The sequence below is a fragment of the Cupressus sempervirens genome, chromosome 5 (genome assembly GCF_028749045.1).
Source record: "Cupressus sempervirens isolate cs-2001-9-10 chromosome 5, ASM2874904v1, whole genome shotgun sequence".
In the NCBI taxonomy this organism is placed as follows: Eukaryota; Viridiplantae; Streptophyta; class Pinopsida; order Cupressales; family Cupressaceae; genus Cupressus; species Cupressus sempervirens.
Window position 1 is genome coordinate 38887959 of NC_143122.1, and position 72089 is coordinate 38960047.

General features: G+C 34.5%; 1 pseudogene; it reads left to right on the forward strand.

Annotated features, from left to right (window-relative positions):
- The first annotated feature begins 25057 nt into the window (after positions 1 to 25057).
- LOC149554460 (4-coumarate--CoA ligase pseudogene) lies at positions 25058 to 44957 on the forward strand (annotated as a pseudogene).
- The last annotated feature ends 27132 nt before the right edge of the window (positions 44958 to 72089 follow it).

The window sequence follows — 72089 nt, forward strand, 5'->3', positions numbered from 1 at the left end:
AACAAAAGAGAGTGAGTTTTGCAAAGATTGGGAAGGAAAATAAAAGGAAGAAATTAGAGCTTATGCATACCAATGTATGGGGACTAGCTTAGGTATCTTCCCTTGGTTCCTCTCATTACTATGTTAGATTTATTGATGATGCAACTAGAAAAGTATGGGTTTATTTCTTTAGATAGAAATTTGATGTATTTCAAACTTTTAAGAAATGGAAATGCTTGGTTGAAAATTCTATTCATGAATTTGAAGATTATTGCTCCATAAATTCTATTCATAGATAGAAAATTGTTCCAAGAACTCCATAGGAAAATGGAGTGGCTAAACACATGAACGAGACTATAATGGAGCGTGCAAGGAGCATGAGGTTGCATGTTGGGTTGCCCTTATATATGTGGGTAGAGGCTATCAATACTACTATATATTTGATTAATAGAGGTCCCTCTACTCCTTTGGGTTGTGGTATTCCAGAGGAGGCATGGACTAGTAAGAAGGTGAGTTATTCTTTTCTGAAAACATTTGGTTGTGAAGAATTTGCTAATATAGACTCTAAAAATAGAACCAACCTAGAAGCTAAATCAAAGAAATGTGTCTTTGTTGGATATGGAATTAATGAATTTGGTTATAGGCTTTGGGATTTTAGAAATCATAAAATTGTATGAAAAAGGGATGTCATATTCAACAAGAAAGTGCTGTACAAAGATCTATTGCAGCAATATTAGAAGAAAGAAGATGATTATGTAGTGTTCGATGGTACTCCAAAAGCTAATGTTCCAACCATTCCTCATGATGTGTAACAACTGCAACAACAAATACCACACACATCGGTGAATGTTAGATGGTTAATGAGGCAAATCAGACCTCCACAAAGATTTTCTCCCTCTTTGTATTCTATTTTACTTACTGATACTAGTGAACCTGAAAGTTATGATGAAGCTGTGTAGGTGGATACTAAGATTTAGTGGGAGTCTGCAATGAAAGATGAAATGGACTCTTTGTTTAAGAATAAGACATGGGATTTGTGCAAGTTGCCTGGAGGTAAAAGTGCTTTATAGAATAAGTGGGTTTACAAGTTGAAAGAAGAGGAAGGAAGTAAGAAAAGATTTAAAGCCAAGTTAGTTGTAAAAGGATTTGCGTAGAAAAAGGGAATTGATTTTGATGAGATATTTTCTCCTGTTTTTAAAATGACTTCTATCCATATTGTTTTAAGTCTAGTGGCTACTAAAGATTTGCATTTAGAGAAGCTAGATGTCAAAACAACCTTCCTTCATGGTGATTTGGATGAAGAGATATATATGGCTCAGCCACAGGGATTTATGGTCAAAGGTAAGGAGAACTTAGTGTGCAAATTGAAGAAAAGTTTATATGGCTTGAAGCAAGCACCTCAGAAATGGTATATAAAATTTGATAGTTTTATGCATGAGAATGGATATAATAGGTGTCATTCAGATTACTGTGTTTATTTTAAGAGGTTGAATGATGATAGCTACATTATTTTATGTTTATATGTTGATGATATGCTTGTAGCTGGGTCTAATGTGGATCACATTAAGAGGCTAAAAAGCCAATTAGCACATGCATTTCCTATGAAGGATTTGGGGGTAGGAAAACAAATCCTTGGTATGAAGATTTGGAGAGATAAGAAAAATAGAACATTGACACTATCTCAGGCTAATTATGTTGAGAAGGTGTTGCAATGTTTCTCTATGGAGAATGCTAAAGCTGTCAACAGACCTTTACCTTGTCATTTGAAATTGACTAAGGAGATTTTTCCTAATACATAGGAAGAGGAGGATAAGATGTCCAAGGTACCCTATGCTTCAACTGTAGGAAGCTTGATGTATGCTATGGTATGTACTAGGCCAGATATTGCACATGTAGTGGGAGTCATTAGCAGGTATATGAGTCATCCAGGAATTGAGCATTGAAATGTAGTCAAATGGATTCTCAGATATTGGAGAGTCACATCCAATAAGTGTTTACACTTTGGGGGCTCTACTACTGATTTACAAGGCTATGTTGACTTAGATTTGGTAGGAGATATTGATACTAGGTAGAGTACTATAGGTTACATCTTTACTATTGGTGGGGTAGCCATGAGCTAGGTTTCTAAGTTACAAAAGGTTAATGCTTTATCCACTATAGAGGCAGAGTATGTGGCTGCTACAAAGGCAACCAAGGAGATGATATGGCTTTAGTTCTTCTTGCAGGAATTGGGACATCCTCAGAAGGATGATTATTTGTTCACAGATAGTCAAAGTGCCATTCATCTTGCAAAGAATTCAGCTCTAGATTCTAAGACCAAACACATACAGTTGTGATACCATTTCATTTGGTTAGTTTTGGAGGATGGACAATTAAAGCTAGAGAAGATACATACCAATGACAATCCGGTAGATATGTTGACAAAGGTAGTAACAAGGGAGAAGTTGAATTCCTCTTCAGCTTCGGTTGGTCTTCTAGACTGAACATGAACAAAAGAACAATAGAGTCAAGGGTGGTTTGATCCAGTTGGAGCCCCATGTGGTAGTGGTATTGGTATAGTATTAGTCTCCAAGTGGGAGATTGTTGTTTAGTGTGGAGCTTGATTAGTCCCCAAGTGGGAGATTGTTAGATTGTGGTGACTCATAAGGAAAGTACTATACATACCTCATAAATTCTATGGAGATTGTTAGATTGTGGCCAATGTTGTCACCTACATATGGCTGACATATGGCCAACATGTTGTAACCCTAAAATGGCATAAAATACTTGTATAAAACGGTTTAGGGTTAGGTATTTTCATTGTGTTGTGATGCAAAATTGCTTCTTGTAGTGGTATTGAGCTGTGAGGGATTACAGATTGTAATCAAGTTGTAATCACTAGATTGTAATAAAATTGGAATTGCAGTTAGGTGGATGCAGCCCAAGGATTGGGTGAACCACATTAAATCTTGGTGCCTTGTGTTCATTTTTGGGTGATCTATTATTATTTTTTATTGGTTATATTTGCATGTAGTTTTTATTTCTATTTGTGGTTTTATCCTAACAATCTCTTTATGAATTTGCAAATATGATTATCACTATCTTTGATTATTGTCCATCTTGTTTATTTGATGATCTTGTTGTGACACTATCTCTATTTGAGTCTAGACACGTGCATTTCTTTATCTTGATAATTGTGGATCAATACAACCCTTCTCAGCTATGACAAGGCTCCTTAAGGGCTTGATTATGGTGTATAAATATGAATAGATGTGATTGATGTCCTTTGAGAAGTAATTTAGTCTTCTTTAATATATTTTGAGGAGGCATGGTGGTAGAAGTCACATCAAACCATTTTGTCTCATGCAACAAATCACACTTCTTCATGTAACTTAACCAAACTTGCTAATTTGGTCAACTAATTATATTTCTTTCAATAGAAATCATGAATGCTTTCCTTAATATATGAACTATTGTTGTTTGTTATAAACAAATCAAAACTATGGATTATCTTTGCTCCTTACATAATATTTCCATTATTATCATATTCATTATGTATATCATATTGATAAGTTGGTTGGCCACTTTTATCATTCTACTCTTTCCATCCAATTGTAGACTATTGATTCCTTGATTGTCCAATGATCAATTGAACTTGTGTTGACTTGTGTATTAACTGAAAGCTTGATATATATCAAATTAGATATATAATTAGTTCACATATATATATACAAATATACATAAAAGTCTATTGAGAATCTCTATTGTATTATCTACTAATTCATATTGAGTTGAAGACATTTTCTATAGTTCAACATACCGATTAGGGATCAAGTTTAATATCACTCCCTATATTCTAAGTATCAGGCTTTCATATAGATTATTACTAATCATCAAGCTATGCATATTTACCTTTCATATAACTTGATGTGCATAGTTGTGAGTTTTCTTATTTACCTTTCATATAACTTGTTGTGCATATTTACCTTTCATATGGTTTGTTGTGCATAGTTGCCAAGTTTATCTTTCATATTACTTATTGTGCATACTTGTTGAGTTTGTGTACAATATATAATATCTGTTTCTCATCCCATAGCTTCTATATTTTTGGTTCATGTGCCATTAAATTGGTCTAAGGGTGAAGCTTGTTTGAGGTAAGTCAACCGTATGCTTGTACTCATTTTCATCTTCAATTTTACCTTGAGATATTTTATGCACTGCTGCCATGACGAAAACCTTCTCTCCAAATGAAACAATTGAGCAAGACCTATCAAAATCTAAAACAAGAAATGGGTATTGTTTTTTGCAAAAAATAGATGCATTTCCAAATCACTTGAAACTGGGGATGGATATAGAACTGTGTTTAATAAAAACCCACAAAGAAGAAAGTGCAAGGCCAAAAGAAGTAGTCAACAACCTATTTCTTCCTAGGACTATACATGTAACAGTTAAAGAGGATGCAATGCTACCCCTAATTGGACATTGAAGAATTGCCTAGTCCATAGCCCTTAAATCAACAATGTTGAATAAGTCAAGATTAGAAACCTTATTCAACAAACTTTCACTTATTTTTTTTTGCTTTGGCTTCTATAAAAGAACTCACATAGGGGATAGGAGCCCACAAAAAAGATGAAGACCGTTGGTCTATGGTGCAAGTTAATCAGTGATGAAGTAGAAAATGAAGAAGTGCCCTCTCCATAACCCTTACAACCATAATGTTGACCTCATGGAGATTAGAAACCTTATATTAATTGGTGGCTTTGACCCAAAAAATTTTGGCAACATCTACATCACTCACATAATCGATGGCGCCCGATGCATAAATGTCCATTTGTTCCATGATCTATCGAGAAATTGTTTCTTATCCAAGCCATTTAATTTGCAACCTTTTAAATCTTTGCAAAGATAAAGTTGGAGTAGGAGAATTTTTCTTCTCAAAGGTGTCCGTTGATTGTAAATAATTTATTCCATTATCTGTTGAACAAATAATGGAATGGATGCTTTACAATCAGAGGACACCTTCGAGAAGAAAAAATCTCTTCCTGCAACTTTATCTTTGCAAAGATTTAAAAGGTTGCAAATTAAATGGCTTGGATAAGAAACAACCGCTTGATACAACATAAAAAAATTGATCAAACATCGGTGGAAATTTTGACCAATTCTTGATAGTTTTCTACCAAGAATTGGTCAAAATTTCTACCAATTATTAATTTTTTTAAAACCAAATATTGGTGGAAATTTTGACCAATTCTTGATAGTTTTCTACCAAGACTTGGTCAAAATTTGCACCAATTCTATAAAAAAAATTTGACCAAACATTGGTGGAAATTTTGACCAATTCTTGATAGTTTTCTACCAAGAATTGGTCATAATTTCCACCAATTCTAAAAAAAAGTCGACCAAGCATTGGTGAAAATTTTGACCAACAATGACAAATTAGAGCTAGCAAAAATTAAATTTTTTTGACTAATGTATTGGTTGAAAATTTGACCAAACTGGAAGTTGGTCAAAATTTTGATGAGAAAAATTCCCACGAACTACTTGGTCAAAATTTTGACCAACCTGGGTCAAAATTTGGACTAAAATTCATTGGAAATTGAGTTCAAATTTACTAGTAAGTCAACCTGAGCTCAACATCAGAAGATCACACATCGCATATAGTACATACAAAAGTAAAATTCATATCTCATTAGGTTTTCAAGAGCACACAAATTTTATTTTCACTTATAGATTTTCAAGTTTTTAGTTTCATTTTCAAAACTCAAAGATTAAATAACAACCAGGGTTTTAGTTTTATTTCCTAAGTATTATAGATTCACTAAGTTCTTAAATCCACATGAGTTGCAACACTGAACAAAACATAACAACTTTTTTAGACATAGTTTTTATAGTTCAAATTGTTATCAAAATACAAGATTGAATATACAAGTAGGGTTTCAATTTTCATAGTTCAATTCATTATCAAAACATAAGAGTTTGGTAAACGTATACAGTACATTTTTTGTCTTTTTAAAGTATGATAACAACTAAAGTTTTCGAATAAGAAAATTTTCCTAACATTATAAATTATTTTCATATAAAATCAAATCATCAAGCACAACCCAAGTTTACTAAAGATAATCATTTTCCCAATTTCTAATTCACACTAAACTTATCAAATAAGTTTTAATAATAAATTTATCAAAAACTTATTTTAATATTATTAACAATAAATTAGTGATCATTAATTGACTAACGATAATAACTATTTATTTAAAAAATAATTTGTATTAAATTATTAATAAACAATTATTAATCTATTAATAAAATAATAATAATTAATAATATAATATTATTAATAACATTTAATATTTCCAAAGTTATGAAGATTTAATATATTCAAACTTATTAACATTATAATATATATATATAATATTAATTAAAAATATTAATAATAATTTAAAAAATAAATTTAAAACTATTAAAATAAAACAAAACTTACCAATGCAATTTATAGCCCACCAGCCTACTACCAACAACAACACTTCTGTAGCATATTGTTGCCACAATAGTAGTACGTCACAACAGTACCTATTGTGGAACAACATTAAAATGATGCCTGCAAAAGAATAAGGGGAAGAGAAAGTTGGGGGCGGGGCAGGGAGGTTTGGTGGCCCCCTATCATCGAAAATATTAAATTTTTTTTTTTATAAATAAATAAATATATATATATATATATATATATATATGTATGTATGTATGTATGTATATGTATATATAAAATCATATTTTTAAATTATGTTTTGTGAAACATAAAACAAAAGCCTCCTCCAAACAATTAAATCACATTTTCCTTTATTAAATAATGTAATTACATAGTAATTACAAATTAATATGTAATTACATTATTTAATATTCTTTTGTTGGATAAGTTCTCCAATATAGCTCTAACATAGAAACCTGAACCAAATAGTCAAAAATATAAATCAAATTTGGTTTTCCTTTTCAAAACCCACATTTGAATTTTAATAATTCAAGCAAGGGTATCAAAACCTAAATCCATTCATAGATATTTTCAAGAAATAAAGAGCAGTACTTCCAAAACGAGGGTTGCAAAACTATAATCATTCACATATATTTCCTAAACAAAGAACATTAAATTCACAATCCACATACAGATGATCTCAAAATGAAGAACAATAATATCATGAACAAAGGTTTCAGATCCAATTCATAAACATAGGTTTCTCAAGTGAATAATGATACAATCACATACAAGAGTTTCAAATTCAATTCAATTCTAGAAACAAATTCACAAACATAGAGAAGACAAACAAAAACAAGAATGAGCATCTACTACACAAACCCACAAGATCCTACATAGATTTGATGCTAAAATGATGAACCCACAAACTTGCAAACAATTCCCTTTCATTTCAAAATCCCTCTCTCAGAAATTGACTCCAAAACCTATGTAATTGCAAAACATACTCTAGATCTCTAATAAAGAGTTCTCCCCTAATTTAGGGCTTTGATTGTGCAATCACGCAAGGGAACTTGCTGATCAATTGTTACTATTATTTTATTATCTTTATATATTTTCATGCACACACTTTTATATATTTAATTATAACATATCTTTATTAAATTAATTTTCTTTCTTTTTTTAATTTAATTTTTGAAGTGCTTTTTATAAAAATATTTATTAAGTAATAATAATATTTAACATTTAAAAAAAAATGATCTCCTAAATATATTATTAAATAAAATAAATATTAATATGCTCCAAAATTATACTTTAGCAAAATATTTAAATTTAATTCTTTAATTTAATTAATTTCTCAATTAATTAAATATAATTAAAGAATCAAATTTTTTGTATAAAATTTCCTTTGAATTAAATCATTAAATTATCTTTTAATTTGATTTAATTAAAACAAAGAATCATCACAGACTCGCAAGACAAAATATCAAAACCCATAATAAAGTACAGAAAACCAAAAGAAACTCTAGGGTCAAAATCACGAATTCATGACACTTGACAAATTATAAAAGTGAGACTAACTCATATACTTGTCCTCCTTTCTAGGAAAATTGGCTTAGGTTAGGATTTGGACTCAAGAGTTATCTCCCCACTTATACCATTGAGATATTGCGATAGGGTACGCTCATCCTAGCAATTTAGGAAATTCAATAAATGGTACTTATAACTTGCATAAAATCCATACATGTACAAACACACATATTCTAAACTAAATAGGTAATGGGAGGTAGTGGTACACCATGTAGATCCTAACTAGCAGGTGACTATGACTCCCTTCTTCAATCACATCAAAAACATCAAACATAAAGAAAACATACATGTACACCATATACATGTTGATGCATCAACTTCCAAGAGTCATAACTTTTGACTCAGATATGGGTTTTGGCTGAAATTTTATAGGTAATAATGTGAAGAGGAATTTTTTTGATTGTTAATTGAACTCAACTCAATAGATGACCGTTTCATCATTTTTTTGGCAGCCTAAAATTTTGTCTTGACCTCCAAAATTGAGTTTTGTATTTTCTTCCCAGCTTTTTTAGAAAGTTATTTTTTTAATAAATCCAAAATCATACTCTTGATTTTGTATATTAGTTGGAAATTCATCTTGCCTTAGTTGGGGGATTTGCTTTTGAAAAATCAAGATTCATAGGATGGATTTTGGAAATTACCAAAAATGAAAGTTCTATTTTCTCCCCAAAATTTACCAAATAAGGTAATTTTCATAATTTTACTAATTATGCATTTTCTTTCATTGTAAGGTAGAATAGAGTTGGAGAATTTGAATGAAGAATTTGGTATTTTGAAATTTTCTGAGTATTATTTTGAAAGTAGTTTGGCTACATTATTGGTATTAGAGCAGGAAGATGGTTGGGAGAGGAAGAGGAAGAGGAAGAGGAAGAGGAGTTGTCACTCCAATGCAAAGATTTATGTTGGATATGTAGAGGTAGATTGAACGGTTGAATGAGAGAATGGATAATCAAAGAATTCCAGTAGCACAAGTAGACGACAAATCAGATGAAGAGAAAAATAGAAGAGGTGTTAATCAAAATGAAGAAAATGAAGAAGAACCCTTAGAAGAGCTAAGCTATGAAGATAGAGTGCTTCAAGATTTAGAAGGAAAAAATGAAGGGATCAAGATTGAAGTCTCAGACTATGCTAGCAGTCTTAAGCGAGAAGAGTTGATAGACTAGCTAAATGAGATGTGTAAATGTTTTGAATGGAACCCTATGGAAGAGGGAAAGAAGATGAAGTTTGGCTGCCCAAAATTAAAGGAATGTGCAATGATACGATGGGATCACCTCTAGAAGGAATGAACTAGAAAACAAAAGGTAAAGATCAAAAAATAGAGAAAGATGGAGAAAAAGCTTTAGGAAAATTTCTTAGCATTAGACTATTGACAAACCCTATTTCTTAAGTTCTAGAATTTTAAGCAAAATTTTTCTTATATAGAAGAGTACACAAATGAATTCTATAAGTTATCCATTAAAATAGAGCATCAAGAAGATGATGATCTAATCAAGTGGTTACTAGATATATGAATGGCCTTAAATTCTCTATCCAAGATGAACTGAGCATGCATCGTGTTAATAGTATGGAGGAAGCCTACCAATTAGCTCAAAAGGCTAAAGAAAATCATAATAAATAGTAAAATTAGAGGAATAGAGGAGGAAGAATGGGTCCCTCAACACTATTTCAAGGAGGTTCTAACTACGGCCTAGGAGAATCCTCCCAAGGATTCAAAAGAAATATAGACTCCAGACAAGATCCCACAAAATAGGAAAGAGGAAGGGGATTTTAGTGAGGATGAGGTTATGGTAGCAGAGGAGGATGGGAAACCCATTGGAGGCACTTTACTTATTTCAAATGTGGAAAGAAGGCCATAGAGCCTTTGAATGCTCAAATTATAACATGCCAAAAATAAATCAAGGAAGATAGCCTAGAGTGAACTTGGCTCAGCTAGAAGAGGAGGAGCAAGAAGTCTCACTAGATGTTGGAGAAACCCTCATGATGAGGACATCAATTATCATCCTAGAAAAAATGAAGTTCCTACGAAGAACTCTAACGATTCATGGCTCTAGACCAACATTTTCAGAACTAGATACAATTTTGGTGGAAACATATGTCAAGTTATTGTTGATGGGGGTAGTTGTGAGAATATGGTATCCAGAGAAATGGTAGAGAAATTAAATTTACAATGTGGGAAGCACCCTCACCCTTATTGTATTGCATGGTTTAAGGAAGGAATTGAAGTAAAAATTGATAAAATATGTTTAGTCACATTTACCATAGGAAAATTTTATAAGGATGAAATATTGTGTGATGTTATTCCTATGGATGCTTACCATATATTGTTGGGAAGACCATGGAAATATGATAAAAAGGTCATGAATGATGAGGAGAAAAATACTAATACATTTTGGAAGGATGGATCTAAAGTGCTTTTGTTGCCCCTTAAGGATGAAAAGAAGAATGTAACCATGTTGTTTGCAAGAGATGTTGTCAAAGAAATGAAAGTAATAGGTTTTTTGTTATGCACTAATACTAAAAAGAGGAGAAGAATAGTCAAATGTGGTGCCACCCAAGGAAATGAAAGTATTGGAGGAGTTTGTTGATGTTGCTTCTAAAGAACTACTTGATGGTCTCCCACCTAATAGAGATATTCAACATCATCTTGATCTTATTCTTGGAGCAACTTTGCCTAATCAAGCAGCTTATTGGTTGAATCCATCACAAAATGTAGAGTTGAATAAACAAGTGACGTAACTGATGCAAAAGGTGTTAGGAATAAGGTGTCTCAACCTTGTATAATTCCTATTCTTATTACTATTTGTTTTGTAAAATGTGTTTCTTTCAAATAATGTTGATGTGTCGACATCTTGAATTGTGTGTAAGGAGATCATGACTAAAATGGTTATGACAGATTCCTATGACACGTAAGAGCTATGTTAGGAAGATTCAATGATAGGTGAAGACATGTGGCAACTAAGATATTTGAGTACTGTACACTCTACCCAAATAGTGGGGTTAAATTTTTTGGGGGTTCCTATTTTCTCAGAGAATGGTAAAACCCCAATATGGTTTACCTTTGGGAGTAGTCCTAAAGTGAAGCGCATGTTATAAGCATTTTTAGGGTTGTGAAGAGATGCGATGCAAAAAAGGTGTATTTTTGGTACTGTGAGTAGCTACTGGAGTCTTCTGTTGTTGATGTTGAACTTGCATTGCAAGTGTATTGTAACCTCGTGTTGAAGATAATACATTGTGCAGGTTCTGAAGGGGTGGGGTTGTTTAACCAAAAGGTTTTTCCCCATCGACAAATCCTTGTGTTATGTGTTCCTTTCTCTGTCTATTTTCTGTATGCATGGTTGGCTGCAATATTGTTGTTTACATGATATTGAATTTGTAAGTGTAGAAGATTTTAATAGGATTTGCATCATACTTTCCTTATGAGATAAGTGTAGGAAGCTGTTTCCGCACCTGAGTTTCCTTACAAGTGGTATCAGAGCTTGATCAGCTTTTGATCCTAGTTGTTAGGTAGGGTTTTTTGAGCTAATCTCAAGTTGAGTGGGAGTCTTGTGTAGAGCATCCTGAATCTTATTTGCAGATTGAGATGGCGAGTTCATCATATGGAAGAATGGAGGTGGAGAAATTTAATGGCACTAATTTTGAGTTGTGGAAACTCAAAATGGAAGACATGTTGGAAGATCGTGACCTATGGGAAGTGACTACAAGTGCTACAAGACCAAAAACTATAGCTCAAGAAGATTGGGATATCAAAGACCGTAAAGCTAAGGGTCTCATAAGACTCTGTTTAATCGATGCAGTCCTTCTGAATGTTCTAGATGAGAAAACTACATATAGTTTGTGGGAGAGACTTGGGGCCATGTATTAGGCCAAATCTATGGTGAACAAGTTGTTCCTAAGGAAGAAGTTGTATTCTCTGTGAATGGAGGAAGGTGGATCCTTAACGGATCATTTAAATACATTTAATCTGTTGGCTGCACAGTTGACATCAGCTGGTGTCAAGTTAGAGGAGGAGGATCATTGCTACACACTTTTGTGTTCTTTACCTGATTCATGGGACCATCTTGTGATGGCTCTCGGAAGCACATTAGTCACCTTCAAAATGGATGATGTGCTGTCTTTGCTGCTATCATAGGAGATGCAAAGAAAGGCTTCCATTTCAAAAAAAGAAGCCCTTGTTGTTCATGGGAGATCCATAGAATGAGGAAAGAAAAATGACAATAAGTATGACAATAAGGGTAGATCCAAATCCTGTGGGAAGTCAGAGACTTCCAATAATTCCAAGGAAAAATGTTGGAACTGTGATAAGACTGGGCACTTCCATAAAGACTGTAAAGAGCCTAAGAAGAAGAAGGAAGCCTCAGATTCTGGTTCTAAAAAATCTCAAGAAGATGGCGATGCATTCATCATAGCTTTGGTAGCCCATGCATCTGATGATGTGTGGTTGGTTGACTCAGGTGCATCTTTTCACATGACCTCACATTGAAACTGGTTCTTAAGATATGAAGATTTTGATGGTGGAAAGGTGTACTTGAGTGATGATTCTCACCTAAAGATAGTTGGACGTAGAAGGGTCACTATCAAATTTCCTGATGGATGAGTAAAGGGAATCAATGGAGTTATGCACATTCCAGGTTTGGAATGAAACCTATTTTCTCAGAGAATGGTAAAACCCTAATATGGTTTACCTTTGGGAGTAGCCCTAAAGTGAAGCGCATGTTATAAGCATTTTTAGGGTTGCGAAGAGATGCGATGCGAAAAAGGTGTAGTTTTGGTACTCTGAGTAGCTACTAGAGTCTTCTATTGTTGATGTTGAACTTGCATTGCAAGTGTATAGTAACCTTGTGTTGAAGATAATACATTGTGCAGGTTCTGAAGGGGTGGGGTTGTTTTACCGAAATGTTTTTACCCACCGAAAAATCCTTGTGTTATGTGTTCCTTTCTTTGTCTATTTTTTGTATGCATGGTTGGCTGCAATATTACTGTTTACATGATATTGAATTTGTAATTGTAGAAGATTTTAATAGGATTTGCATCATACTTTCCTTATGAGATTAGTGTAGGAAGCTGTTTCCGCACCTGAGTTTCCTTACAAAAGGGTCTAGATAGGGAAATCATGAGTTCATGTGTAGTAACCACATTGTTGACTCCAAATAAGGATGGCACATGGAGGATGTACACTGATAGCATAGAAACCAATAAGATTACCATTAAGTACCAGTTTTCTAAAGTTTTATGCAATTGTTCAAGCATTAAGACATTGGAGGCACTATCTGGTCCCACATGAGTTTGTGTTGTTCACTGATCATATTCTTGTAAAATATCTCGACACAGAAAGGAAGTTGAATAGTTGACATACCAAGTGGGCATCTTTCTTATAGAGATATATTTTTGTCTTGAAGCATAAATTTGGAAAATAAAATCAGGTTGATGATGCCTTGAGTAGGTGTGTTACACTATTAATCACAATGGAAACTAAAGTCACTAGTTTTGATGCTATTAAGACCTTCTATGAGATTGATGTTGATTTCTAGGAAATTGTAGAATAGCTAAAGGATTCATCTTCTAGTAAGTTGGATCATGTGAAAGGTGACTATTTTATGTAGGATGGTTACCTCTTTAAGGGTAAATAGCTGTGTATACTAGGTAGATCCATGTAGGAAAACATTATTAGGGAATTTCATAGTGGTGGACTAGCTAGACACTTTGGAAAGGAAAAAATAATAAACTTGGTTAAAGATAAGTATTATTGGCCCAAGATAAAGTGAAAGATCACTAAATACATGGCAAGGTGCAGAATTTGTCAAGTTGCTAAATGACATGCATATAATACAGTATTATACATGCTTTTACCAATACCCATCGAACCATGGACTAAGGTGAGTATGGATTTTGTATTGGGTCTCCCACACACTTAGCAAGGTAATGATTCTATTTTTGTGGTTTTTGATCAATTTTCAAAAATGGTCCACTTTATTGCTTGTAAAACGACCAACAATGCAATAGAGTAGCAGAACTATTCTTCTCAGAAGTTGTTCATTTACATGGCCTTTCAAAGACCATTACTTATGATAGATACAATAAGTTATTGAGCCATTTTTGGTGGATTCTTTGGAGGAAATTGGGAATACAATTATAGTTTAGTAGTGCTTATCATCCTCAAACAGATAGACAAACATAGGTAGTTAATTAGATTTTGGGAAATTTGTTATGTTGTATTATGGGGGAGAAGCCTAAACAATGGGACTTGGCATTTCCCTAGGTAGAATTTTCCTATAATAGTTATGTTAATAGATCCACCAGGAAATCTCCATTTCAAATTGTTTATGGTTGAAACACTTAAGGTGTTCTAGATCTTGTGTCACTTCCCTTAGGAGAAAAAATTAGTGATGATGGAGTTGCCTTTGTTGAACACCTTCACCAGCTCCAACAAGATGTCAAACAAAGTTTACAGGATAGTAATGCAAATTATAAGATTTTTGAAGATGCTACTTGAAGACAATAAATATTTGATTTTGGTGACATGGTGATGGTTTACTTGACGTGTTAATAGTTTCCTACAAGCACCTATCATAAATTGAAGTATTAAAACATTGGGCCTTGCAAAATCATCAAACAGATTAATGATAATGCTTATGAGGTTAGCTTACCAGCTAATCTTAACATTTCCCCAATTTTTGATGTTTCGTATTTATACACATTCCATGGAGATGTTCCCAATGTAGATGAAGGCTAGGGAGTGGATTGGCAACATCACCTCCCCAATAAGAAGAATGAAAACATTGCCAAAATTTTGGACAAGCAGACTACCTCCACAAGGCATGGTCATCATAACAGATACCTCATATAGTGGAATGGGTTACCTAAAATAGAGAGTACATGGTTATCTAATTGGGCAATAATATAGTTGGATCCAATAAAATTGCAACAATTCATAGATACCCACTTGCAGGAGTTGCGTTCCTTTCAAGAATGGGAGAATGATGCATCAACTTCCATGAGTCATAACTTTTGACTCAGATATGGGTTTTGGCTGAAATTTTACAAGAAGTCACTTGAGGATTTATTTAGATTTCCAATCCATTATGACCAAGTCTACAAAGGTTAGGATTGTTAGCACTTGTCATAAATGACAAAGAGAGTAATGAAGAGAAAGAGGATAAGGAAGAGAATATTGCACTCATGTCACTGAAGCCCATTGAAGATCAGATTGAGGTTGAACACAAGGAAGAGGATAAGATAACTGCTAAGATAGAGGAATAGGTAGCCATATAGATACTGGTCACTTTACCAGTCACTACACCTCCTCCTAGTAGCCATACTCTTCAAAGACCAAGTACTCAAGCTACACCATTACAAATATCAAGGTTGAGTTCAAGTACACATAAGAGTGATGTGAATAGATCATTTAAGGATGTGAGTTTAGATGAATTGATTACTTTACCCTAGTTTAATCCAACAACAATCACACTTGAAGAAATGGTTTTTCTTGAAGAGGCTTGTAGAGGAAATTAAGGCAAGAAATCTTGAGAAGGGAGCACAAGAAAATACAAGTTCCACATGATATTAGAGATATTTTTATAGATGTTTTTGACTTTTTAGACACATTTTCCAATAAAAATATCTTAGAGAAACTTGGACATATAGTTGATAAGATAAAGGATGAAGATATAGAGTCAAGTGTAAAGTTATTGGAATGGTATGAAAGGAAGTTTAACACTAAGGCTATGGACCAAATATCTAGTGCCATTGCACTAGTAGAAGATGATTTATCAACTATGATGGAGAGTGTGAAGAAAGTTTTGGATATTATATTCTCTTTTTATAGAAAATTATGTGATGTTGATATCTTTACTAAAGAAACTCAACAATCAATTGAACAACTACAAGGATATTTACAATTAACAGGTACTACTTCGAGACAATATCCTGGCACTAGTCAAGTTCATTTTTAGAGATTATTACTGACACAGAGTGTGCTTGCCAAGTTGCAAGAAAAATAAAATATTAGAACAACTTTGATCAACATTCAGTCCATGTTGAGCCCACATATGGAAGTTTTATAGAAGGAACTAACCTTTGTAGAAACATTTCTAAAGAAAGATTCTCATCTTTCTACACAAGAAGGTCTAGTAGATATGAAAATGAATCAAGAAATACAAATTCAATATTTAGATGTAGCCAGTGATAATTTTGATTCCACTTTGGGAATCATAATGGGACTAGATAAGCCATTTTTGGATAAATACACTATAAGTGTACCACCCAAATGACACGAGTGTCAAAAAAAGGGAGATTTTAAAGTGTTTGGACATATTATTAAGGCATATATCTACTATAAAGGAGTTACAAAAATGGAATGCAGTATTCACTCAGGGGGAGTAATAAAGTATGGGAGACAATATTTTTGTCAAATTTTGTGATTTTGAAATTTTGTATAGACACTAAATAGAGAAGATACATTGTCTTACTTATGCATGAAATAAGATTGTATATTCCATGAAAAAGTGTTTTTTTCACTCATGTCAAAGAGGGAGATTGTTAATCTCATTATGGTTTTGACAAAGTAGTCGCAAACTACTTAGTCATTGTTTAGCAAAGAATAGTGCAAACCGAGTGCATAGTGTATGCCAAGCATAAGCCTCCAGACAATAAATGTTGAGTAATATGATAGATAGTGTTGAACAATAGTATGTGCTAAGAAGTTAGTATGTTTCAAGTCACTCAAGTGCCAAGCAAACATAAGAGTTGAAAAAATAATGTGTGTCAAGTGATTCAGGTGCCAAGTAAAAGTGATTGCCAAGCTATTCAAAAATTGAGTATTAGTATAAAGAGCATAGTGAAGGCTAAGAATCCGAGTCTATTGATGTCAAGTTACTAGTATTTGACATAGCTGTCTATTATGGCACACAATTCTATGTAAACCATTTTTGATTGACATGAACATGAAATTTTGATATTAAGGATAAGTCATATTACAAGTTCCTATGCCAATACATGCAACCAATTAGATAAAGGGAAGAGTTATGTGGTAATAAGGATCAACCATAGCCACTAATTTTGACCTAGCCCATCTCCATAATACCTAAAAAATGAATCAAACCCTAGGAGGGAATAATCATGATGTGAAGAGAAGCATTACATGCACAAGGAGAAGAATTCTAAGAGCATAGAGAGTATGAGTATTTCATGATGGAAATGGTGGTTAAGTTATGGATCTAAAATGCATAATTAGTTTGAGAAGAATAGAGATAAATGGTGAAAAGATAGAGAAGACATATTTGATTAGAAGGATCAAGAGATAACCAATAAAGAGGAGATCTGATATCATGTAGTGAGGTACTAACTAAAGGATCAGGTGTTAAATCATTTTGACAAGTGATACAGAGTAAATCTCTTAATAGAGTAGTCCTTATAGAATTTTTTAAATCTCTTAATAGAGTAGTCCTAATAGAATTTTTTAAATCTCCTAACAGATTGCTTACTTAGTTTTGAGTTTAAATCCTTTAATCAAGGTGAGACCTAACAAACTTGTAAGCCTTTAACATGGTAGACCTTTCATAGGGTAGATAATAGATTATGATTAAAACTTTGTAGCCATAATTGGCCACACTTTACAACTACAGTAGTGAATATTATTGACTGTCATCCCCACCCAAATTTTACCTCCTCATTGGAGGGTTTATTGGTAACCAAAATCTTATGTGTAATGTGTTGATTTACATTATACTTTGGATGTGATGCATGGTTACTTATTTTAATTTACATGTTAAGTTTTTAGATGGATGAATGGTGAAATGTTTTAGAGGTAAAATTTTTATGTATTGATTTACCCCTCCTTTTGAGAAATTACTTTCCCATTGTTATTTCTAACACTGGTTTATCATCTGTATGTATCTTGTCCAACTTTAACTATTCATCATCCAAAACTAACTGAATGAAATGTTACCACAACTACATGTGTTTTGTCTTTGACTACAGAGCATAATTATTCACAAGATAAATGACACTTTGACTATATAAAAAAAAAAAATTATCCCTCTGAGGGTCTCCCAATTCTTCTAGGAAGAATTGAAGCCATATAATCTCCTTGGCTACCTCAGTAGTAGCAACATACTCTACCTCTGTAGTGGATAAATTATTCACATTCTGTGACCTAGAAACCTAGCTCACTACTACCCCACCAACATTGAGTATATAACCTATACTACTCCATCAGGTATTAATATTCAAGTCAACATAGCCCTATAAATCAATATTAGAGCCCCTAAAGTGTAAAAACTTATTGGATATTCCTCTCAAATATTTGAGAATCCATTTGATAACATTGCAATGCTCAATTGCTGGATGACTTATATACCTAATAAAAATTATGACTGCATGTGAATTATTTGCCCTATTACATACCATAACACACATTAAGATTCCAAAAACTAAAGGAAAAGGTACCTTGGATATCTTATCTTCCTCTTCTTATGTCTTTGGACACATCTCCTTAGTGAACTTCAAATGACCATGTAAAAGTGTGCTGACAGGTTTAGCATTCTCCATAGAGAAATGTTGGAATACCTCAATCTAATAAGCCTAAGATAATGTCAAAATTTTGTTCTTCCCATCTATCCAAATTTTCATACCAATGATTTTTTTTATTTTGACGCCAAATCCTTCATAGAAAATGAATTTGCTAGCTGTTGTTTTAACTTGACAGAAGCATCCTGGGGTAGTTGGCCATCCTGCATGTTGGAGGAATTTTGGTGGAGTTGTGAGGACCTATTTGGTTCTTGGATAATTATTTTTGATGTATTTAATAAATTTTGTAAGCCTTTTAAGGAATTTGATGTTTAATTTCTATTCAAGGCTGACTTGTGGCTCTACATGTATTTAATGTAAGGGTTATTTAATTTGTAGTTTACTGGGCCAACTTGTGTCTTAGTTGGGTATAATTATGGGATATGGTGAACTCTTTAGTCATTATTCATCCATCTTGGAGAAGAGGATGTGGTAGAGGAGAAAAATTTGAAAAGGCTAGTAGCTGTGGCTTGGAAAACCAGAAGATTTCTTGGTGGGCTTGCAAGCACAATTTGAGATTTTCCTTGGAGGTTTGTACCAAAGTGTAGATTTGGAATAGATAGGATTAGGATTGGATCTTGAAAGATTTTGTAGAACTATTACTTTCTTTTTATTTGGCCACAAATGGGAAGCCCTTACAACCCGTCACATTACATGTGATTAGTTATTTTATGAATAAAGAGTTGTAATTTGATATCAAATCTTGTATTATTATTGTGTTTCCATTGTATGGTTATTTGTTTGGGACTAGGAAATCTACTTTGGGGATTCTCCTACCTTGCACTGCATCAAGTGGTATCAGATGAAAGATTGTTCTTGAGTGTTTAGACCAAGCACTAAAGTTGAGGCAATTTGCACTAGGACCTTGGGAGGACACGCAAATAGATCTAAGGTTGTGAAGATGTAAAGTTGATCTTGTTTAGGAAGATTAATCTATTGGTGATTTTTTGTAGAGTGTTTTCAAAGATCTTAGAAGATGGTTTAGAGAGGATTAGACCCTAAGATGATTGAAAATCTCCATGATATGGTGGAGAGGAGGTTTTATGAGATGTCTACTAAATTTGAAGCTAGTTTGGCTGATCAAGATAAGGGGGTGTCTACTTAGTTTGAAGCTAGCTTGGTTGATTGAATTAAGGATAGGATGAGAGAGCATTCCATAGATGTTTATGGAGTTGGAGTCAATTGATGCGAAAGAAATTTGTCTAGCCAGTTAAAAGACTTGTTTGAGAGAGAAAATGGCATTGCAAGGTCAATGTGGAAGAGGTTGGTTTTGTTGATCAATTTGTGGAGTCTGATATAAAACCTATAGAGAAAAAAGAGGTTATTGCTAAGGATATGCCTAACCTTGTTGATGCTGGGATGGAGAGTGGTTTTCATGATTAGTTGGTTGAGTCTTATATTGAGATTTTAGAGTACTTGATCGTGGATGATCTACTTATTGTTGGTTGTGACTTGTATGTTGTAGAACACCTTTTTGTGAGAAATGAGATGGTTGGTGTTGTGAGTTTGAAATGTGTTGATGGAGATCTACATATTGCTAGTGATGTGGAGTTTGTTTCTATTGGTGTGGATTCACTAGTTGCTGATGTTGATGAGGGTTTATCGATGAAGCATAATGTTCAATTTGTTCCTAGGACTGAGCAGGCTGATTAGATGGTTGAGATTCTAGTGTTTGATAGAATGATGCATATATGGATGATTTACATGTTGGTTTCTTATCCTTGTTGGAGTATAAACCATTGGTGAAGATGAAGATGGTTGTGGATTTTTCATTGGGTACCAAAGTGTGCGACACACTTTTCTTTTTGCACCTACAAAGCCTAATGCAGGAGCATCCTGGGCTAGTTGGCCATCTTGCATATTGGAGAGATTTTGATGGAGTTTTTTGGACCTATTTGGGTCTTGGTTAATTAATTTTTTATGTATTTAATAAATGTTGTAAAATCAAGGATTTAAAGTTTAGCAAATGGATGCAAAATCTACATTATTGAATGGAACTCTCGAAGAGGAAGTTTACATAGAACAATTTGAAGGTTTTGTGGATCCTAGAAAAAGTGATATGGTCTTAAAATTACAAAAAGCATTGTATGGTCTCAAGAAAGCTCCCAGAGTTTTGTATGAAAGAATTTATAACTACTTGATAAAGATTGGTTTCTAAATAAAAAATGATAACATCAACCAATCTATCAAAGAAGGACCAAACAGGAAGATTGTGTTGGCAAAAGTATTTGTGGATGATACTTTATTTATAAGAAATGATTATTTATATAGAAAATTTAAAGAAGAGATAGGTAAATAATTTGAGATGTCCATTTTTGGAGAGATAAAATACTTTGTTGGATTGTAGATCTAGCAAAAGCAAGATACTATCTATATTACTCAATACAAATATATCAAGGAGATACTAAAAAAGTTTGGAATGGAAGATTCAAGACTAGTTTGACCACCTATGTCTATTAGACATAAGCTTTCCAAAAATGATGATACGAAAGAGGTAGATCAAACCACATACAAATCAATGATTGAAAAATTGCAATATGTAGTGCACACAAGGCTTGATATTGCATTAGCAGTTGGTATGGTGGCCAGATTCTTAAAAAATCTCAAAGAAAATCACATGATGGCAATAAAAAGAATCATGAGGTATCTAAAAGGTATTGAAGATTATGGATTATGGTATAAAAAAGAAGGCAATTTGGATTTAAAAGCATTTATAGATGGTGATTGGGTAGGAAATGTTGATGATAGGATGAGCACCAATGGTGGAGCATTCTTTGTCGGTAAAAGACTAGTGTCTTGGACAAGCAAGAAGTAGAATTATATATCTCAGTCATTAGCAAAGGTAGAATATGTGGCAGAAATAGTTGATTTTTCGAATGTTCTTTGGTTCAAGAAACTATTGGAAAATATTAATATAGAAATGAAGGATTCAGTGGCCATATTCTATAATAAGACTAGTGCAATTAATATATCAAAGAATCTTGAGATGCATACCAAAACCAAGCACATTTCTATAAAATATCATTTTTATAGAGAATTGGTACAAGATAAACAGGTAAGATTGGAGTATGTGAATACTAAAGAACAAATTATAGACATATTCACTAAGCCTTTACCTAAGGATGCATTTTTTTATTTAAGAGGTAAGTAAGGGGTCATTCCCCTATTTGAAGCTCACTAAATTAAAGTTTAGTGATGCATCATCTAGACTATGTTGAATATCAGTCAATTGATGCAGTATTAAAAAGGGCATATTGCATATGAATCAATACATCAGGTACATTAATATTTACTAAATATTGTCTTTGGGATGAGATGTCAAAGAGGAAGAGTTTTCTGTCATATCTCACAAAAAAATTCTAGAGAGGGAGAGTATATGTTTGACAAATTTTTTTATAAAGGGAGAATTATTTGTAGAAATGTCAAAGATGAAGAACTTGGTCTAATATCAAAGAGGTAGAGTTTGCTGATAGAGATGAGAAACTAAAGGTAGAGGGAGTTCACATTGATAGAGGGAGTTATCATGGATGAGAATCAAAATGAAACTAAGGATATTTTCCTTAATTTATTTTTCTCTAAATTTTCATTGTATTATGACATGTGTTGCCATTGATGCCAAAGAGGGAGATTGTTGAAAATAATTGGTTACATGTATATTGTCTTTAATGTTACACAAAATGTCATATCATTGCCAATTAGTTTATACCAAGATAACTTGAGTAATGAAGACAGTTTCCTATGTCTACTAAGCATCCCAAAGTTTTCCAAGTTCAGAAGTTAGTGACTACTAAGTTCACTTGGGCATCAAAAAGAAGTTCAAAGAAGATGAGTGTTAACCAAGCTCACTTTAGCTGGATGGAACTAGTCCTAACCAAGCTCAGTTGGTTATGAAAGAAAGTTTGTGAAGATGCAATATTAACCAAGTTCACTTGGTTAACATAAGAAAACCATTTCTAAGTTAGAATCTACCGAGGAGGGTCAATTAATGTAGGATTTTCTTGTTTTGGCATATTGAATTCAATAGTTTTTTTGATTAGTTGTAGCCAACTGAGGAGATGAATATTAAGTATTCTAAGTTATATTCAAGCTAACTTGACAATGTGTATGATATAAATATGGTCAACATGAGGATTGAATGTGTGTAAATAGTAGAAGATTTAAAGATTCTTAGAGGAAGAGAATTAGAAAGATAAGTAGAATATCCTTGTTGAGCTACAAACATACATTCGATCATAAAAGATCAAGTATACAAACTAGAGTTGATATCTATAATCAGCAATTCAGTTGCATCAAAAATTAGGTCATGTCATTATTACTCTCTAACCATTGTAGTAGTGATCTAAATCTCTTAACATAGTTGGCTTAACAACTATCTGTAAATCCTCTAACAAGGCGACATTTCTAGCTTGAAGTGTCTAAAGACCTCTAACAAGGCCACTCCAACAGGGTGATTAATTCCTATAATAGGGTAACACCTAATAGTGTTTTTTTTAACCTTTAATAGGATTGGCTACTAACATGGCTCACTTCAGAAGAGTGAAAATTAGGAACTAGTTGCAATTGGTAGTTTTTCCCAAATTGGGTTACCACGTGAAATCTTAGTGTAACTTGTGTTCATGCTATTTCTTTTATGTGTATGCAACTAAGTTAAATAAGGTTAAACACTGTCAATATCTCAAGATTTTCATTTTCTAAGTTACTATTTCTATTTTAGTATTTTCCAAGTTACAACATTTACTAGTGTAAATTGAGTGTTTGTGTAGTTGTTAAGCATCAATATATTCAATGAAGTTTGTTATGTATTAACATCTAAGGGATCTGCAATTTATTTTAGTGCTAATTGATTCACCCCTCCCCTCTCAGTTACTCCTCTTATATTTCTAGCACTTCTACCACCTTCATATTAAAGAAATGCTTCATGAGAAATACCTTATTTGAAGTGGAGGGTTTTTCATATAGCTTTTCTAGGGTTTGCATTAAGTCTTCGATTATCTTCAATTTTTTAATGTTAAATATCATCAATGGTACCAAGCATAATTGAATTCTTTAGAGTGTCTTTCTATCTAAAATTTTCCACTCCTCATCTATCATAGTTCCGTATTTCTTAATTTTTCCTTCGATTGACTTCCATAAATCCTTTCGATAGAGATTGTCCTCTATTTTAAATTTCCATAACTAAAAGTTCTAACCATTAAACTTCTCAACCTTTAACTTACCCTCATATGCCTTTGCTCCCACTCAACCATGAGACTCAAACTCAACCATGAGACAATCCTGAAGAGGATAATTGAAAAATGCCCTTTCTCTGATACCACTTGTTAGGATTAACCACACACAAAATTTTTTTTTACATGCAAATATAACCAATATTAGAAAATAATAAATCACAATGAAGATAACACAAGACATTAAGATTTAATGTGGTTCACCAAATAACTAGGCTACGTCCACCAAATAATGAGTCTAATATTATATTATCTAGTTATTACAATCTAATTATAATTTGTAATCTCTTACAACTCAATACCATTGCAAGAAGAAATTATTGCATCACATCTTATGAAATACCTAACTCTAAGCCATTTTACACAAGTATTTTTTATTCTTTAGGGTTCAAAAATTAGTTACAATATTTCATCCCAAAAATGCTGATAAAATAGCCCCACAAAAAATTATGGAGTATGTACAATACTTCCCTGATTAATCACCATAATCTAACAATCTCCCACTTGGGGACTGATCATTCTCCACTCTAATCATAAAATCTTCCACTTGGAGAGTGATCTTTTAGCAACTTTGCTAATTCATTAGGCTCACACTAGATCAAGCCTCCAGTTAACACTAATTTTTGTATTAACAAGAGGATACATAACATAGCTCCATCATCATGACATATTTTGGTCCTATATATCATAAATGACATAAAGGTTAGTTATAAAAATTTTGTTGAATGTATGGAGTATGTAGGACCTTGTTACAATTAAAATAATTGGATGCTTATACTTCAATAAAAAAAAGCATGGGCAGGTATGCACTGTTAGAAAATTATCTACAACGAAAATAAAATAATCAAAGTAAAAGACTTGTTATGTACATTGATGAAAGGCCAAAAGTAATAGGGAACATTGCAGGTTTTATAAATAGTACGTGTCCTGGGTCAACTAATAAGTGACCCAATTACATTTTTGAGGCATTTGAGGGAAATCATGTTTTTGTATGTGTGATAATGTTGGTAAGTGTAGCGGAAGACCTGATAATAGATTAATATTTGAATCCCATAGATACAAAGAAAGTTATTAACATGAGACTTGTAAGTATTATATATGTAATATTTAAACTAATTACTTCCAATTAATAAATCCAATATACAATATACCATTTTACTAATAAGTTTTTTTCTAAGTTAACTATTTCTTTAGTTATGCTAATGTTTATATATATATATATATATATATATATATATATTCTTTGTCATAGGATGGCATGGCTGATCCATTAGATGACAGAGGCAGGGATGTTGTTCCCACCCCTTCTTCAATGAAGGTAAACCTTTTTCTATAAAAATTTGTGTAAATATAATTTTATAAAATGTCATATTATTATGTTATTTTCCATTTTTAGATTTGTTTTGATTGTTTTACTGATATTTTTGTCACAATTTGATGCTTAGGGAAAGAGGAAGAAACCAATTACATAAGATCAATTAGTTGCTGATATGGAGGCCATAGTATTATACAATGATGACATCACATACACCACTAACCCTATAAGCATGTGTAAAAAGAGCTTAAAAAGAATCAATCTATAAATTTCTATGATTGTAATCTAGCCAAATCCAAGTGAAGAGAAATAGGTGATGATAAATGAATTGTATCGGAGAGAACATCATCTGGAAGTAAGAAACAATGAAGTACAAGAGCTCAATAAAGCTTTATGTTCTATACTAATTTATGGATCATGGAGAAAAATATGTATGTGTACTTACAATTTTTTTTGAGACTTCACCAAGTTGTTGGATCTGAAGAGAGTGTTTGAGTAGTTCTTACAGGTTTGTGATTTCAATTTTTAACCATTAGAAAAGATATCATAAAAATCACCATATACCATGTTTCTCTATTATAGTCCATTAATAGTCAAAACTACACAATTATTTTCTTCATGATTTCTACTGATAGTTTTATATGATAGGTGAAGTATGTTACTATTGTAATGTGTTTGTAATCTATATTTTAATAAGATAATACATTCTATATATTATTATTCTTGAGGTCCTGATGATGTGCATATACCTCCTTCAACGAGGCTGACAAGCACTCTGAGATTGCCAACTATAGGATTGACAATAAGGAGCATGCAATGATGCAAAGGACATACTAAAATGCAACAACAATAGTAACAATAGAAACATCAACAAACACACACACATAGATACCAACACTAGAGAGAGAGAGAGAGAGAGAGAGAGAGAGAGAGAGAGAGAGAGAGAGAGAGAGAGAGAGAGAGAGAGAGAGTAATAATCTTCTATTGATTCATCAAATTTCTAAAAAACATGCCTAACTTTAAGCCCAAAGACTCTATTTATACTTGCTAAAATGACCTACAAAAATTTCTAGATTATTTTTTTGGAAAAAGTGGATGAGCCACTAAATATATATATTAATAAAAATTGGTTCAAGAGCTCAATTGGGAAAGAACCAAAAAGAAAACCTAGCATTGTCACAATACATGTACAAGTGAAAATCATTGATATTGACAACATATTGGAAAATTTAATACACAAAAATAAGGCAGCCTTTATACTAACATTCTTCCATGTCCTCGCAAGAAGCACCCTTGGTAGAAGTGGAAGGTATACCGGGTTACAGAGAATAACCCCAACCAAAATCTGAGCATGGTAAAGAATCAACCTCTCAACCCAAACTTGAACCTTGAGCAATGGCAATAGATTTATCAATGGAAGAAGGCACACTCTAAACTATAGCAATTGGGGAAGATCAAGTACTTGCCTCATAGATGCATTGGTTTAGGGAGGCCAAAGGCTTCATCATGTGAGCAAAAAATACATGTGCGTCAAATATTGGTAAGCCCAAAATATCGAGCAATGCAAACCTAGTTTTCTTCACATGCTCAGCCAGTTGATGACCTAACCCCCATGCCGTGAATTGCAAAGTCTTTGTAAGGAACTGTGGGTTTTTCTTTTTAAAGGATTTTTGCAAGGCCTAAAATGTCACCATAACTTCATGCTTCTACATGAGGAGTGATGTAACCAATATCATATGCATTATCATTAATCTTCTAAGAAAAATCTAAGAAAGCTTAAATTCAAGTCAAAATTTATGACTCTCTGAACCCCCTGCATCATTCTCCCCTACTTGAAAAGAATGAAGCTCTTGTGAGTTCCATTCCTCAAGCTACTTCCTTTTAGGCTCAATCAACTTCTACAACTCCCATTCTATAATCCAAGTGCTATATATTGGTGCTAATCCTTCCCACTACATTAGATATTTTTCATAGTCACCGTGACGAGTCTAAACAATCTTCTTGTCTAGAATCTGTGCAACCTTTTCTCTCTTTTTGATGGGTATGGTGTGCATCTAGTCTACCCTATCCTCATTTTCAATAGAAGTATCATCACCATGGAAAGTATATAAATCAGAAATATTAAACACATGAGATATATTAAGACAACTTGGGAGCTCTACCTCATACACATTATCATTAATCTTCCTCAAAATCTTGTATGGACCAATTTTCTTATATTTCAATTTATGATAACTCCCAATAGAAAACCTCTCCTTTCTGAGGTAAACAATCACTATATCCCCTGTATTATAAACCTGATACCTTTGAGTAGCATATATAGAAGCTTTGCACCTCTCATGCTATCCTACAACTTTTGTCTTAAATTTTCTTGCAACTAGTGGAGCTGCTTTGCAAAGGCTTCTCCATTATCGCTAACTCTATCACCCAAAGGAAGCTTCACCAAATCGAGAACACCTTGAGGGTTTTGTCCATAAACAACTTGAAATGGTGATTTAACAGTTGACCTATTCACTGAGCTTTTATATGAAAATTCTACTTGAGGCAATGCCAAATCCCATTGTTTGGGCTTCTCCCCAACAATACATCGCAATAGATTACCCAAACTATGATTAACAACCTCTGTTTGTCCATCTATTTGTGGATGGTAAGTACTACTGAACTGTAATTTTATTCGCATTTTCTTCCATAATGTTCACCTAAAATGACTGAAGAACTTTCTATCTCGATTAGAGGTGATTGTTTTAGGAACCCCATGCAATCTGTCCATCTTAGAAAAGAATAGCTCAACCACCCTAGTAGCATCACTAGTTTTCTTACAAGCAATGAAATGAACAATTTTTAAAAATCTGTCCACAACTACAAAAATAGAGTCATTACTTTGCAGTGTATGAGGAAATCCCGATACATAATCCATACTCAAATCTGTCCACAGTCTAACTAGTACTGGTAATGGCATGTATAATTTAGTGTTCTAGGAGTTCCCTTTTGTTACTTGACAAACTCGACAGCTCTCCACAAACCTAGTGATATCTTGCTTCATCTTTGGCCAAAAGTGCTTATCTACCACCAAAGCTATTGTTTTATCCTTCCCAAAATGCTCAGCCATACCACTACTATGAAATTCTTGAATAATATTTTTTCACATTGAGCCTATAGGAATACATAGCTTCTTTCTCTTCAATAAGTAACCATCTTGTAGTAGATAGTCACCTTGAGTAGTGTCTGCATGTCCAGGTATTGGATTCTTCAACTAATCAAAAACTTCCCAAAAGTCACTATCAGATTCATACAAGTCTTTGATTACATCAAAGCCAACCACCTTTGTATCCATGATATTCAGAAGAACAACTCACCTACTTAAAGCATTTGCAACTTGATTCTATTTCCCTGATTTATGCTTTAGAAAAAAGGTATACCCTTGTAGAAAAGAGACCCACTTAGCATGTCTAGTGTTAAATTTCTTTTGTGTATTCAATTATTTCAAAGCAATATGGTCTGTAAACAACATAAATTCTTTTGGTAATAGATAATGCTTCCAATGCCTCAAAGCTTGCATAATTGCATAGAATTCTATATCATATGTAGAATATTTCTTCCACACTCAATGTACATCACCAATGTCCACATGTGAGGCATTACAGTCCACTTCAAACACTTTATCAAAATTTGGTAGTGCTAGTACTGGAGCTTTAGTGACCTTCTTCTTTATGTATTGGAAACTCTCTTTAGCCTCTTTGGCCCGTGAGAACTCTTGACCTTTAGTGCAATTTTTCATAGGTGCTACAATACTACTAAAATTATGAATGAAATTTTTACAAAAAGTAGCCAAGCTATGGAAGCTTCTCATCTTTGTGATACTATGTGGACTAGGCCATTCAAGAATGGCTCAAACTTTCTCTGGATCCATCTTGACACCATCTTTAGAAATGACAAATCCTAGAAAAACTAAGCTTTCTTGCATGAACCTACACTTCTTTAAATTATCATAGAGCTTTTCTCTCCTCAATACCCCTAATATTATCCTCAAATGTTATAGATGTTCTTCCCTTCCCTTACTAAAAATCAATATATCATGAAAATAAACTACTACAAACTTACCAATGTAGGGATGCAACACAGTGTTCACTCAAAAAACTTACCAAAAGGTATAACCTTCCATTCATACAAAGCATCCCTAGTTTTGAAAGCTATTTTACACTCATCCCCCTCTTGAATGTGGATCTAATGGTACCCACTTCATAGATCAATCTTAGAGAAATACTTCGCTCCAGCAAGAACATCTAGCATGTCATCCAAACATGGGACTAGAAAATCGTACCTGATGGTTATCCTATTGATGGCTCAACTTTTTGTGCACATCCTCCATGTTCCATCTTTCTTTGGAGTTAATAAAGCTAGGATAGCATAAGGGTTCGTGCTTTCTTGTACTAAGCCCTTTTCTATGAGCTCAATCACTTGTTTATCCAGTTCTGCATGTTGTGTCAGACTCATTCTTTATGTCGTTTGATTGGGAAGACTTGGTCCTAGAATAAGATCAATATGATGTTGGATATCTCATTTTTGGGTAAGTCCATTAGGTAGCTCCTCTAGAATGACATCTGAATATTCTTCCAATATTGTAGCTACTTTTGGTGGTGTAGTCAAGTCTTCTTCTTTCCCCTTTTGTATTAAAAATGCATAACAACACCCTGTGACTTTCATCTCCTTGACAAGTTCCTTATTAGATAGTATAATTTCAATTTTTCCATCACCTTTTAGAGGTAAGAAGACTACCTTAGATCCATTCTTACAAAAAGTGTAAGTATTATTTTCCCCATTATGAATAACCTTTTGGTCATACTATCAAGGAAGACCCAAGAGGACATGGCATGCATCCATTAGAATCACATCACACCATATCTTATCCTTGTAGACCTTCCCTATGGAAAATTTAACAACACATCTCTTATCTACTATGACTTCACTTCCCTTTTTAAACCATGCAATCTGATAAGGATGAGGGTGCTTTATCTACCGTTTCTTTAGAAACCATATTCTCACAACTACCTCCATCAACAATTACTTGACATACCTTTCACCTTGACATACACCTCATCTGAAATATGTTGGTCTTGAGCCATGAATCATCTGTGCCTTTCTCCTCTATATCTTCCTTGGCTAGAATAATCATTTTGCCTCATGTCTCCCATATCTAGAGGTACTTCTTGTTTAGATTCATTGTCAACCTGGGCTAGGTTCACTCTGGATGGTCCTCCTTGATTTCTATCTTGCATGTTGAAATTGGAACACTAAAAAGCCCTGTGACCTTCTTCTCTGCACCTAAAGGAAGGGAAATGCCTTCTCTAGTTTTCCCAGCCTCTTTCACTTCCATAGCCTCGACCTCACTAAAACCCCCTTCCTCTTTCTTGATTCAGAGGATCCTGCCTAGCATGTATAACTTTTTTTAGAGCCTTCAAAACTCTCCCCTCAACCATTATTAAAACCTACCCAAAATGGAGTTGATGTACTCCTTTGAACACCTCTATTCCTCTACTTATATTGCCTATTCTACTTTTCTTCAGCCTTCAAAGCTAGTTGGTAGGCTTCCTCCATACTGTTAACACAATGCATGCTAAGTTCATCTTGAATAGAGAATTTCAAGCCATTAACATATCTAGCAACCATCTGCTCATTATTTTATTGATGTTCTATGCACATGGATAGCTTGTAGAACCCATTTGTATAGTCTTGCACTGAAGACAAATTTTGTTTCAAATTTTAGAATCTGCGAAAGAGGGTTTGTGAATAATCCATGGGTAAGAATTTTTCTCTTAGCTTTTTCTCCATCTTGATCCATGTCTTAATCTTCTGCTTTTCATTTCTAACTCATTCCTTTTGGAGGTGATCCCACCATATAATTGCATGCCCTTTTAGCTTTGTGCACACAAACTTCATCTTCTTTTTTTCTGTCATGGGCTTCCATTCAGAAAAATTTCCCATCTCATTTAGCCAGTCTATTAGTTCTCCTAGCTTAAGATTACCAACATAGTCTGAAACATCAATTTTTATTGCTTCACTCCTTCCTTCTAAATCCCTGAGAACTCTATCTTCATAGCTCAGTTCTCCCAGTCTCCCACCTTCATTTTCTCCCTCTTCATTAGTATCATTTCCTCTTTGTATTTCTTGATTATCTAGCTGCTTAGTGAGTTGGTCAATCTCCCTTTTCATATCTATTACCAATCTTTGCATCAATGTGATGCCTCCTCTTCCTCTTCATCTTCCTCTTCCTCCCCTAGCCATCTTACTGCTGTAATATCAAATGATGTAAGCCCAATATCATTAAACAATAAATATGAATTTGACACAAGATAGGTGTTTCAGAATAACAAAGCTCTTCATTAAAATAATAATTCTCCAACTCTACTCTACCTCTACAATAAAAACAAACATCTACTTATTACAATTCTGAAAATTACCATATTTGGAAATTTTTTGGGAAAAATGAAAATTTCCATTTTTGGTAATTTTTAGAACTCATCCTATGAATCCCAAAACCCTCCAACTAAGGCAAGATGAATTGCCAACTAATCTTCAAAACTTAGAAAGAAATTTTGAAGTTATTAGAAAGTAGAAAAAACAAAAAACCAACTAAGATATTTTAAAAAGGAAATTTGGAGGTCAAAATGGAATTTTTGGCTTTCAAAAAAATAGTTGAAATGGTCCCAATAGAGCTAGCTGAGTTGGAATCCACCCCAAAAATAGATTTTGAAAAAAAACCCAAAAAAATCTAGATTTGAGGTAAAAGTTATGACTCTTCAAACCTATTGCATGAAGTAGGGATCCTGAAAATAATCCACCCACCAAAGCTTTTCTAGCCCACAAATCATAACTCTGCATCACCTGTTACATAATAGGAAAAGCGACCGAAAAGATCTCTTGCCCAAAATGGCTTATAGAACATTCCTAATCATTACAAAATAGAAAAACAAACCCAACAATGGTCTAGACACATCCCAAGACAATATCTTATCATAAATGTCATGATCGAAATAAATCCTGCAAGTTAGCTTGCACAAAAAATGTAGAAATCACATCCAAAATATTGATGCTTGACATCAATAGGATAACTCGACATATGAAGAGTCACTTGGCATACACTAGGTAACTCGACACATGAAAGAGAGCTTGGCACACACTATAGAGCAAGATGGGATAGCATGCAAACACGAGCATTAACATGATGTGAGATATCCTGAACTTAGCTTAAACTATAAAATTACTGGTACTTAGCAATTGATGCAACTCGAAAATGACTAAACCTTAACAACGACCTAATGCATGGTGGACATATGTACATGTGGAAATTAAATAAAAATTAAAAAACTCATTATGTTGGTGCTCCTGCACCATGCAAACATCCACTCATGCTATAACTAGAGTTGGCAAAACCTCATTTTTCTATATTTTGTTATACATTTAATAAAATTTTAGTTATACTTTCTTGTTAATTTGATCATAGTATGTCATTGGTACAACTTCTCATAGTGATAGAACAAATACTAGTACTCATGATAATTTACCATACTTTCCTAGAGCAACTCATGTTACTTCTATTGGCACTCAAAATTGTAGTCCAAATTTTGAGCATTTTTGAGAAAATTGAGACATATAAATGCTTTAAAATGCCTATGTACCCAGCTTTACCTTTGGGGCCCCTAAGGTGTTTAATGTTTCTTATATATGAGAAATGTTAGTATGCTAATAGAAACCAAATTTAAATAAAGCTTCTACAAACTAAACAAAATTCATAAACTTCAAGATAGACTAAGATGAGCTCTCAATTGAGAATATGAGCCATTAATGGGCTCTCTTAATGAGAAGCTCTCTTGTTGAGTAGCTTTGTCTAAATAGATAGGATGTATGCTCAAGCTTATGCTTCAAAAAGAGCTTCAAATGGAGTTGGAATTTGGTTGTGAGTGTATGGTTTTGATGTAGAATGGCTTCTTAAAATGGCATTATGACTTTACTTCATGGATTGTGTTGTTTTGCAAAGGGGAAGGATCCAATTTATAGGCAAGAGGCCTGAGGGTTTGAGGGCTGAGATGCAAGGATGGAAAAAAGCTCATGGAGGGCTCAGATTGCATGAGAGGAGAGCACATGGATTGTGCTTCTTTACAGCCAATTAGGGAGTGACACATGTCACAGGGTGAGAGGATGGAGGAAAGGGGAAGGATGAGTCAACAAAGGAGGCTCAAGGGATAAAATCTTCATAAAGACCCTCATAATGGCTTGTAAGAGCAATAAAAGGGCTTGGAAGAGTCATTTATGGCCTAGTGGGCTTCATAAAGTTTTATGGTTGAGATATTTTGAGGGAGATGAGAGCAATTTCGACTTGGGCTTGATTAGGAGGGTTTTAAGCTTGCTTAGGATTGTGCAAATGATTAGAGGATGGATTAGGATGGTTTAGGATTAGCTTAGGGATAGGCAAGTGGATGTCATTTAATGAGGGTGGGTGAAGGAGGAGATATTTGTTAACTTTGGCTTGGGTTAGTAAGTTTTAACCCATGTTTAGGGAATGTGACAAGGTTAGAAGGGGATTAGGATTAGGTTTAAAGACATCTTCTAGAAGAGTCTAGACTTTGGATGAGGATAAAGACTTTCTAGAATAGTCTAGAATTTCCTAGGATGAGGATGAAGACTTTCTAGAAGAGTCTAGAACTTCTTAGGATGAGGATAAATTAGATTTTAGGAAATAAATAAAGTTTTATTTATTTCAAGGGTTTGGGTTGAGGAGATATTTATTAAAACTTTTTTAATAAACATGAGGATTAATATTTAATCTTAATTAAATATTTTGAGTTGGGATTAGGAGTAGGAAATGATGGGATTAGCCTTTAATCAAAATTAAAGAAGGATTAGAAGATTTTGGAAGAGGTTAGTGGTCTTAAGGAAATTGGCCAAGTTTTGGGCAAAAAATAAATTTTTTATTTATTTTGAGTTTTTTGGTCAATTTATTAATTAAATAATTAATAAATAAGGAAATAATGTTTAAATAAGATTTAAACATTTTTGGGAGGGATTCCTTAATTAAATATTTTTAATTAAGATAAAGGGATTTAATGGCATAAAAATAAATAAATAAATTAAATAATTAAATAATTAATAAATGATGATGTCATCAGGAATTTTTCAGAAAATAAAAATACTTTATTTTCTAAAGGTTTTTTAGGTGTCTACATTTTGCCCCTCTTTGATGTGATGCTGCAAGTGGCATGGCATCAAAGATAAGCAAATAAGATGCCCAAGGCTAGAGTAGAAGAGGAGAGAATGGACTACAAGATGCCCCCTCAAGAAGGCAGCAGGGAGAGAAAGCGAGGCTCGACGACTTCTTGAAAAGTACAAGAATTCGAGATGAGAAAGAAGACTCAGATTGGCTTAAGAGAAGAGGTTTAGTTAGCTCAAACTCTCACTATGGGAGAATGATAAAGGGAGAATCAGAGGCACAAGAGGAAGCAAGCTTAAGATCTTAGGGATTGCAGAGGATGAAGGAGCGGAGCGCTATAAAAGGAATCCAGGATGGGGAGATGGATGAGGGGATTAAAAAGCTAATGCAACAAGATTTGAAAGAGTCAGATTGGCAGAAGATGGGTTTCGGAGATCCCTAGGACTAGGATTGTGGATCTTAAAAGATGAGGCTTGGTGGATTGATTTGGATTGGTGGATCCCTAAGACTAGGATTGTGGATCCCTAAAGCTAAAGGTGAGGAGTGATTCAAAGAGATATTGATGCATAAGTTGGGGTAGGAGAGACGAATGCTAGATATGGATGGGGGATAATGGAGATGAAGGAAAACCATTGAAGCTTTTTGAGCGGGGGGATACTTCAAAGAGAAGTACCACCATGTAGTTGAGAACTAGATTTGCTATAGGATTGTTGGTTAATTGCCAAGGTTACCAAGAACATCAAGGCCTTTTCACCAACTGTCTAGAGGAATGATGAACTGACTCAAAACAAACACGCAAGGATTGCCTCAGTATCACACATGAATCCCAGAGGAAGCAGTGTGGAAACGACACTAGGTAACCCACAAGCAGAAAAGAAAACAAGCAAAAGACATGATCAAAACCTTATGCTATGATTGCCGCTTTCACAGTATACCATGATATGGAAGATTGTGGCAACCTTGAGGAGGGAACAAGGAGATTGCTTGGAAAATATATTTCAAGAGCCAACAGGGAAGAGTCCGAATCAAAAGAAAGCAAAAATCCAAAAGAGAACCATTTGCCAACGAGATGGGTAGGACGAGGTACTAATGGACCAAGATTAGACATGAGGAAAGCTATATCTTGCAAGGACCTATCAGAGAGCACCTAAGCTGGTGGATTTAGATGAGTGATGCGTCTGGCAAACTGAACTAAGAAGGACACCACTTTGGTGACATGAGAACTAGCTAAAGGATGCATTGGGATAGCTAACCAAGGGTTGTTATGTGTGCAAGATGTTGAGAAAGGATGATCTGACACAAAAACTAGATATATACAATGGTAATAAGCTAAAGAGGATGTACAAGCTGACGGACCAAGATATTTACAAGATGAAGCTAACCAAGATAGTTACAAGCAGGAAAAAGCTCAGGATGATAGGATAGCGGGATGGTTTGATGTTGTGCAAGATGCGAAAGCTAAGGGTGGGGTGATAGTGAAAGATATGGATTTGGCAGGATGCATCCAATGATGATGATAGATATACGACCAAGGATGGGGACAATGCTAAGGTTGGTGGTAGCCGAGCTAATAGATGGTGCTAGAGTGAATGGCTAATGAGAGGATGACATTGGATTTTCATGAGGATAGCCTAGAGTGAGATACTAGTGACAAGGGAGAATGGACAAGACAAGATCTTCGAGGAATACAGTGCCCCTAGTTAGAAGATGACATGTGGAATGAGGTCTTACAATGGATGTGATAGGATTCAAGCTAGGATGGAAAAGCTGAAGGTGCTAGGGAGATGGATGATAGCTGGGATGATTGGTTGAAGCTGCAAAAGATAAGTGGATGGTGTGAGATGGAAGCTGGAGGATGGAGGATAGGTGCATAGATTGGAAGATGGAGTTGGATGTCAAGATGCAGCCAAAAGCATGAGGATGATAGGCTAATTTGGGGATGGCTGGATTATGCATGAGGCTCATTTGCCAAGTTTTCATCATGGTACTTGTCCAAGGCACTTGAATCGCCAAGTTTTCACTAGTGGACGCTTTATTTTTCTTTATTTTTTTCTTTGAGTTTTTGACTTTTTGACTTTGGACTTAGCCAAAATGATTTTGGCTTTCTACAGCTATTTTTGGCTCATAGATGTTGGTAGGATGGATGAAAAAGGATTGGATTGAACAAGTGGAATGGTGGGTGGGAGTTTGACAGATAATGGATGTGAAGACATAAAGATTGTGGGTAAATGGATGAGGAAAATGGAAAGATCATCATTGGCACACACCTTGAGAGTTGATAAAGTAGTGGGAAAGATGGTTTTGAGCGAGGTTGAGGAGAAAATGGAGGAAGAGAAAGATAAGGACTAAAAGTAGAGTTGGAAGATGGAGGATGGGAAATTTAGGATAAGAAGCATATGGACTAAAAGTGGATTGGGGGGATGAAGGATGCTTATATGGGGATTTGGATGAAGGATGGATGGATGAGGCTTTTTGAGTAGCATGAATGGATGCCAATTGAGATTTTTCTTTGAGATGCATTTCTTTTATGAGCATCTTGGGTATCCACATGATTTTTGACTTTTTTATCTTGGGCTTTTATGGCCTCGTGACTTTTTCTTTGATTGGGATTAAATGTTTCTTGTTTTGAACATGTACTGTAGAAGGGACATGTTGAGACTTGGATTTTTGTGGATTTTTGGATTTATGCTTTTGTATTTTGGCATCCAATATGCTTCTATTAGCCATGGGATGGGAACAAGAGCATGGAGGAGATGGAGGGATAATTGATGGAGTGATAGGGTTTAAAGATTGGAAGGGATTCAAGGGTGAGTGCCTTTGATGATCTAGCTGGTGGATTTGAGGGGATGGAGGGATAGATTGGAACATAGGATAGGGATGGATATAATTTCCCTCAATGGATGGAGGGAAGGAAGGATATGGGCCCAAAATAGATGGAAACGGGGAAGGTGTAGGTCCCAAAATAGATGAAGGGGATAAAGGATTCATATTAGGTATGTAAGAACCCAAAATGGATGGAAAGGGTGTGGGATTTAGATAAGGGATATATGGACCCAAAATGGAGGGTTGGAGATAAGGAGTAGGATGAGGGCCCAAAATAGATGCGAAATAAGATGGATGGGAACTTTGGGGTGGAGATGGAAGGACTTGGGACCATGAAGGAATAGCGAGGATACCAACATCTAGAAATACATTTTCATTTTTTTTTTCAATATGATGTTCATTATTTCGAACACAAGATGTGAGTCCATTACTAGCTGAAGGAGTTCGAGCTTCGGACATGATAATTAGTTCTTTTTTGATGGATCTATTATCATGGATTATAGGAGATGTATGATCATGAAGCAGAGGAGATGGGAGGATAGGATCTTGAGTTGGGTGGGCTGAGGGAAAGGGATCTTGAGATGGAGTAAGTAAGATGGTAGGATTTAGATATGGAGGGGATGGTAAAAGTGGATCATGTAGGCGAATAAGTGGGATGGCAGGATTTGCTATTCTGTTGGAGGATATTTCAACATGCTTTTGGACAAGATCTTGATAGGAATGGATGGGAGTGGATGCATGAGGTTCATTATATTTGATTTGGATTATGCTTGGAGGAGGAGATGTGGATGGGATTTGGAGCAATTCGATGGGTGGTGGGAATTTGGTGCTTGTGGGAAGTGGAAGGATTTTAAGTAATTTGATGGATGGTAAGGGGATGATAGCAATGGGAGATGGGGATGATATTATAGATGGGGAAGCTTCATCACTAACTACTTCAAATGGTTGGATTAGATGACATGGCTTATTGACTGTTGGAGGTGGATTTTCTTGTATTTCCTCTAGGAGATTCCTTGGAGACTCGTGTGTCAGAGGTGGAGGTGGTGGATTGATAGGAATAGCTCGTGTGATGAGTGTGGAAGATTGGAAGCTTGGTTGATTGGGTGATGGAGGAGAAGCTGGGATATCAGATGGCATGACTAGATAGTTTGGAATAACTCTTGAATTTTGGGGGATGCTTGGGGGAATGTTTCTAAGGCTTTCAATATACCCATCATAGTCAACAAGATTTTCATCATCATTGGAATAGGAGGTGGTAGGAGCAAGGACAATATGATTGAACACATCATGATAGGTTTGGGATTTCATGTTTTGATGATGAGTCGGATGGGGATGGGGTCTTGCATACGGATGAACATGGAAGCTCATGGTTGGATTTGGATTAAGCCTAGATTTTGGATTGGCTGATGAAAGATTTCCTAGGGAGAGTCAAAGCTGCATGACAGACCTAAGGAGGATTGGCTAGAGATTTTTGGCTTTCCTGTGGATGGAAGACTTCAAGGGCATGCTATCAAAAAGTGAGTTTTTCTTTCCTATGTGCTGGATTGGTGGAGATTGTGTCAACTTAAGGATAGACTAATGATCCTATGGGTATGACACGAGATTGACCACTTGTGGATCCCAACCTTTAGCTCAAGGTGATGACGGATAACAAGTGACAAAGCTAGATTACCCTAGACAAAGCTCTGTCAAAGGGATAACCTTGGTGAGGCTAGTGGATTGGTCAGATTGATTGGATAGCAAATTCTAGCAAAATGATAACAACTCTCTAAAGGCTTGGGTGTGATTTTGGATTAGGTTGCTAGCTGGCTGGGGGGGGGTGATTTGGAGAGACTTTGGATTTGGGATTGTTCTAAAGCAAGGAACGAGATAGATTCGGTTGCAGCGAGGGAGCTTGGATGATTTTCTGATGAGGCAGTGACTATGCTAAGTATGCCTTGAGCTGGGAGAGTTTTTCTTTTTTGGGATTTTGACCAAAGTTGGAAAACATTCATTCAAAAGCTATGAACAAACAAGCAGACAAAATTTTGGAGCAAGCACGTCAAACACACCAACATCCTAGGAAGCTTTCTACAAAGATGAAATTTTTTCTAGCTAGGGAGTCCTCAATATACGCAAGGTACATGAGGCCCAAATTCGTAGATGAAACCAAAAAGATGTCACACAGTCGAGAGGAGCGGTAACCCACTTCTCCTCTTTTACTTCTCAAGGGTATAAAGTTCCTTGAGGCTTAGCCCGAGTGACAAAATATTGATTCCAAGAGAGGTCTCTTTGGATTCACCTCCCAATTTTTATACTCCGTCGGAACGCTGGAGTTGAGGTCATCCCAAGGGGTGATGAAATCCCCAAGCAGGCCTCCTAAAAAGTGTAAAACAAGACCACATACATGATCTTCATTTTAAAAGACACTCATTCATTCCATTTGATGATTTAGATTTTGTAAGCTATGATTGAAGACACTTGTGATTATGGCATACAATGTTCATTCCAATTTGACATCATTGTTAGCATAATGGAAGTCGAGAGATCGTCAACATAAGAAATGCGAGCATCATTGAAAATGCATCAAAACCATGCGATGTTCATTGATTTTTAGGCATTCAAGATTAAGTGTGAGTTTTTTTTAAGCCCAAAACAAAGATATGTGAAACTCAATTTTTCAAGCGCGCGGCCGGAGGCCCTCCATGTCAAGATTTGTCCAATTTTTATGCCCAAGTGAAGTGTGAGCGAGATTAATGCACATTCAAAAAATTTTCTAACTTTGAAAAACCACTAAAGACCCAAGTGAGTGGAGTTTGATCTTTGTGGAGCACTTAGCACCCTCTTAGGTAGACCCATCCCCATAAATGGCACTGAGATTGTAACCAATGGTCAAATTGATGGGTGATTAAAGAGGGTGAGTCCAACTACAAACTCACTTAAAGCGTCTTTATTTGGTTTTTATAATTTAGGAAGTTCCTAGAATGTAGATTCTTTTTATGCCCCAAAAGATGATTGTTTGATTTATGGCATTCAAGATTGGATTTGTTGTTTTAATCATGCATTCATAAAAAAACAAACTTTATTTTAATCCATGGCACTCAAGAGTGATTTTAGCAACATGCATTCAAAGACAAGTGATTAAACATTCAAGTTTTTTCCTTTGAGCATTCAAGATTGAGATTTTGTGTGTTGTTTTAAGAACTTTGAAGTGCTTTGTTTTAACCTTAGATCATTCAAGATTTTTTTTGGACTCAAAAGTGAAAATGACTCTTTGGACTTTTGTTTTCATTCAAGATTTTGTGTTCTAGTTTGCATACTTTAAGCCCAAAAATGACATTTCTAGATTGTTTTGATGCAAGAAAAACCTAAGAAACATTCAAGATTTTGCAACAAGACATTTGTTTGGAAAAAATAACAAAGCTTTTAGGACAATTTTTGGCAACCATTTAGGACTCTTAGTTTTTATGAGATTTTTAAAAGAACTTTAAAATATTTGCAAATGAGGTTCATTTTATCCTTGATTGATGCTTTGAGTTTGATTTATATTTTAGTGCACACTTAGTGTTGATTTTGAACCTTTTGAAATGGAAACTTGAAGTTCTTTTTAAATTCCCAAAAATGAAGTGTTCCTAACTTTGCATGAATGCATCTAAAACCTTGATTTTGCAAGGATGCAAATGATTGGATTGGTTTAGTTTCATTTGTTAAAAGATTTTTTCTTTTTTGAAAATTTTTAATTTTTAATGGATTTAAGTATGATTTGGGGGTTCATTTTAAGCACTAAAAAGAAGTGTGTATGATTTTTCTACCTTAAAAAAAAAAAGGCCAAGATCTCCCACAAGAAGAAGAAGAAGTAGATGGAATAAGAAGAATATAGACAAGAAGAGGAAGAAGAATTCCAAGTGCTTTGTCCACCTATAAGCTTGAAAAATCTGCAAATACTATGAGATAGACTATGAGTTCCTTTGTCTTCTTCATGATCATGTGGACCTACAAAACCAATTTATACAATCCTACCAATCACAAAAACAAGCAAAATTAGCCAAAATTAGCAAATGACATACAAAACTTGACTAAAAAAGCTAATGAAGATGACCCAAGTGGCGTCCCACCGGGCATGCCAAAATGTATATGAGCAATGTTAGTATGCTAATAGAAACCAAATTTAAATAAAGCTTCTACAAACTAAACAAAATTCATAAACTTCAAGATAGAGTAAGATGAGCTCTCAATTGAGAATATGGGCCATTAATGAGCTCTCTCAATGAGAATCTCTCTTGTTGAGTAGCTTTGTCTAAATAGATAGGATGTATGCTCAAGCTTATGCTTCAAAAAGGGCTTCAAATGGAGTTGGAATTTGGGTGCGAGTGTATGGTTTTGATTTAAAATGGCTTCTTAAAATGGAATTATGACTTTACTTCATGGATTGTGTTATTTTGCAAAGGGGAAGGATCCAATTTATAGGCAAGAGGCTTGAGGGTTTGAGGGCTAAGATGCAAGGATGGGAAAAAGCTCATGGAGGGCTCAGATTGCATGAGAGGAGAGCACATGGATTGTGCTTCTTTACAACCAATCAGGGAGTGACACATGTCACAGGGTGAGAGGATGGAGGAAAGGGGAAGGACGAGTCAACAAAGGAGGCTCAAGGGATAAAATCTTCATAAAGACCCTCATAATGGCTTGTAAGAGCAATAAAAGGGCTTGGAAGAGTCATTTATGGCCTAGTGGGCTTCATAAAGTTTTATGGTTGAGATATTTTGAGGGAGATGAGAGCAATTTCGACTTGGGCTTGATTAGGAGGTTTTAAGCTTGCTTAGGATTGTAAAAATTATTAGAGGATGGATTAGGATGGTTTAGGATTAGCTTATGGATAGGCAAGTGGATGGCATTTAATGAGGGTGGGTGAAGGAGGAGATATTTGTTAACTTTGGCTTGGGTTAGTAAGTTTTAACCCATGTTTAGGGAATGTGACAAGGTTAGAAGGGGATTAGGATTAGGTTTAAAGACATTTTCTAGAAGAGTCTAGACTTTGGATGAGGATAAAGACTTTCTAGAATAGTCTAGAATTTTCTAGGATGAGGATGAAGACTTTCTAGAAGAGTCTAGAACTTCTTAGGATAAGGATAAATTAGATTTTAGGAAATAAATAAAGTTTTATTTATTTCAAGGGTTTGGGTTGAGGATATATTTATTAAAACTTTTTTAATAAACATGAGGATTAATATTTAATCTTAATTAAATATTTTGAGTTGGGATTAGGAGTAGGAAATGATGGGATTAGCCTTTAATCAAAATTAAAGAAGGATTAGAAGATTTTGGAAGAGGTTAGTGGTCTTAAGGAAATTGGCCAAGTTTTGGGCAAAAAATAATTTTTTTATTTATTTTGAGTTTTTTGGTCAATTTATTAATTAAATAATTAATAAATAAGGAAATAATGTTTAAATAAGATTTAAACATTTTTTGGAGGGATTCCTTAATTAAATATTTTTAATTAAGATAAAGGGATTTAATGGCATAAAATAAATAAATAAATAAATAAATTAATTAATTAATAAATGATGATGTCATCAGAAATTTTTCAGAAAATAAAAATACTTTATTTTCTAAAGGTTTTTAGGTGCCTACATTTCTAACATCCTCCATTTAGTGCATCTACTTGTTCCATAGTGATAAATTTCCATTCTGAGCTATTATGTAAGATCCCATTTTGAGCAATTGTTAAATCTGCATTTTTACCCTAAGTGTCAAATAACTACAGGAGGTTGTGTTTTCCATTGAATATCTCGCTCTCAAAAATGTGTCATGACTCGCCACTTTGGGAGTCTCTAGTGTCCATACCTGAAAACCCATGTTTAGATTTTGAGTCATTTCGAGTTCGTTTGACTAGGTTTTGAATCCCTCAAAGTTGGTCATTAAAATTTTTCATGTTGATGCACATTGTCCTAAATTCGGGGAAGCCTTGTTTGACGAGTTATAAGTTTTGACCAGTTGACCAAAATGTTTAATTTCTTTTTGCGCTGCATTGTAGATATTAGAGGCTTGTTATGTTTCAAGTTTCAACTCATGGCGAATCTGTTTGATCAATTTTCAAATGTGATTCCAAATGCAATTTCTATCTTTTTACTGGTGTCATAAAGTGCAGATTGATTGGAACCCCTATTCGGGACATCATAACTTGATATCCATGATTGGTAAGATTGAATGGATTGTACCACTATGTTGTCCTCTAAAAATAATCAAAGTGTGCTGATTTGCAAGTCATGATGAATCCATTTGCACACTTTTCTAGGTCAATTCCATTTGCAAAAATTGATTTCCTGCCATTGTTTTAATCTACAAAATCTCAACAGCCGACTTTGAATGCTCGCCATTTGTGCCCTATTATTTGTCATGAGCCCAAATCATAGAACCATACTCTCCTTGTGATAGTTTTTTGTGCCCTAAAGTGTCAATTTGCCCAATTTTTGAAACTGATTCCAAACGTAATTTAGTGTTTTCTGACATGTTTTCTTGCAAGGAGTTCTGAGAGGTCAACTTTGACAGCGAATATCTTTTGACCCCAAATTTTTTATAAGATGAGATTTCATAGGGTGCAAGTGTGCAGAACAGAGAATCAATGTACCAATTTGTAGAGCCTGATTAGGTGTTTGGATCAGTTTTTAAAGCTAGCCAACATGCCCTATTAGCTGAAAGTCGTAGTTTGCAGATAAATGATAAAATAAGTTTTAAGTGATCGCTCAGTAGTCAAATTTGATTTTCATCAAGATAATCGATTCAGTTGGCTAGTTTGGAAGTTCAGGAAAAGGAGAAGTAGAGTTTGTGTATAGATCAAAGCTTCCTGACATTTCAATACCAAATCACATGCCATTGCACACCTACTATTTCCAAAGAATGGTGGAGTTCAAAGCAAAAGCATGCATTATAGAGGGATCTACAGGGAAAGTTTACAATTATGAGCAAGTCATGTCAATAAGAAAATGTGTCGATGCTAGTTTAACCAAACTAGAAGTTGGGCATGGTGATGTTATATAGATATGACTCCCCACTTGCCCTCAATTTGTATTCACATTTCTTGGAGGATCTTTCATTGGCGCTATCATCACTCCTAAAAATCCTCATTATACAACAGGGGAGATTGCGAAGCAAGTCCATATTTTAGGAGCCAAGATGGTCATTAGAAGAGCAGCATATGTCGAGAAGCTAAAAAATGTGAAGCAACAAATTGCAATTGTTACGCTTGATGACCCATCACCAAAGGGATGCATAGGATTCAGTGTTGTTGCTCAAGAACAAGATTCAAAAGTTGGATATGAAGTGGGGGCTGAGGAGGTAGTGGCGCTACCATTTTCATTAGGTACAATTGGGTTTCCAAAGGGTGTGATGTTAACACACTCGACACTTGTTTCCAATGTTTCTCAGCAGGTGGATGGAGAAAATCCCAATATGTATATCCATTTAGATGACATCATGTTGTGTTTGTTGCCTCTCTTCCACATATATGATCTTCATATGGTGCTCTACTCTCTCAAAAGTGGTGCTGCCATTTTGATAGTAGAGAAATTTAATGAGATGGGTGTGTTGTTAGAGTTGGTAGAGAGATACAAAGTGAGCATTGCACCATTGGTGTTGGGAATGGTGAAGAGTGGAGAAGTGGAGAATTATGATGTGTTGAGTATGAGAATGCTCATTTAAGGAACTACACCTCTTGGGAAAGTGCAAGGATTCCCAATGCAACCCTCGCCTAGATATAGATCACAAGGCACAGGGGAGATCAAAGTCACCTCTGAGAGAGGAAGAATGACAAAGTTTTTAAAAAGGAATTCACCATCATAGTAGCAGACTTGTACATGAAAAAGAAAAAGTCAACAAATGAGGAAGACAGAGCATATAAGATCAAGCCACGCATTACAAAAAGGAAGCCCATGGCATGAAGAGAGAGAGGAAAATAGAAAGGGAGTAAAAAAAACTGTAGGTAGCAACCCACGCAGCTAAAAAAAGGGAAACATGTTAAAAGAAGAACTCACCAAGCAAGTAAAGCCCATGCCTTTATAAAGATAGCAAGTGCCAAATGAAAAAGGTGCAGGGGACTTTAGAGGAACACACAATCAAACAAATCAAACCCACACATGAAATGAAAGAAGCATAATGTGCAGAATAGGATAAAAAGAACCCATGGCCAGTAGGAAGACCTCCATGTTGAGACAAGGAGTAGGCATAAAAGAAGCCTCCCACACATACAAGGTAAAGTAATAGGTCAACATAAGAAAAGCTACCATGCCAAGCTTGGAAGTAGCTATAGCTTGCAACAGTCAATGCACCTAAAATGAAGAGAAAGTCACTTTAAAGGATACAAAGGATGTATAAATGCCACATGTAAGAGGAGCCCATGCTTTCAAATAAAATCAAGGGATGCCATTTACTATGTTGAAAATTGGAAATAAGGCTGGAACATTATTAGCGCCATATGAAGGAAGCCTTTGAGCCGCTAGCCATCCAGTATAGAATGAAGAAACCCGCAATGATTTATCCCACATTCTTTATGGAGGCATTTCTTTTGTTGTTTAAATACAACCATACACATAGGGATAGTTTCTAGCAGGACAAGCCTTTTCAAAGGCAACGTCCATGTGGTGGGTTCGACTCAGACAGCAGGAGATGACTAAGAAATAATTTTGAATGCCAGAATGCATGAAAAAAGGTTGAAGGTGACTAGAAAAGTCAAGAAATTTAGTAGATCGCTACCTCGCTAGCTGGAAAACCTTGGGTTTTCTGGCTAGTGACATAGTGAGTGGCTAGAAAACTTCAAAATCTGGTGAGGCTTAAATAAAGCATGTGGGTCCTGCCACAAGATACAGAGAAATGAATCAGATCACAGCAAGTGGCAATGAGTAGGATGATGTGGCGAGGTCGTAGACAGAGGAAGGAGATCATGCCACATGGCACATCTGGCAGTCCTCGCTATCTTGCCAAGGAGAAGTTGCTCACACGATATAACATGGTGACATAGCGAGCATAAAGGTGGTAATGACATGTGGCATTGATGTGGATGGCCAGTCAAAATGTGACACATGCTGCTTGCCCAAGTTCGAGCCAATCAGAAGAGGACACGTGGCGAGGTTGGTCAACCAAGTTTGACCTGGATTGAAAAAGCAAGAAATTTTTAAGGTTTCAAATTAAAAATTTATTTTTCCTTCTCACAAGTATGTGCAAGTCAAAATTTCTTTTTTTTTTAATCCAACTGAGGATTTATTCTATAGTTTGACTTTTGAAAAGGGATAAATTTTTGCAACTTTATTGCTTTGAAAGCCATGAGCAGAGCCCTGAACTTTAGAAGGCCATATCAGGGGAATTTTTAAACCAAAATGGGCACTTCAATATACCACCAGAACTGGGAAGAAATAAACTTTCCGAATATGAGGTAAAATTGCACACAGGTGCTCACTAGTTAGTGGTATAGGCCAGTTTGTAAATTTTGGGGCATTCTTAGTAGAACATGCAAATTTTAATGTTGATCATCAAAATTGGTTAAAGGACAGATATGAAGGCTTGGTGAAGTTTGGATGTGAAGAAAATCAATTCTAGAGGGTTTCCTTGGCTTTTAGAAGTCATCTTTTAACTGATTTTCACTTTTACCTTGAGTAAAGTTCAGGTATCAAAATCAGTTATTCTTCAAATATCTTAGATATGTTATGTTGTTGTAGAGGCCTAATGATGAAGATTTGATTCACTAGTTGAGGGGAGAGATAAGAGGGTTGTTTTTAACCTATTGAGAAGGTTTTGCAAGTGGACACATGTCATGTTTTGATCAAATCTAGGAATTAATCTTCTCCTATATCTTCTTTTCTTTTCCTCATTATAAGGGTTCTAGTTTTGAGAAGAAAATCAGTCACTACTAAGACACCATTCTTTAGAACTTCTTCTTGTATAAGCAGTATTTATGTTTTAATGCAGATAGTTCAGATTTGTGAGGTGATTTGTGAGTTAGTTTTCTATACATCTTTCATGTATTTGGTTTCAAGGAAAACAAATAAAGTGTAGCAAAGGGTTTTAAATTCAGTCTGAATCTTTTCTCCTATTCATGGATATGTAATTTCTTCTCATTTGTGAACCAAGAGCATGAATTAGGTTGCATTTCATTTTGGAATGTATGTGGTTAAAATGTCTTGCAAATGGAACAAAGAGCCACGTAACTACTTGGTGTTTATCACAAGATTTTCATATTTCATGATGGGATAATTTGAGTATGAGATTCAAATCTGAAGCAGATGTCTATTCACGAGGTGAAGGATAGATTAGGGATCTTGTTGTAGAGATACGTATGAGATTTCCAGAAGATGTATGGTTATAATTAATTTAATTGCCCAATAGATAAGGCACTGGTTAGAAATAGGATCATTAGGTTTTGTTGATTATATTTGGGTCTTGTTGATATCAACATTATTGATCAAATGCTTTTCCCCTTTCATGTTGAAGAGCTATAATAGAATGCCCTCACTTAGCTTTTGAGATTCATAGATTTGCATTTAGCTATTGTAGATTTTTGTCTTTTCTTAAGCGATTAGGAGATATAAGGGGTTTGCTTCTAGTTAATAGATTTAGGGATATGTTTTGCACTAGTATGGTATCATTTGAATATGAGGTCTACCTGCCTAGGTTTAGCAGAGGTTGAAGTAGAAGAAGGTTCAAGCCTTAGTTGGCCCTATGTCTAAAATGATATGTTGAGAATGGGAATTAGCTGCCCCTAGATATGTCATATTCTCATGGGGATAATTGAAAACCCTCCAGTGTTTTCAAATAGCCAACAACTATTATTGGACCATTTGAGGCATCGTTGTTGATGAATGAGAAAGATATGATTCCCTTAAAATTGCCTAAGTTTCTAGGTACTTTCAAATTGTAATAATTTAGAGTGTAATTATAGTTCACTTACTCATAACTCATTTTGGACTAATGATCCTATTGTGGTTCCACAATGCATGTCCCATTTTGCCTAGAAATGGGGATCCCCTAATTTATTTTTTTGGCTTTTCAGAACCCTAGTTTGGGCTCCTAGTCTTTTTATAGTTTTGTCTATTGTTTCTGGTTAAGACTAGGTCCCCACTTGGAAACCCAAACTCTGAGAATCAAATTTCGTATTGCTAAATCATTGTTTAAAAAAAAAAGAGGTGCACCAGTGCACCTCATCAGGTGCGCTTGTGTGCCAAACTGAAAAAGGAAGTGTACACTATGGGAAGTGTACATCAGCATAGTTAAACACCTCCCACAGCTACACTAAGGACCTCAAGTTCCCCCCAAACTCTCCACTTGTTTTTATTTTCCATCTTTATAGAGCATAGAGTGCACCTCTGCACCTAATTAGGTGCACCTCCTACACTTCCTACAACTACACTCAAACACAACAATGTTAGACTTCAAATTAAGGTGTGCAGTAGTGCACCTAATTAGGTGCACTATTGTGCACCTTATTCTTTCTTTCAAAGCATAAAACCTTATGTTTTCTAAAAACTCTAAAAAATTTAAAAACCTTAAAACCTTATTGAAGGTGCACAGTAGTGCACCTCATAAGGTGTACTATTGCGCACCTTAAATAGGAAAACAAGAGATTTGCCTAAGTTATGTGAGAGTACACATCAGTGCACCCTACAAGGTGTGCTATTGTGCACCCCACATTTTTGAATAATAGAAGGCACACCAGGCGTACCTATTAGGTTTAGCTGGTACACCTTTTTTGTATTCTAGGGGTACAAATTAGGTTTTTTAGAAATTTTTGAGCAACTTGGTTTTTAGGTTTTGTTCATGTTAGTTCTAAGGTTTGATTTAATCAAAATTTTCCTCAACTTCAGACTAATGTGTATTATTTTTGTGTAGATTCAATGGCATCTTAATCATCCTCCCTTGTAGCAAAGATGGTTCCAAAGCCCACAGTGTTCAAGTTTTCATTGGTGTTTTGACCAAGTCACAGTTTAAAGATGACTATTCTAAGATCTAGGACACCAAATTGGGTCACACAAATTTTGGCACGTTCTTGACATTGTACAATAAACCAACAAAAAGATAACTGATGATATCTATATTGATTAGATCAAGACTAGTTAATGCAGTATCACATCAAATTTCAGTACAATCCTCAGAATTGGTCATGACACTAGCAGAGAAATATGTTCTCAAAGAAAGGGTCGTGAAGACCATAATTGGAGAGATCATCTTGAATCTTTGACCCAACAATATAGAAAAGGTGTTCCATCTTCCAAGGGTAGATCAATTTATCAGATTGACTTATCACCAAGCTAAAAGAGGGTATAGGGAACATATTGATGAAGCTTTTGAGATCACATAGTCATCATATCTCATTGAGAAGACTCCTCTAGGGAATCAAATAGGAAAAGTCGACATGACAAGAGGATAAATGAAGGAAGATATTGGTTATCGATCATTCTATTAAGTAGAGTCATGGGTTTGCTCACTTTTGGACATTTGAACATATGGATGGTCCATTTCATTGAGACTATGAAGATGAAAAAGATGCTAATTGATTGGGCTTCCATTCTTAGTGAGAACTTGGGTGAGTAGCTGGTGGTGGTGAAGAATAAAATAAATATTTGCATGACATCATACTTAGTGTACTTATTAGCCAAAAGGGAAATGGATTAGTCAGGGCTATATAAGAAGGGCAGCATGCAGAATGCAAATGTGTGGCCCTACATTGTATATCCTAAGCTGGTAAAGAAGAAGCTTTCAGAGAAAAGCAAGGAATATAGGATTGTGAATGATGCTTTTATATTTGCAATAATCTAGTTCATAGAGGGGGATTATGCAAAAAGGATGTTAGAAGAGGTGGCTACTAAGATATCAGAGGTTGGGGCCTGCTACATCCAGTTCTAAACATTTACATATTTGAGGGTAGTAGGTACAACTATCAATCCTAAAAAGCTCCCTAGGTTTCCTAGTGATATACTTATTCTATTGGAGATTGCTCGGCAACTCTTTGTTGCATATGATAGAGTTAGGAAGTAGTACAAAAAATGTTGGATATGGCCTATTACTATAGGACCTTTTAGTGTGGTAGAAGACAAGACATTCTTTCTTTTGAGTGTGAATGTGATCAATATCTCCTAGAAGAATATAATTCTCCATGACCCTACTTTGATAATATTGGAAGAGTAAAACATCTAACTGGCAAGATATTCCAACATGAGGATGTGATTGAGGATCACTGAATGAATGAAATATACAACTATGATGTCCGCATAAGGGATTATTGTAGGATGACTTTGTATTTGGCAAAAAGTTGTTTTAAGGTGAAGATTCCATTGAAGATTGTGGAAAAAGATACAAAGGATCTTCTTGATCCATTATTCAATAGGGATAAGATTAATGATAGGGCTATTATGAATTTCAAGATTGGCAAAGAAGAGAACTCAAACATAAATCATAGGGTGAGGCACATCATCAAGAGACTTTTCAAACTTGATCCAATTCCTCAAACATTAGTCTTCCATGCATAGGCCTGCCCAGCTAAAGGTTGAGGAGCTAAGGTCACAATACCTACATTTACAACCCAATCACTGGTGAGACCCAAGATAGTACACCAACTTGATAGACCAATTGGATATTACAAGGTTCAAATGGTGAAGGAAAGATGAAGATAACTTCTCCTCAATGGGCTGATCTAGAAGAAGAAGCAACCTAGGCACCTCTATAACAAGGAGAAGAAAATGTGCAAAGGCCAAAGAATGTGGAATCTACACAAGCTCAAAGATGATCCTCTAGTGTCGTTAACTAAAAAAGGCAAAGGAGAAGCTCAGACTAAAGTACAAGAGGTGTCTTCACCCTAACAAGTAATACAAGCCTCCTCTTCCATGCCTAAGAAAAGAAAGATCAAGACTCAGGTCAAGAGGAGGAAAAAGGTCATTAAAAAAATAATTCCCCTCCAATAAATTTTTTAACCTACCCCAAAAGAAGTAGAAGAAGAGGATGATGAGGAACAAGTGGATAATTTACCTTTGAATTGGAGGACTTGTTTCTCGAGAGCCATAGAGTCATAAAGGAGAAGAAGCTCCATAATCGCACTACCATCTATCCCTAAGCAACCCATTCAAACTACCACATCAGAAGATGAAATGCAATAATGGATAGATAAGGAGGATGTTGAGGGCATTGATGTTTTTCAAATGTTAGATTTTGATTTCATGCCCATTAGTATTGAATTGGTTAGGTATAAGATAAGAGACACTCTAACTAATCATCCTCAATAGGAGGATTGGATCCAACTGGCACCCCAACCATAAGGTCTTGAGGTAGCTCCACCATCTCCAGTACAAATCACATTTTGTGTAGACAAGGGATTAGCTACCCCTCTTCCTCCAACCAGTAAAGAAGAATAGGTTTAGTAGAACAAAATGAAGAGCCACAATAAGAATCTTTCAAGGAAGTGTAAAAATAAGGGTAGATAAGTGAACAACATCAACAAACTACCCAAGACACTTAGGTAAGGATTTTGGACTCTACGAACATAGAGACTCCTGTTGTAGATCTTGTACAAAAGGAAAGGACTCCAAAAATGGAAGATAAGGGAAAGGGCATAACATAGTAGACTCCTTTTTCCTCAAAAGTAAAATTTCTATTGGAGCATATCCCAAGGTGGCTAAGGAAAAAAGTAATAAGAAATAAGAAACAACAACTCACCATAGAGTAGGACAAGATGGAATTGTTCAAAGTCCTAAGGAAGCCTAAATTACCTCCAAAGGATGCATGGCTATTAGCCTTTGTCATGAGTGATTAGAACTAGGACCTATTTTCTCAGGTAGTTATCCCTCCTCTATATTCAATCATTGAAGAATTGACTCCATGATATTATTAGATCAGGGAGGTTATGCTTAGGAAACCTACCTTGGCTACTACTAAGCTGATGGTTACAATAGGAATAAAAGAGGTATTAAAGAGCTTAGAACATGATGGGGTGGAGTTGATAACACTTCAATGACAAAATAAAATCCTAAAAGGATATTTAAGTGAAGTTTTTGGTCCCCTAGATCCTATAAACCTCGAGGAAACCTTGAACACAACACTCAAAAGAAGAGATAGGGGTATGAGCCAATTGGATCATTTTTGAGAGCTTGTCAAAAGTGGAGAGAAAATTTTGAGAAAATGGGTGTATAGATCATTTAGGGAAATTTCAAGCTATTACAAATTATGCTAGAGAATATGGATAGGCTAGTAGATTTTGGTCTAATGGATGAAGTGCATACCTAGGGGAAAGACTTGCAGGCACTTCAATCAATTAAGGGACAAAGGTATTAGATGCTAATGGAGGTATATATAGATGAGGAGTTAGACAAAATTGATGATCATATTGAAAAGATTGTAGATTGTATTAAAGTAATGGAGACATTACATGTGAAGATTCACAACCTCAAGGATTAAAACCAAGAGAAAATTTTGGAAGCTGAGAAGCATTATAGTGATGTGTGCTTATACATTTTTGAGGATGACCCATGAGAGAAATTAATAAATGTAGAGGTAGTAGTAGAAAAATTTTGGATTTTTTTTGAGGAAGCTACTAATGATGATGATATAAGGCATGCATTTAGGATGGAAGATGCTTTATTAGATTTGGATGTAAATTTAGGAGATTTTAGAGACTTGTGTTAAGGTTGGCAACTATTGTAAGTAGGTGAAAGAGAAATATGAGGTCTTAGATTTTTTAGATGCAGCTCAAGTCACTAAGATAATAAAGAAATTCAAGGGAAAGTACCCCGACATAGCTCTTGTATAAAGGGGAATAGAACCCAAAAGCCAAAATTTCAATTTTGATGATTGGTGAAATTTTGCATTTTTTGAACCTGCCTCTGAGGTGTACTAGTGTGCTAGGTGTGTAGGTGCACTTTTTCAATGGTGTTCTAGGAGATTTTGAAGAATTCGGGGTGCCCTAAGAGTTAACTGCTAGTTTTAAATTTAGAGCTTTCCGTGCATCGAAAATGCATTCTAACTATAGTTTAACTTTGACAGATGCCTAGTGAAGATGGAGCTTCCATTTTTGGCACTTCTAGACACTCCTATATTGACTGATGGCTCTCTCTTTCTTATTTTCACATTCTTTCTTTGTTTTAAGACATGTAAAGGCTCATGCATCCATAAAATGATGTCAATATGGATGGAGTCCTACTTAGCACCATTTAGAGAGTTAATTTGTACTTAAATACATTTGTTTTCTTAGTTTAGAAGTTGATAATTGCATAAAGATATCTCTCACTCTCAAAAAAAATTGAGGAGAATGTTTCTTATAAATTGAGGAATGTAATATATGTTTTAGGCTAGCATTAATTTCATGCAATAATATATTTTGTTGGTGCTCGCATTCGGAGAGTAGTGATTCTTGCCTAAGTGTGTTATATTTTGTGAATGTATGTTCATGAAGTGTAATTGAGCTAATTGTTTTATTATGTTGTTCTAGTTCTATGATCTTTTAGTTCTGATGTTTGCTATGGGTCTACAAATTCTGCTAATGTACTTAGTTTGGGAAGAGATTATCTTATTGTTCCTGCATAGCTTTTTGTCTCATATGAGCACACTTTCCATGGCCTTGCTATTTGATGAAAATTGAAACATCTTACAGTTACTAAATTCCCATCAATGATTGCATCAGTGGAATTAAGGGAGTGATGCTCCTATTTTCATTGGTTACTCATTGAACTTTTCAAAATCTTAACTCATAGACATTTTACTTCCATGGCTTATGACCATTAGGATTTTACCTTTCATGTTATTTGCTTAAACTTCTTGTTACCCTATCTTTGTTATTTTCTTTACTAACTCCTTGGTTAAATTAGGAATTCATATAGTTGCAAAGTTAGATTGCGTTCATCATAAAAAGAAAAATACAAAAATATATTTCTTTTTGTGTGTTTTATTTATTTATTTTAAATAGCAAATAGATTTTACATCTTATCTGAATTGTTTAGTGAACTATTAAAGGAATCCTCATGAACACTCACATTTGTCTTCAATTGAGTGAATTCTAGTAGGTTGCAAGATTGTCTAGAACCTTGGAGTTGATCCCAGATCAACTTTTCAAGAAAGGAGTTTGAAAGGATCCCTACCATTAAGCATCATGAAAAATGATAGCTCAATAGTATTTCTTTTTGTGTGTTTTATTTTTAATTTTTTTTTTTGAAATAGAAAACATATTCTACATCTTATCCATATTTTTTAACAAACTAGAAAAGCCCTCCTCGTGAACACTCACATTTATCTTCAAACGATTCCTACCATTAATCATCATGCAAAATGATATCTCAACAGATCCCATGATGATTTTGGGGAAAATGATATTTTTCATGAAACCTTTTATGATTTAACATTGGAGATATTTGGGCCTAGATTCTGTAAAAGATGCATAGCTTCATATAATTAGTAGCATGTTTTTCTGTTCATCAATTTATTGTAATATATTCAAGCTACATGAAATAATTTTATTATCTAAAAATTTTGTTTCTTGTTAAATGATGGAATGAGAAAGACCTTGAATTAAAAGATTAGCTCATAAAATCTCTAGAGGATCTCTTTGGTTAAAATATTTTAAATAGAGCCCAAATTCTTAAAAAAGAATGAAAACATCTAAAGATTATGAGATACCAATACAAAAGGGCTCTAAAGGTCAGCCCAATACATGAATTTCTTCCAATGGTTCCATGATGGGTAGTTCCCCTCACCATTAAAAATGGTGCCCCCATTTTTAACATACATTCATAGTTGAGGAAAATGCAACATTGGGTAGCAAGCCTCTTCAAATACCTACCTCATTTGATGGTATGCACTTCAAGCATGCTTGAATGCCAAAAAATAAAGCTCTCTCCATTTTTCCTCTACTTTAACTATCTTTCTTAGTTAAACTCATATCAGAAGCCTACACAAAATGTATCCAAGACCAACATATCAAATTTGGCATAGGCATCATGCAATTTGGTAGGTTATCTATATCATATAGTGTGGAATGGTTGAAACAATGCTCTTTTTTCATATTCTTATGATGAGAAGATTGGGAGGAAGAATATAATAATGAAGGCTCTTAACTTGGTGATAATCACAACAAGGATGATGCATAATTTTCCTCTTCTAAATAAGTTCCATCCCACTGATGAAAACTTGTAATAGATTATTTCACGAGAGAATCTTTAGATAACACTCTCATAGGAATGGCCATTGGTGGAGTAGACTTCAACAAGTGTGAGCATTGTGAACTCTTGAGTATGCTCAATTACCTCCTATATTACTCAATATGAGTGTAATTTCATGCATTCATTTGATCTTGAATGGTGATACGTGAAATATTTTGAATGCCATGAGTGTGCATCTTTCATCCAAAATATTTCAACAATTGCACATTGAAAGAGAGACATTCAAAATTGAAAGAACACATCTAGTGAGTCAAGTCATCATGATTTGTATTTGGGACTCATTATCCATCCCATTCTCATTTGATCAAGTCAAGGTATGATAAAAAAATTCAAAGCACTTATAAGTCAATATTTACTTTGAAAGAGTAGTACCACTAAAACAAGTCAGGTCCCAAGTTGACTTGGCTAAAAAGAATTCAAACCTAAACAACTTGGCCTCCAAAATGATCCACTAGAGTTTGAATTACCTACGTGTTTGACTTGTTCACAATTGGTGATCAATTGATCACTAAACTTTTTATTTCAATACTATTCCATAGAAACTTCCCAATATGATGAATTGTTGACTTGGCTGACCTTAAAAGCTGACATAATTAGCTAACTAGGTATTTGTACCTAGCATATCTATTCATTGGTCAAAAAACTTCCACTTTATATTTTCCTCCTCATGACGATTACTAGATCAAAAAAATTTGACCTATGAAGTTGCCTATTTGAAACTAATCTCCATTAAACATATTAGTCAATAATAAATTGCACATGGATTGACCCTAAAAAAAGTCAAACATCCACTTGGGAAATTTCAACCATATAAACATAATCTTCCCTATATTTAAATTATATAGGTTCATTTTTGGCTCATAAAATAGAGCTAGGTAAATTTCACAAGTGTGCAAAGTTAGCTTCTTGGATTTACATAACTAGGTACACTGATGAAACATAGATTTGTGTGAATCGAATATACCTAGAAAGGTCTAAAGATGGAGTCATGGAAAATTTTAAATTGGCATTCTTGGAGTATTTTAAGTGTAGAACATAGTGGCATAATTGGTTTAGGATCATCTATCAGGGATTCATAGATATGACCTCACAAATAGGGCCTCTGATAATTTTGTAGATTTGACCAACATCAAAACATTAGAAATTGCATTTCAATTTTCATTTAAAATTTGATCAAATGGATTCATCATAAGAATTCTTTGACCTTAAGAAAGCAATAGGAAAATAATTTCTTTAATAGGATCAATAAGTTCAAAGTTTTTGGTCAAATAGGGCTATTGGGTAATGTTGTAATTGACAATTGAGTAATTTAAAGTGTTTGCAAATGGAATTGTCTTGAAAAATTTATTAGATGGATTCATCAGGGATTCATAATACATATGATGGTTTTCATTTATGACTACAATGCAGTGACATGACCATCTTTTAAAACAATCAACGATTCATAAAACATTCACTTTCAAACATGGCTTCTAGGATTAATGGAAAAAGTGCAACAAAATGACAATAATTTACAACCAACTTTGGGCAACTCAAAACCCTATCAAAATATTGAAACATATATTCTCTTATTTGCATACTAAAAACTCTTGAAGTGGAATTTCCTAAAGCTTTATCAAGTGCAAGATATTCAAATGCAAACTAGTCCCCCAACCACTATTTGACACTTAGGAAAAAATGCAAATTTCTCAAATGCTCCATATGACATATCATGAAATGAATCAACATTGTAACTTAACATCATGAGACACATGCATAAACTAAATGAAAGGCGTGGAAATCTTGAAACACACCATCAGTTTTAAAATAATAGTTTGGTACATAAGAATGAAAAATAAAATTAGGGGGTAATTTTTGCTAATTTTTCAAATGTGGTGCTCAAAATCCCTCTAGATTTCTAGTCCCAATAGTGTCTCTATCTAAGGACATATGCCCATTTTGTGCATGATAGGAATTTAGCATTGCTGGAAACTATAATTGGAGCAATTGTATTTTTGTCATTGATGTCAAATCTATTGATGAGACATGTTGAGTAGGTGTCCAATCTAAATTTCATATCTATTTGATTAATGAAGAGGATTTGAGAAGTTTCTCATAACAATAGTACTTGGAGGAAAGGTTGAGTTATGAAAAGGAATCTACAATGGACATTTTATTAGTTCGACTTTGATGTAAATCTTGACTGAGTAATATATTAAAAGACTAAGGAATGATGATTGATGATAGTTTCAATTGTTAGAGATGATTTTGATTAACTGAGAGGGGGAGGGGGGGGGGGGGGGGGTGTTGAATCAGTTATTCAAGGTCCAAATGTCCTATTTCAAAATTTTTCACTAAGTGTAGTGAGCCCATTCAACCATTCATTTGTCCAAGCTTAAAACATTCCTATCCAGCAAGTTACTATAAATCAACATGCAAGAATAACACATGAAAAGATCAACACATAACACAATGATTTACATGGAAACCTAATTTGGGAGAAACCACCAATAACGTGCTACTCAATTCTCTCTCTTTTGAACTGATGCCCTGTGAAAGGCCTGCCCTATTAATGGCTTACAACACACTGTAAAATGTGACCTATTTAAAGGATTTATCTACCTTGTTAGAAGTGGGATTGGTTAGAGCACTTTAAAACATTCACTTGGAATGCCACCCTATTAAAGGATTTACAAATGGATACTAAACTAACCTAAGTCGATAGGATTTTCTTTTATCCTAACTGATACAATTGCTAGAGAGTAACAATAAGGGGTTTTGACCTAATTATAGAATACAACTTAACTTGCAAATTTTAGATCACTCTTTAGCTCCTTCACATTGCCCGGCTTTTAGTCTCTTTAGTTCTTGATAGCTTGCCCTACTTTCAAGATTTGTCTCCTTGAGTCTTTATGCTCAATGTACCTTGTTGCAACTTACACTTCTAGTGTTTCTAAGTGTGACCAACCTTTGTATCTTTGAGTATGTTATAAATACACCATTTAACCATTGTCTTAGCTGATCCTTGCACTTCATTACAACATCACAACTAAACCTTTCCCTTAGGTTCTTTTGTGACATCTTGTTGATTAAATCCTCTTCATCAATCAACTAAGTGATAGTGCTTGGATCTTATAAGCAATTGTCATTTCTACAAATGGTAGGTTTGACATCAATAACAAAACAATGATTGAAAATATTCTTTATTAACCAACTTCCTTATTTGCAACAATCACCCTCTTTGACATTGATGGCAAACCAAACTGATCAACCATCAGACAAAACTATTCAACCATGTTATCAACATGCTAACTAGGTTAGAATAGTAAGTCAAATGTCAAAAATAAAATGTGTTACCATCAATTTTCACTTCTCCCTCTATGATCTATATCTTGATTATTTTACTTCTACTTCTTCCTCTTAGCTGTTGTATCCTTTTTCTTTGCTTTTTTTCTTCTTACATTCTCTCCCTCTAAATGCATTGCTCATCTTCTGCCATTCTTTGTTTTGATTATCTTCTTGCTACTTCTCTTTTTCTTCCTTTGGATTTGGATTTTACAATCTCCCTCTTATTTTTGATTTGATCAATTTCTGCACTTTCTCCCTCTTTAACAACAATGCCAAAGACATACTATTTGAGCATCTTAATATGCAACTGTAGAATTTGTAGGCTCTTTTAATTTCTCCCTCTATCACGTTGCTTGTGACTAATTATGTAGCTTCTACACTTTGACTACTTTAGGAATGAACCCTAAAGTAAGTAACTTTGACATCAACGTACAAATATTTCAACAATAAACTCATTTGATGCAGGGCAGTCTTGGTTTTGCTTCAAGTAGCCTTGGCTAGGGGTATCACCCCTAACTTACCTCTAAGATATTGAAAAGCATATTTGGGTAGTGCTTTTATGAAGATGTCAGCAATCTATTCCATCCTCACTTGCTTTTTTTCCACCAATTCTCTTACATAGTGATACTTGATTGTAATATGCTTGGTTTTGGCATGGATTATAGGGTTCTTTGATATGTTGATAGCACTTGTATTATAACAATAAAGTATCATAAGATCAGTTAATTCTTCCTTCATACCTTGCAATAGATGTTTGATCCATACAATATTGGTGCTATTTATAGTAGTTGCAACATATTCAACTTCTGCTATTGAGTGTGAAGTACAACTTTTCTTTTTACTAGTCCATGTAATTAGTCTTTTCTCAAAGAAAAGTGCTCCTCCACTAGTGCTTTTTATATTATCAATGTTACCTCCCTAATCTACATAAGTGTAGGCTCTTAGCACAAAATTTTCACTCATCTTGTAGTACAGACCAAAGTCATCAGTTCCTTTTAGGTACCTTGGTATTCTCTTTACTGCCATTAGATGATTTTCTCTTGGATTTTCAAAAAATCTTGCCACTATTCCAACTACTAATGCAATGTCTGGTCTACTATATACAACATCCTACAATTTTCCAATCATTGATCTATACATTGTCTAATTTACTTTAGTAGACTCATCATTTTTGGATAACTTGTGACCTATTACCATTGGTGTGCTAACTGGTTTTGAGTCTTCTAATCCAAATGTCTTGAGTATCTCCTTGATGTATTTTTATTGGGTCACAAATATGACATTCTTTAATTGATGTACTTGCAAACGAACAAAGAACTTGATTTCTCCAAACATTAACATCTCAAACTCATGTTTCATTTGATGAACAAAATCTTTTCATAGAATATCTTTTCCTCCAAATATTATGCCATCAACAAAGATTTTTGATATCAAACTATCTTTACCTTGTTCTGCCTTGATATAAAATTTTTTGTTGTCATCTATTCTCTCAAATCCTATCTTCATAAGATATTTTTGCAGTCTCTCATACCTTGCTCTAGGTGCTTGCTTCAAACCATAGAGTGTTTTATGCAGTTTGCAGACCATATCCTTATTGTTGTCATCAAAAAATTCCTCTGGTTGCTTTGTGTAGACTTCCTCAAGTAGATTTGACATCCATTTGGTAGATTTTGAAACCTTTGTAAGCAGCATAAGAATGTAATGTTCTTACTCCTTCCATTCTTGCAACAAGGTCAAATGTTTCCCCACAATCTAGTCCTTCTTCTTGTGAATAGCCTTTGCAAACTAGTTTAGCCTCATTTCTTGTGATCTCACCATTCTCATCAAGTTTGTTTCTAAACACCCATTTTGTACACATTACATTCTTATCAGCTAGTTTGGAAACTAGGGTCCAGGTTTTGTTCTTCTCAATCTAGTCTATCTCTTCTTCCATAACTTTATACCAATCATCATCTTTTAGTGCATCTTTCATTATTTTGGGCTCAACCTTGCTCAATAGACATGATTCATTCCTTAGTTTATTCCTTGTCATTGGTCTAGCATCCTTGTCACCAATGATTTGATCTACAAGGTGATGTCTCCTCACATACCAGGCTAGTCTTGGTTCTATCCTTCTTTCCATGTTTGTTTCTTCAACTTCAAAGTCATTTTGCTTGTCTTCATATGGTACTTCATCATTCTTTCATGTATACTATTTTTAGAATCAAAATGTGCATTTCCTTCATTCTGTAACTTGGCTTCTAAATGTAGCTTGACATTTACTGGCTGTGACTCAACTAATACTGAAATTTTTTATTGATTCTAAAGTTTATTGGCTGCATTTTCTTCAATAGTCATTCCTTCATATAAGTATACAAAAGATCTATAATCTTCTAATTTCCTAGAATCATCAACTTGTACTTTTTCATGCTCATCAAAATTTACATTTGCACTCTCCACTATCTTCTTAGTGTTAGTGTTCAAACACTTATATGCTTTGCTTCTAGTGGAGTATCCAAGGAATATGCCTTCATAACTTTTTTGCATCGAACTTACCATTTCTAGTACCTTTAAGAATATAGCATTTGGAACCAAATAATTTGAAATGTTTTACATTAGGTGAGTGACCATACCATAATTCAAAAGGTGTTGCATTTGTACCTTTCTTGAGTTGAACTCTATTCAGGGTGTAAACAACAGTACTTTCAACTTCTCTCCAATATTTTAGAGCTTTCCATCATCAAAGTTTTGGCACATTCTATCATTGAATTATTTCTTCTTTCAACAATTCCATTCTATGGTGGAGTTCTTGGTCATGATGATTTCCTTTTGATACCTTCGTGATTGCAGAATATCTCAAATTCTTTTGATGTAAACTCACCTCCTTTGTCTGATCTTAGGCACTTCAGAATCCTTCCTATTTCCTTCTCAATTTTAGCCAAATACCACTTAAACATTTGAAATGCATCAATTTTTTTCTTTAAAAACATGGCAGTCATCATCCTGGAATAGTCATGTACAAATAACATGATGTATTTGTCTACTAGGTAGCTTTGTATTTCTATTGGACCACATAGGTTTGTATGGACTAGTTCTAATACTTCTTTGGAAGTGTATGTTTTAGTCTTGAAACTAGAGTTAGTCATCTTTCCTAGTTGACATTGTTTGCACATTGTGTTTTCAAGTTTCTTTAGTTTAGGTAGAACTCTAACTTTCTTCTTTTTGGTGATGCTAATCAAATTGTGAAAGTTAACATGAAATAATCTTTTATGCCATAACCATACATCATCAAGTTTAACGAGACAAGTCACATCTTCCATATCTAGGTAAAATAAATTACTCTTAGTTTTTTAACCTTTTCCTATCATATTTCCATCAGTGTCATAGATCTTGATAGATTTCTTTCCAAAATCTACCTTGTAACCTACATTCTCTAACTATGATACACTCAACAAGTTTTAGTTCAATCCTTCAACATAGTATGCATTATCACATGAAATTTTCTTTGTAATTTGAATTGGGCCTTTTCTTTTGATTTGACATGGAGCATCATTACCAAATCTAACACTATTTCCATAATATTGAGTAAACATAATAAACTTAATTTTGTCTCCTGTCATGTGATGTGAGCATCCACTATCTATGATCCACTTGTCATTCTTGTTGATATAGGTTACTAATGCTATTACTTCATCTTCATCTAATTCATCCTTCATGGGCACATAGACTACTTCATCATCATTCTAATTAGAATCTTCTCCAAAAATGTAACATCTTTTTCCTTTGTCCTTGTAATCTCTGCTATCATCTTCTCTCTTGTTCTTGTACTTTTTTCCTTCTTTTTAGTTCTTCTTTTGTGTACACCTTGCAGCAATATGACCTACTTCATTACAATTGAAACAAATGATAAGAAGATTTTCTTTGAATTTACCTTTGCCTCTATGGAATCTTCTAGCCAGTAGTGCTTCGAATTGATCCACATCTTCCTCATCTGTGTTGTTGCCACCAGATGCATGCTTTCCTTTTTTACTCTTCCTTTTTGATGCCACCTCCTCAATGTCTTTCAATGTTAGCTTGGCCTTGAAAGAAGATTCAAGGTTCTTAGGTCTATAGTTATCAAAGTTGGATAATTCAAATGCAGTAAGTCTTCCCACTATTCCTTTCAAAGGTTATTGTGTTTCCTTGCACACAACTTAGCTCTTGGATGGCTAAAACTCTAATAGCATAGATAGGAAGCAGAGTTCTCAAGTATTTTCTATTAATCATCTCTTCTTCCAATTGTCCACCTAGGCTTCTTATTGCACTTACCACTTCTTTCATTCTGGATCCATATTGAGCAAAATTTTCACCTTCCTCCATTTTCATGTCATCAAATTTTCCTCTGAGGTTTTCTTTATTTGCCCTCTAAACATTCTAATCTCCTCCATAGATATCTATTAGGGCTTTCCATATCTTGAATATAGTATCACATCCTTTGATGTCATCAAATTTAGCATAACTAAGTGCAGAGGCAATCTCCAACATTGCCTGATTGTGTTCCTTCCTTTTGTTCAAATCATCTACATAGAAGGGTCCAACAGGTTCTACATGCTTTGTTCCAATTAAGGTTTTATCATAATCACCTATTGATCCAAGGCATAGTTTCATCAAACTCTGCCATGCAACAGAGTTTTCTTTTTTGAGCTTGGGAACTTCTCTCTTGGACATCCTGATTTTCATGCTTTTAGTACCTTGAAACTAAATCAGCAAATGGCTCTAATACCAATTGTTAGAAATACTTTAGTATAACTAAGAGAGGGGGGGGGAGGTTATGGTGAATCAGTTATTCAAGGTCCAAATGTCCTATTTCAAAAATTTTCACTAAGTGTGGTGAGCCCATTCAACCATTCATTCATCCAAGCTAAAAACATTCCTATTTAGCAAGTTACTATAAATCAACATGTAAGCATATTGCATTAAAAGATCAACACATAATAGATTGATTTATGTGGAAACCCAATTTGAGAAAAATCACTAGCAATATGGTACTCAATTCTCACTCTTCTGAAGTGATGCCCTATGAAAGGCCTATCCTATTAAAGGCTTACAACACACTATTAAATGTGACCTAGTTAAATTATTTATCCACCTAGTTAGAAGTAGGCCTAGTTAGAGGACTTTAGAACATTCACTTGGAATGCCACCCTGTTATTGAAGGATTTACAAATGGCTATTAAACTAATCTAAGTCCATAGGATTTTCTTTTATCGTAACTAATATGATAGCTAGAGAGTAACAATAAGGGTTTTTGACCTAATTACAAAATACAACTTAACTTGCAAATTTTAAATCACTCTTTAGCTCCTTCACATTGCTTGGCTTTCAGTCTCTTTAGTTCTTGACAGCTTGCCCTCCTTTCAAGCTTTGTCTCCTTGAGTCTTCATGCTCAATGCTCTAGTGCAATCATCTCTTGCTAACCACTCATCAAAGTAGAGTCTCTATGCTCTATTCTTCCTTCTCCTAGATGTCTTCTCCTTGACACCCTTTAGCCACTTCACAATTTGGCACACTAGCAACTCATACTTTTTGGTCAGTGACTCCTTAAATAGAAATCTGAAATTTCTTTTTCCACTCAATTCTTCCTTCCTTTAATTTCAATTTGTATGGATTAGGTAGAATTCATTGAATCTAACCCATATTTTGTTCCTTCTAGAAACTTTTTGAATAATCCTTTTGAATTTTCTCAAAAATGGTTTACATAGAATTCTATGCCACCATCTCATCATCCTTATCCTCCAACTGGTTCATAAAATTCAAGGTAACAACTCTATCAGCTCAGATTTGGGGAATCTTTTATATTTCTAATAATGCAATAGCTTAGCACTATTGAAATACTGGTGATTGGCACATACTACATTACTCAGCATCGACTATGTTTTACTGATGCTCCACAACTAAATTTTACTAGGCACCTACTAAAAATTTCTAATGTTTGGCACCTATTACTTTTCTCGGCACTTGAACTTCACTCAGCACCTAAAGTTCACTAAGCACACACTAGATTTATCTTTTTCTTGGCTTCAATTGAGAATTTTCTCAGCTCCAACTGAGAATTTTCTTGGCTTAAACTAGCTTGCTTGACACCCACTAATTAACTTAGTCCAAGCTTTGTAATCAACCTTGTTTCGACTTACACTTTTAGTGTCTCTATGTGTGACCAGCCTTTGTATCTTTAAGTATGTTATCAATACACCATTTAACCATTGTCTTAGCTGATCCTTGCACTTCATTATAGCATCATAACTCAACCTTTCCCTTAGGTGCTTTTGTTACATCTTGTTGAGTAAATCCTCTTCATCAATCAACTAAGTGATAGTGCTTGGATCTTATAAGAATTTGTCATTTCTACAAATAGCAGGTTTGACATCAATGACAAAAAAATGACTGAAAACATTCTTTATCAACCAACTTCCTTCTTTGCAACAATATCCCTCTTTGATCTTTAACAACAATGGCTTTTCAATTAGATTTCCAACATCAACTTGGGCATAGTACAAGCTGAGAAAATCAAGGGCTTACCAAGCATTTGTATCAATCAAGAAAGGTAGTTGATGTTGACCCAACAATTCTACAGTGACCTAGGAGCTCAGTGATGACTAAATGTCAAAACTTAGTTTTGACCAAGTGATAGTATTTTGAATATGTATGAGAAATTGTGATTTCTAGGTGACTTAGCTAATTCCTTGGGATGTGGAAATTGTGTTGAAGATAAGACTGATGAGTTTGATCATTTAAGTCAAGTAGAGGATTAGGTATCATATATAATGAATAAATTTGGTGATAAGTTTCTAGAAAAGAAGAAAGACGAACAGATACAATGAATCTATTAGATCAAATCATAAACTGTAAGATCTACAGGGATCATGAAAATGATGAAAGGCCAAAATTACCTATTTAAGGAGGTATAGATATGAACTTTAAAGACACACAGATAGAGAGAGGTGAAATAGAGGCCCAAAAGGGTGAATTCACAAGATTGTGAAATGTGAGAAGCAAAGAGATGGATTAGTGAACCTGTGCGAGTTTTCAATAAGAGGGAACAAACCTGCTGAAGGGTATAAGAAAATATAAGAAGAAGGATTAAGAGTTTTTTGAAGAGAAGGGATATTTATTGAAGATTTCCAAAAAAATCAGAGACAAAGGTGAAAAATAAGGCTTATTAGAAAATGAACACATGAACCAAATAGTGATTTGAAATTGCAAAGTGAGTTGCAATCATACACATCAAACCCTATAGTTTTCTTTCTAATAATTGTAGATAGTTTGTATTGAAATTCTTTTAATCAAATGTTGACATATTAGTTATTGAAGGACTTAATAATCTATGTAAACCCTTTAGCAAGGTGACATTCTAAATGTAATGGTCCAAATCCTCTAACAAGGCCAATCCTAGTAGGATGATTAAATTCTTTAACTAGGTTGCATTAATAGTGTGTATTGTAACCTTTAACATGATTGGATCCTATCAAATCTCACTTTAGAAGAGTGAAAAAGTGGTGACATGTTGCTATTGATTTTTTTCCAAATTGGGTTTCCACGTTAAATCCTACTATCAAACTTGTGTTCAATGTTTTGTGGTGTTTTACATTCAACAAGTTTTTTTTATCTTAGGATAATGAACTACTAGTAATTTTTTTATCAGTAAATAGTAGAGACTAAGCTAAAAAAGGATAAGTAGAGATGTAAATGTTTAATGTTTGATTTTTCAAAGTGGTACTTATGGACCTTGAGTAACTAATTTTATCCCCTTCTCAATTATTCTAAACAAACTAATAATTGATATTAGAGCATAGTGCTTGTAAGAGAAGTTTGAAGGTACTTAAAGCTAAAGATCATGACTCAGAAAAGGGAGGTACCAAAGTGGAACAAGAGGAACTTTCCTACATGATAAACATTGATGAGGCTGCATATATCTAGTTTCACTAATGTTTCTATAAAATTTATGGATAATGAATATGTGAAGATAACCACTATTCCTCTAACTTCTCAATATCTGAGAGAAAAGAAAGAACACAATTAGGAAATGTTAGAGATTGTTTCAACTCTTAGCTATGTCGAGTTTGATGGTATAAAATAATATGATAGTGCAAAGTAGATGTGGGACAAACTAAAACCCATATAGGGAGGTGATCACAATGTCTTGGGAGCCAAATTAGAGATCCTAAGAGGAAAATTAAATGACATAAAAATGATGGAAAGTGAGAACATAGTACAATACTACACAAGAATCAAGGATTTTTTCAATGCTATTTCAGGAGAAAATCGAACAATTGAAGATGAAACAATGATAAGAAAGGTATTGAGGACTCTACTTCTTATGTATGCCATTAGAGTTTCTACAATACAAGATTTGAGATGTACTTCAGGTAACACTTTGATTTTGGAAGGTGTAATTAGTAGATTTACTACTTTTGAGATGTCTAACTTTGATAACTACACACCTTCTACTATTAAATATATTTTTAAGTCACAACTAGTTCTTAGGAAAAGAAAGGAAAACATGTGAAGAGTGACAGTGATAGTTCTAATGATGAGATTGATGAACTTGAAGCACTTATTGTAAAAATATTTGGAAGAGGTAGAGGTAAATTACTTATTATTATTTTTTTATTCAACAAGGTTGGTCATATTGCTATTAGATGTCCTTATAAAAAAGACAAGGATGACAGAAAAAAATGGAAGTACAAAGGAAAGAGAGATAACCAAGAATACAAGAATACTAAGGATTACAAAGGTAAGAAATCTTGTTATATTTTTAAAGAAGAAACTAATACTGAATCTGAAAGCAATGATGATGAAGTTGTCTGTGTTGCTATAAAAGAATATTTTGATGAAAATGAGAAAAATGGTTTAATCTTATATGAACAAAAGTGACAGATGGATAATTGATAGTGGATTCTTTAATAATATAATTAGTGATAGAAACAAATTTGAGGACATTGGACCATACATAGGTGGATGTGTTAAAATTTGGTAATGATATTCCATGTGTTCTGAAAGGAAACAATATAATTCAATTAACTGACAAAATCAAGTGTGACAATGTTTATTGGGTGGAAGGACTTAACTATAATATGTTGAGTGTTTTATAGGTGAAAAAATCAAGATACAAAGTTGAATTCTATCATAGAAAGAACAATATATATTATATTGATAGCAAGATGATTGGAAGTGGTGATCACACTACATGTAACTTGTTTTATCTAGATGTATCTAATGAGACATGTTTGTTTACACAACAAGAAGATTTTTATTTTATGGCATAAAAGGTTAGGTAATTTGAATTTTGACAATTTGGTGAACATTAGTAAAATGAAGAAAGTAAGAAGGTTGCCATGAAGGGGAGAATCCAACCACCAAGTCCTAAAGGAAATCTTTCTTTAGGTCCACACTAGGCCCTTTCTCTCTCCTAGGTTCTTAGGGTCTCTTTCTTCACCTTAACCCAAGGTATAATCACTCTTCTATCCCTCTTAGTCTTGGATATTCACCAATCAACTCAAAATACTATTCTACCTTTACAAACACACCCTTGTATTGTAGTTATCCAACTTAATGTTCCAAGAAATTAGAACCCTCTTTAATCAAGTGATCATTTTAGGAGTTCATCATTGACCCTTCCATTCCTTTTGAGGGTTTCTTAGTGGCCATATGTTTCTACTACTTAATGATCTCTTCAAAACCTACTATTTTTCCTTGTAGCATTTTAGCCCCAAATTAGGCCTCCTAATAGATTATTAAGATCTTAGCTCCAAAACCCTCTTAACAACCCACCAAACTATCTTAGGATTTGGATACCCTTTTCGAAAAAAATGCAAGATTTTTCTAGTCTAGGATTCCCAACTTGTCTATACAACCTTATGTCAAAATGTCCCTATTTTTAAGGATTTTAGGGTCTTGTAGCAGCCAATATGATTCTAGAAGTTTAACTTGACCCAATGGATTCATTTCCTACCAATGTTCAGTCTTAGGCACCTTAACCCTACGAACTATCCAATTCATCAAAAAATTATATAAAATCAATCTAGATCTTCTTTATTCTTTTTCTCTAGCAATGACCAGGTCACCTTGTTGAGTACATGATGCAGGAGCATCCTAGGTTGCCTTGTTATCTGGCTCATTTTTTTTCATTTCGGGAGTTGGTGCTGAGGTACTGTAGCACTCAGTTGTTGCTAAGTTACTGTAGTGCTAAGTTGATGCTGAGTTACTATAGCACCTAGTTGGTGCCAAGTTATTGTAGCACTCGATGCCATGTTACTATAGCACTCAGTTGGTGTTGAGTTATTGTAGCACTTAGTTGGTGTTGAATTACTATAGCACTCAGTTACTGTCAAGTTACTGTAGCAATTAGTTGGTTTTGAGTTACTATAGCACTTAGTTGGTGTCGAGTTACTATAGTACTTGGTGCCCAGTTACTGGAGCACTTAGTGGATGTCGAGTTACCCAGTGTATATTGAGTGACTCTTCATATGCTAAGTTACCCAGTGTATGTCAAGTGACCCTTCATGTGCCAAATTTTCCTATTTATGCCGAGTGTTACCATTTGGATGTGATTTCTATGAGATGACTTGTAGAATTTATTTTGATCGTGATATTTATGTTAAGATCTTTTCTTGTGATGTGTCGAGACTATTGTTGTGTTGGCCTTCCTCTTATGTAATGTTCTAGAATGATCTTTAATCCATTTTTTCAAGAATATATAGAGTTTTTAGGCTTATAGTTAGGCAATTTTTGGAAGAGGAATGTTGGAGAGTAGAATTGGAAAGTGTGAATTTGCTATTGGATCTTTGAATGTGAATGTATTTGTATTTGGTTGTAACCCAAAAGGCCTTATAGCTGGGCACGTATGAAGATATTTTGATGAATCAATAAAAGTATTTCACTCTTCTTCCTCCTTTGGTTGTTGTTGTTTCTGTTTGCTTCCATTGTGTTAACTCTTGTAGGTTGGTTTAGATAGTTGGGTGAGCCTTTGGCCCTAGTTATCTCTATCCTTTGCCTGCGTCAATACAGTAGGGCTCACCTAGGGCTTGTTGGTAAAATTAGCTAGCCAACTACAAAAAAGCCAAAAATTCATACTTACATCATATATACAATTCTCTACTTGATTCCAAGTGGCCATGAGATTTCAACCATTGGAAATCAAGTTAGAGCCATGTTTCCACAAGTGACCCAATATAGTCCAACAAACTGTCCAAAAAAAACTTATTTTATAACCCCTATCAAAATGATTAAAAATACTAAAATATTGATGGATTCAATATGTAGAAAAGATAATATAACTATCAACATGAAGAAATCAACTAGTTCAATCCATTAAATCTTGGAAAAACAATTCCTTAATCATATTGTAGTAAAAATGCTCATAAAAATGATGATGACTCCTTATACCTCTGTACAATATGAATGTAAACCCTTGAATTTTCATGACATGGCCTTATATGAGCCTCCTACATCTATGGAAGTTGAGAAAACTACCCAAATAACTCCCTAAGCCAAGATTTCACAAAAGTTGCAATGTTGTCATGACAACTTTGCAAAGTTGGAAACTTGTCATGAGCAACTCTTTGTATTTTCCTTCTATTCCATTTGAGGACCTCAAATGTGTCTAGTTTGGTCCCTTATGAATAAATGAGGACATTTTACATAATTCCACCTATTTTTGTTCTTTGTCAACCCCTTTGACTAATCTTGCACTCCTGAGCCACTTTTGCTGAACTAGGTCCTAATTTAATCCAATTATCTCAAATAACTTAACAACTCTTGGTAATGCCTGCTAACCTACTAAGCTATATTCCATGGACTTTACTAAGTCCTTATAATCCATTAGTGTGGCCAAGATCACTTAGAATAAAAAATATAGTAGGAAAAAGCCAACATTCTAGGTGCTCTTGCACCATTCTCCCCCTGTCACAATGAAATCAGGTTGCCTCTTTTGGAATGAGGTCTGAACCAATGCCTAACTTGTTGAAGTAAATTTTATCTACCCAAGTAGCCTCTGAATCTATTTTTTTTTCTCTATTTCACTAGGTGCTCCATGTACACTTCATATATTGTCTTCTTTCTCACCCTTTAGCTCAAAATTGTCTCTTCATGTAGCTTGGGTTGCTTAGGCACATTGTGCTCCTTAGAATCCTTCTCCACCTCTAAAATATTGTCATGGTATTTTACATCAGCCCCCTTACATCTAATTAGATCTTGTATATTGAAGATAGGTGAAGATCAAATCTCTTTAGGAAGATCCAGTTTATATGCATTTTACCCATACTTGTTGAGAATTTTGCAAGGTCCAATTCTCCTTGTTTGAAACTTGTTTGGAACATTATTACTCATCCTTTCTTTATTCAGATTAGCCATCACCAAGTCTCCAACTTCAAACTACAGATCCCTCCCTTTCATGTCTACCTCAACTTTTAACTTTTGGTTTTCTTTTAGGAAATTTTCATGTATTTCTTTCATGGATTGAGCAAAGTCCTTGCCAATAGTGCTTCAAGTTGATCTACATCCTTCTCATTTATCTCACTATCACTGGACACATATTTTGTCTTTTTCTTCTTCTTCTCATTCAGTTCCTTCAACAATAGCTTAGCTTTGAGGTAGATTCAACATTTTCAAATTTTTAATTATCAAAGTTATAAAGCTCAAAAGCAGTGAGCCTACCTACTAGACCTTCAAGACTTAGATCATTCCCTACTACATATCTTAGTTATTGTATTGTAGAAACTCTAATAGCATAAATGAGTAGCATTGTTCTCAAAACTTTTCTTAGTATAGTATCATCATCTATTTTACTATTAGCTCCTCTTATTGCATTAAAAACATCATTTATCCTAGTGTAATATTGAGCAATATTTTCACCTTCTTGCATTCTCATATCATCAAACTTACCTTTGAGACTTTTAACCTTAGCTCTTAAAACATTCAACTCACCTCCATAGGTGGTGTGTAAATAATCCCACATTTTCTTTGCACTATCACATCCTTTGATATCATTAAACTCAACATAGCTTAGGGAAAAGGCAACTCCAACATTGCCTACTTGTGTTCTTTCTTCTTTTTCAGATCTTTGGCAGCTAAGACTCAAATAGGACTAGCATGCTTAGTAAAAAAGGTAGATTGTGCATGATCTCCAAGTACTCCAAGGTGTAGCTTCATTAGACTTTTGCATGCAAGAAAGTTATCTCTATTAATCTTGGGTACTTCTCTTTTTGACATCTTGATCTTTGTGTGTCTAGTACCTTCAAACTAGTCCTCTTGAGCAAATGGCTCTAATACCAGTTGTTGGAATTCAATGGAATAAATGTGATGGGGGGAGAATCAGTTATCCAAGGTCTAGATGTACTATTTAAAATTTCTCACTATTTAGTGAACACATAAAACATTTATCACCATGCATGCATTCATAAGATTATGCAATCACTTAAAATTTGTAGGTTACTATCAAATCAAT